General features: G+C 45.3%; 2 protein-coding genes across 2 annotated transcripts; one reads left to right on the top strand and one right to left on the bottom strand.

The window, feature by feature from the left end:
- Positions 1 to 22,778: 22,778 nt before the first annotated feature.
- On the bottom strand, positions 22,779 to 34,486 carry DBF4 (DBF4-CDC7 kinase regulatory subunit). The gene is made up of 14 exons (XM_075272016.1): positions 34,418 to 34,486; positions 32,929 to 32,992; positions 32,221 to 32,393; positions 31,613 to 31,777; positions 30,898 to 30,948; positions 30,554 to 30,623; positions 30,268 to 30,324; positions 30,018 to 30,089; positions 27,702 to 27,738; positions 27,574 to 27,657; positions 25,607 to 25,780; positions 25,061 to 25,172; positions 24,529 to 24,653; positions 22,779 to 23,700 (listed from the first exon to the last, which is right to left on the bottom strand). Exons 1-14 carry the CDS (start codon positions 34,484 to 34,486, stop codon positions 22,779 to 22,781), a joined length of 2,175 nt encoding a protein of 724 aa, XP_075128117.1.
- A 5,028-nt stretch (positions 34,487 to 39,514) lies between these two features.
- On the top strand, positions 39,515 to 54,556 carry SLC25A40 (solute carrier family 25 member 40). Its single transcript, XM_075271754.1, has 11 exons — positions 39,515 to 39,554; positions 42,072 to 42,174; positions 42,378 to 42,437; positions 44,524 to 44,630; positions 45,839 to 45,906; positions 48,108 to 48,229; positions 50,301 to 50,474; positions 52,133 to 52,242; positions 52,415 to 52,496; positions 53,287 to 53,367; positions 54,017 to 54,556. Exons 2-11 carry the CDS (start codon positions 42,075 to 42,077, stop codon positions 54,133 to 54,135), a joined length of 1,023 nt encoding a protein of 340 aa, XP_075127855.1. The 5' UTR covers positions 39,515 to 39,554; positions 42,072 to 42,074; the 3' UTR covers positions 54,136 to 54,556.
- The last annotated feature ends 6,392 nt before the right edge of the window (positions 54,557 to 60,948 follow it).

Genomic DNA, 60,948 nt, shown 5'->3' on the forward strand with positions numbered 1-60,948 from the left:
ATGATCCTGCAGCACCTGCACAGGACTGCTTAAAGGGACCTGACATCTATAGCTTTATGTTCACCTATATGTTCTTCTGCAGCACCTGCACAGTATTGCTTAGATGGACCTGACATCTATAGCTTTATGTTCACCTATATGTTCTTCTGCAGCACCTGCACAGTATTGCTTAGATGGACCTGACATCTATAGCTTTATGTTCACCTATATGTTCTCGGACTTCTCCTATAGCACCTGCACAGTATTGCCTAAAGGGTCCTGACATCTATAGGTTTATATTCACCTATTTATTCTCCTATAGCACCTGCACAGGACTGCTTAAAGGGACCTGACATGTACAGGTTTATATTCACCTATATGTTCTTCTGCAGCACCTGCACAGTATTAGGAACCTGACATCTATAGGTTTATGTTCCATTATATGTTCTCCTATAACACCTGCATAGGACTGCTTAAAGGGACTTAACATCTATAGATTTATATTCACCTATTTATTCTCCTATAGCGCCTGCACAGTATTAAAGGGAACTGATATCTACGTATTGGTTTATGTTCACCTATATGTTCTCCTATAGCACCTGCATCTATAGGTTTATGTTCTCCTGCAGCACCTGCAAAGTATTAAAAAAGGGACCTGTCATCTATATGTTTATGTTCCACTATATGTTATCCTATTGCACCTGCACAGTATTAAAGTGACCTGACATCTATAGCTTTATGTTCACCTATAGCACCTGCACAGTATTGCCTAAAGGGTCCTGACATCTATAGGTTTATGTTCTCCTGCAGCACTGCACAGTAGTAGTTAAAGTGACCTGACATCTATAGGTTTATGTTCACCTATATGTTCTCCTATTGCACCTGCACAGTATTAGGGACCTGGCTGACATCTATAGGTTTATATTCACCTACATGTTCATACAATCACAGATCATCAGTCTAGTTGCACCCTGCCATTTCTTACAACCAAAATACATTGACTGTCCTTGCAGCTCTCACCCAGCTTTCCTTTAAACCGACATGAGAATCGCTGCCTAGTTTTTAATTTTGTAAAATTGCTTTTAGGGAAGTTTTGTAAAAGAGGATTAAAAGGCGTAGACGGTACTTATTACATTATATTCCAGAGATCAAAGACCAAAAGCCGTACATTATGTGCCAGGGAAGAAGAAGAGAGGGGGGAGGGAATGTCGCCAAGGCTGGGGGAGGACAGGAGTAGCTGACACCACTGCCAAACACAAAACCCATATCTCATCCCGTATAGATTATTGTTCACACCATAAAGTAAGGACTCCTGTACCTAGAATACCTTCCAGGAGAAACTATCTCCATAGTGCAAGGCCATACGCAGCAGACGTTAGGACGTGCTGCGACAGTTCTGCTCTTCATAGGGGTCATTCACACAACCATGTTCCTCCCATGAAATACAGCTCAGTGCTCCCAAATGACTGGAGTACTGAACTGACAAAGCTGTGGGTTCGGTACTGTAATGATCCAGCCATTGAGGAGTAACCGCACCGTATCTCACTATGTCGCAGTGATTTCTATTTACACGCCTGTGGTGAGTCCAGGGAAGGCTGCCGGAAAATGGACGGAACATGGCTGTGTAAATGACATCTTACTGCACGTGCACTTTATTGTGCAGACCCCCAAATTAATTCAGACCCATGTGGACCACCCCAGACCAGACCACAAAATTCAGACCCGTCTGGACCACTTCAAACCAGACCACAAAATTCAGACCCGTCTGGACCACTTCAAACCAGACCACAAAATTCAGACCTGTCTGGACCACCTCAAACCAGACCACAAAATTCAGACCCGTCTGGACCACCTCAAACCAGACCACAAAAATTCAGACCTGCCTGGACCACCTCAGACCAGACCACAAAATTCAGACCTGCCTGGGCCACCTCAAACCAGACCACAAAATTAATTCAGACCTGTGTGGACCACTGCAGACCAGATCACAAAATTCAGACCTGTCAAAACCACTTCAGACCAGATTACAAAATTCAGACCCGTCTGGACCTCCTCAAACCAGACCACAAAATTCAGAACCGTCTGGACCACTTCAGACCAGACTACAAAATTCAGACCTGTCTGGACCACCTCAAACCAGACCACAAAATTCAGACCCGTCTGGACCACCTTAGACCAGACCACAAAATTCAGGCCCGTCTGGACCACCTCAGACCAGACTACAAAATTCAGACCCCTCTGGACCACCTCAGACCAGACTGCAAAATTCAGACCCGTCTGGACCACCTCAGACCAGACCCCAAAATTCAGACCCATCTGGACCACCTCAGACCAGACTACAAAATTCAGACCCGTATGGACCACCTCAGACCAGACCCCAAAATTCAGACCCATCTGGACCACCTCAGACCAGACTACAAAATTCAGACCCGTATGGACCACCTCAGACCAGACCCCAAAATTCAGACCCATCTGGACCACCTCAGACCAGACTACAAAATTCAGACCTGTCTGGACCACCTCAGACCAGACCACACAATTCAGACCCGTCTGGACCACCTTAAACCAGACCCCAAAATTCAGACCCGTCTGGACCACCTCAGACCAAAAAACAACTTTAATTCAACACCGAATTAATTCAGACCCTGAAATTAATTTAGACCTTAAAAGAAGCCGCGCCATAAGTCTAGATCACTGAGACCCTCGATATATGTCCAGACGCAAGACTGTAAAATGAATTCAGACCCTAAAAGTAAAGAGGTATCACAAGCTTATTAACTATCATAGATAGGTCATCAATTAAAGACTGGTTGGGTCAGACACCCGGGACTCCACAGATCAGCTGTATGAACAGACTGGACATAGACGGCGCCTCCTCCATCTGTTCTGTTCCCATTGGAATCACTCGGGGTCCTCTGCTTAACTCACAGTCATTTCTTAGGAAGGTTGCTGTCTTATATTTTCTTGGGATCCGACAATCAAGAAAACAGGAGTCCACAAGTGCCCCATGTGAATGGAGTGGTGATGCTCATCCACATCTGTGGGACTGGAAATCACCGCCGAGGTCCTAGAGAAGTAAATGGAGATAGTGTTGAGTGGGCCCGCCACTGCACCATTAGGACCGCCAGTGACCAGACACTTACAGTCCTATGAAAAAGTTTGGGCACCCCTATTAATCTTAATCATTTTTAGTTCTAAATATTTTGGTATTTGCAACAGCCATTTCAGTTTGATATATCTAATAACTGATGGACACAGTAATATTTCAGGATTGAAATGAGGTTTATTGTACTAACAGAAAATGTGCAATATGCATTAAACCAAAATTTGACCGGTGCAAAAGTATGGGCACCTCAACAGAAAAGTGACATTAATATTTAGTAGATCCTCCTTTTGCAAAGATAACAGCCTGTAGTCGCTTCCTGTAGCTTTTAATCAGTTCCTGGATCCTGGATAAAGGTATTTTGGACAAACAATTCAAGTTCAGTTAAGTTAGATGGTCGCCGAGCATGGACAGCCCGCTTCAAATCATCCCACAGATGTTCAATGATATTCAGGTCTGGGGACTGGGATGGCCATTCCAGAACATTGTAATTGTTCCTCTGCATGAATGCCTGAGGATTTGGAGCGGTGTTTTGGATCATTGTCTTGCTGAAATATCCATCCCCGACATAACTTCAACTTCGTCACTGATTTTTGAACATTATTCTCAAGAATCTGCTGATACTGAGTGGAATCCATGCGACCCTCAACTTTAACAAGATTCCCGGTGCCAGCATTGGCCACACAGCCCCAAAGCATGATGGAACCTCCACCAAATTTTACAGTGGGTAGCATGTGTTTTTCTTGGAATGCTGTTTCTTTTTGGACGCCATGCATAACGCCTTTTTTTATAACCAAACAACTCAATTTTTGTTTCCAAAATGAAGCTGCCTTGTCCAAATGTGCTTTTTCATACCTCAGGCAACTCTATTTGTGGCGTACGTGCAGAAACGGCTTCTTTCTCATCACTCTCCCATACAGCTTCTATTTGTGCAAAGTGCGCTGTATTGTTGACCGATGCACAGTGACACCATCTGCAGCAAGATAATGCTGCAGCTCTTTGGAGGTGGTCTGTGGATTGTCCTTGACTGTTCTCACCATTCTTCTTCTCTGCCTTTCTGATATTTTTCTTGGCCTGCCACTTCTGGGCTTAACAAGAACTGTCCCTGTGGTCTTCCATTTCCTTACTATGTTCCTCACAGTGGAAACTGACAGGTTAAATCTCTGAGACAACTTTTTGTATGCTTCCCCTGAACAACTATGTTGAACAATCTTTGTTTTCAGATCATTTGAGAGTTGTTTTGAGTAGCCCATGATGCCACTCTTCAGAGGAGATTCAAATAGGAGAACAACTTGCAATTGGCCACCTTAAATACCTTTTCTTATGATTGGATACATCTGGTTATGAAGGTCAAAGCTCACTGAGGTTACAAAACCAATTTTGTGCTTCAGTAAGTCAGTAAAAAGTAGTTAGGGGAATTCAAATCAATAAAATGATAAGGGTGCCCATACTTTCGCACCCTTCAAATTTTGGTTTAAATTTTGGTTTAATGCATATTGCACATTTTCTGTTAGTACAATAAACCTCATTTCAATCCTGAAATATTACTGTGTCCATCAGTTATTAGATATATCAAACTGAAATGGCTGTTGCAAACACCAAAATATTTAGAACAAAAAATGATTAAGATTAATAGGGGTGCCCAAACTTTTTCATAGGACTGTATCTCCCTATATTATAAAAATGAATTTCTGTCTGTCTGTCTGTCTGTCTGTCTGTGCTCTAATGCGAACCAAACGACTGGACCGATCTTCACCAAATTTGGTACAGAGATACATCAGATATCCGGGAAGGTTTAAGACGAGACTCCAACTCGCTCGGACGTACCGTTGCTGAGATACAGCATTCCAAACACAGTGCCCCCCCCCCTTAGCCAATACAAACCTGCAAGTCTTTCACTCATATTCCAACTGCAATACACACGGTCACTCCTCATGCACAATACAGCACTGATATCCAAACTGAGATACACGCATCAGAGGATTAGATACACAGATCAGCACACAGTATCACACGCCAGAGGATTAGATACACGCGTCTGCACACAGTCCCACAAACCAGAGGATTAAATACGCGCTTCTGCACACAGTTCCACATGCCGAAGGATTAGATACACGCGTCTGCACAAAGTACCACACGCCAGAGGATTAGATACACGCATCTGCACACAGTTCCACACACCAGAGCATAAGATATGCACATCTGCACACAGTACCACATGCCGTAGGATTAGATACGCGCCTCTTCACACAATACCACACAGGGGAGGATTAGATACATGCCTCTGCACACAGTACCACAAGCCAGAGAATTACATACACGTCTCAGCACACAGTACCACACAGGGAGGATTAGATACACGCGTCTGCACACAGTACCACATGCCGTAGGATTAGATACGCGCGTCTACACACAGTTCCACATGCCGTAGGATTAGATACGCACCTCTTCACACAATACCACACAGGGGAGGATTAGATTCATGCCTCTGCACACAGTACCACAAGCCAGAGAATTACATACACGTCTCAGCACACAGTACCACACGGGGGAGGATTAAATACGCGCATCTGCACACAGTACCACATGCCAGAGGATTAGATACGCGCATCTGCACACAGTACTACACGCCAGAGGATTAGATACGCGCGTCTGCACACAGTACCACATGCCGTAGGATTAGATATATGCCTCTTCACACAATACCACACAGGGGAGGATTAGATACATGTGTTTGCATACAGTACAACACTTTGGAGGATTAGATACATGCCTCTGCACACAGTACCACAAGCCAGAGAATTATATACGTGTCTCAGCACACAGTAGCACACAGAGAGGATTAGATACACGCGTCTGCACACAGTACCACACGCCAAAGGATTAGATACGCGCGTCTACACACAGTTCCACACGCCGTAGGATTAGATATGCGACTCTTCACACAATACCACACAAGGAAGGATTAGATACGTGTGTCTGCATACAGTACCACACTTTGGAGGTTTAGATACAAACCTCTGCACACAGTATCACAAGCCAGAGAATTAGATACGCATCTCAATACACAGTACCACATGCCGTAGGATTAGATAAGCGCATCTACACACAGTTCCACTCGCCGTAGGATTAGATACACGCCTCCTCACACAATACCACACAGGGGACGATTAGATACGCGCATCAGCACACAGTTCTACACACTAGAGGATTAGATAAGCACGTCTGCACACAGTACCACATGCCGTAGGATTAGATACGCGCGTCTGCTTACAGTTCCACATGTCAGACGATTAGATACGCACATCTTCACACAGTTGTACACGCCATAGGATTAGATACACGCGTCTGCATACAGTACCACATGCTGTAGGATTAGATATGTGCGTCTACACACAGTTCCACATGCCGTAGGATTAGATACACGCCTCTTCACACAATACCACACAGGGGAGGATTAGATACGTGCGTCTGAACACAGTACCACACTTTGGAGGATTAGATACATGCCTCTGCACACAGTACCACATGCCAGATAATTAGATATGCGTCTCAGCACACAGTACCACACGGGGAGGATTAGATACATGCGTCTGCACATAGTACCATATGCCGTAAGATTAGATATGCACGTCTGCACACAGTTTCATTTACCGGAGGATTAGATACGTGCCTCTTCACACAATGCCACATGGGGGAGGATTAGATACACACATCTGCACACAGTACCACACGCCGGAGGATTAGATACAGCTTTACTCCAGGTATCCATAACAAATGATCACAGGTTTTTCACTGATATCCAAAATGAGATACACATAATCACATGACGCTTATGGACATACACACAAACAACATACAAAATACACCAGTGCAAAACTGGACATTTCTTATGGGGCCACTACACAAACATAAAATGTAATATACCCGTGCGAAGCCGGGTCCTCCCTCTAGTACATTATATCAGGGGATCATATTATTAAAGTGGATCCAGCATTCTGGTCACACGTTTCACATGCCAGTCTTCAGAAAGGGACCCAAATTATCAGGAGGCTACGGGATCTTCATAAATTAGGTGCATGCCCATGCAGCAGAATGTAAGGTGCCATGTACATGACCGAGTGTGCTGTGTGAGGGCGCTGCAGATGCTCCATTCCAGGGGGTCCTATCTTTGTTTCGACACAACACAATGGATAGGAAGCCTCCATAGAAGTGAATACATCACAGAATGGAATCGAATAACAATCTGACGTCATCCAAGTGGATTCTGGTAAAAAAAAAAAGATAAAAGTCAAAGGGTCTCAAAGAATACCATAATTAAGCAGGGGGGTCCCACAGGTGCACCCAGGTGGGGTCCTTTGAGAAGGTACACAATGGCGCCCACATAGAGCTGAACTTCTGGTGAGTGCAAAGCTCAAAATAGGAGAGTTCCTCCATATGGGTTACTTGAGAGACTTTCTGCAGAAAGTGAGATACTGTATGAGGGGATTAGGATGGCCAGTATAAGGGGATCAAACGCTTGTCGATAGAGATAAGTTGAGGCCAAAGTCACTTGTGGGAAGGGGAAAAGTGGGCCACAAATTCAAAAATATACCAACAGGGGTCAGAGGTTTGGAGAGACCACAAACCTGGTTCAGAACCTGCTGAATGAGCGACCAGTAGGGGGATATCTTTTCGCATTCCCACCAAATATGCAGAATAGGAGCCTGGGACCATATGGCAGCGCCAACACAAAGGGGAAGCCCCTCAGGATAGAACTTATGGATTACAAGGGGCGTTTTATACCATCTGGTGACTAATTTAAAGCTTGACTCTTGCAAGTGTACACATCTAGAAGAGTCCATGGAGTGTTTGAGGACAGAGGATCTTTCATCGGGAGTGAGGGTCATTTGAAGTCAGACTTTCGCAGTCTACACCAGATCAGACTGTTGTAGACTTGTCCTAGATTCACATGATTGAGTTTCACCCATGATCACTGAATTTACGGGCCTGAACTTCATGTTGGGAGGTGGACTCCTAGCACTATAGTTATCTATGATAGTAGGAGTCCCTGCACCATAGCCACATACTGTCCTGCACTATAATCAGTATTATAGTCACTATAGGACAGTATGGCGCTGGGACGGCAGTCAGGGACTGGTGTAGATTTGCTGTATAATGTACGCCAGAAAACTGCGTTATAATAAATATATTGGGTCAAGGAATCCCCGGCCCGACCCTCCCTGCTCTGCCCACATTCACCAAGACAGGGAAGATGGCAAGAAAGGGCCCTGACAACTGGTGTAGATGGATCGATATATCCCCCCCCACACACACACACACACACACACACACATGTGTAAAAACCTCCGTTTTTCCTACAATAGAACTGAATATCTCTCATCCAAGACAATGGAGGCCTAAATACAAATCCAAATTCAGCATTTCGGCCTCTGCTGTCTTATTTGCAGAACATAGGACGGTGTAATAGGAAATTCCCTTGTCGAGAATATGCTTAGGAGATGACTTATCACCGATTCCCTCATCACTAAATTCCTGTAATGTAAAAAATGTGCAAATACTAAGGGTGCATTCACACGCAGTAAAGTGCCGCGTGATGTGGCACGTATATGGCGTGCGAGACTTTAAGCGCCGTATACGCTCCCATTGATTTCAATGGGAGCCTGGATCGTATACGCTGCGTTATTTTGCGGCCGTGATAGTGACGTCGTTCGCCTACAGATGTAGCAGAGCTGAATAATGTCACCCAACTGTTTCTTTTGTACACCGTAACAAACTCAGCTCTGTCCATTTACATTCTCAGCCCTGCTACCTCTATACATTACACTACAGCTTTATATTTCAGGCACCCACTTATTTGTGAATGATACATTTGTATAAGGCTTTGTTCACATTATTGTTTTATGGTTTTGCGTGCATTTATGTTCCATATACTGTAGGTCTACAGTTCAGAAATAGATTGTTTTCAAAAATAGCCATATATAACCCACGTTTCTAAAAACTCCAGAAAATTGATGAACATAAGGCTGAGGCCCCACGTTGTGGAAATACAGGGGTGGTTTTGTTGCAGATCTGCTGCGGTTTTTTGAGCCAAAGCCAAGAATGGCTCCACGAGGAATGGGAAATCTATAGAAAGTTCTTATACTTCTCCCTTCTGATAATCCACTCCTGGCCTTGGCTCTAAAAACCGCAACAAAATCTGCAACACAAAAGCTGCGTTTGGTGCTTTTTAGCAGGGAATGTAAAGAATATTTAAATTTATTGTCCAAAAAGTTGCCCAAACTGGTGTGACCAAAGTCTAAGCCTAGATTAACATGATTGTGGTAGAAAATGTACATTATAGTCTATGGGGTCCGTGTGCTTTCACTGCACAGCGCTTGCAAATGCATTTGGTAGTTCATTTGGGGGGGTCCCCATGCAGAATACCAAACACAGATATGAACGAGGGGTCAAACATGCCATGTCCTATTTTTTGACAGTCGTAAAACCGGACGGGTGAATAGCCCTATTGTAATCAATGGGAGAGATTTATTACGCCTTGTACAGCGGTTTATACCAGGCATAAAAAAGTCCCAACTTTTTGTGCAAATCTTCTTTGTGCAAAATGTGCAACTTTTTTGGTTTCTTGTAAAGCGGTGTGGCATGGGATTTGCGCTAGATTTATTATCATTTACGCCAGTCATACGTGCGGTGCACACTCTGCAGTCACAGTAAGTATGAAGACTGGCATAGAAAACTCCAGTCTTCGTAAATCTCCTTCCAATGGGGCAAATTTAATAAGACTGGTGTATAGAATGGCATTTTTCCCAGTTAGGATTCGCCCCGACCCCCAGCGCTGCACCTCCCATGAGGCGACCTGAAGCGACTGCTTCAGGCGGCGCTATGCCAGGGCCTTGGGAGGGCGGCATTTTTGCTGACCTAAGCCAGTCCAGGACAAGCTGTCCTGGACTGGCTTAGTGTCACCGTGTCTGCAGCCCGACACGGGAAGCGAGCGGTGTATTGGGGCGGCCCTGCTGGATGCAGCGCTGCTCCAGCGGCCGCCCCTCACACTCAGGCAGAGAGCAGGTCCTTTCTCTGCCTGCGAACGCCGCTCGCTCCGCTCGGCCATGCCCCCTTTCCACTCGACTCCGCCCCTTCCGCTCAGCACCGCCCCCCTCAGCTCCGCCCCTCCTCGGGGGGGGGGGGCTTTCTGATGCCGCTTCAGGCGGCAGAAAGCCCTGGTTCACCTCTGCCGACCCCTATCCTGCTCCATCTACATTTGCTCAAGGTGCAGATGGGGGCTTGTGGTGCACCTTTGGTCCAAGAAATGAGCCATATAGGGATTGAATTCCCCTTAGTGGACTCCACTGGGGTTCCATCTTGGTGTCTGTATTTTGCAAGCCTTCATACATTTAGCGCAGGGTTCCGAGCGCCATTTTTGAGGACGCACTTGTGCCTGATACCATGACACGATATCACCTGGCCTATGGGTTCAGTACTCATGAGGGTTTCAGCTTGTAAGCGTATTGTAATATGCATCATATAACATCTGCGTAAACATTTCCTGCGTGGCGCTGGGACCTTGAAGTCAATGCCTTTAGCACGGAGCCTCGGGGGAGCGCAGAGCGCAGACTGCGGCCACTTACAAATGCGGAAACCAATACATAAAGTGAGAGCTGCTGAGTAAGTGGATGTCCAGATGTAAACATGCACAGCTAAGCTTACTGAGCCATTGATCGCAGCTGCATTAGGTATCTAATCAATGCGCTGTAATGTGCAGGAAGACGCTGCCATTTTCTTCTCCTTAATGTTTCGGCTCATTTAGTTTGACATCTTTTCTCCTTGTTTTACACTTTTTTTCCGTTAAGTTTGCAAGATGCCATTTCCGGCAAGTAACAGGAGCCCAAAGAAATTTAGGGCCTCGTGTGTGCAAAGATGTCGCCTATAGCAAGTTACAACCAACCAGGTCACGGCTTTTATTTTCCCAGTACGGGTCAGAAAATAAAAGCTATGTTCTGATTGGTTGCTACGGTCTCCACTTTTAGGCCGGGCCCCATGGGACGGAAACACCATGGCGGAAATGCCGTGGGAAAAATAGCGTCGTTTTACAGTACAGGCAAAGTGAATGGGATTCAAGCAAATCCCATGCCCACTTTGCGGCAAAAACCGCCATGTGGACGTGCTGAAATTCCCAAAACGACCACATTTTTGGAAATCGCAGCATGTCAATTATATCTACGGAAACACCGATTTCCCCATAGATACAGTTAGGGCCAGAAATATTTGGACAGTGACACAATTTTCGCGAGCTGGGCTCTGCATGCCACCACATTGGATTTGAAATGAAACCTCTACAACAGAATTCAAGTGCAGATTGTAACGTTTAATTTGAAGGGTTGAACAAAAATATCTGATAGAAAATGTAGGAATTGTACACATTTCTTTACAAACACTCCACATTTTAGGAGCTCAAAAGTAATTGGACAAATAAACATAACCCAAACAAAATATTTTTATTTTCAATATTTTGTTGCGAATCCTTTGGAGGCAATCACTGCCTTAAGTCTGGAACCCATGGACATCACCAAACGCTGGGTTTCCTCCTTCTTAATGCTTTGCCAGGCCTTTACAGCCGCAGCCTTCAGGTCTTGCTTGTTTGTGGGTCTTTCTGCCTTAAGGGTGCATTCAGACTACGTAACGCCGGGCGTGTATGAGAGCCGTACACGCCGGCATTACGGCAGACTGCCGAACACTTCCCATTCACTTCAATGGGAGCGCTCGTAAACGCCGCTGTTACAAGCGCTCCCATTGAAGTGAATGGGAAGTGCTCGGCAGTCTGCTGTAATGCCGGCGTGTACGGCTCTCATACACGCCCGGCGTTACGTAGTCTGAATGCACCCTAAGTCTGGATTTGAGCAAGTGAAATGCATGCTCAATTGGGTTAAGATCTGGTGATTGACTTGGCCATTGCAGAATGTTGCACTTTTTTGCACTCATGAACTCCTGGGTAGCTTTGGCTGTATGCTTGGGGTCATTGTCCATCTGTACTATGAAGCGCCGTCCGATCAACTTGGCAGCATTTGGCTGAATCTGGGCTGAAAGTATATCCCGGTACACTTCAGAATTCATCCGGCTACTCTTGTCTACTGTTATGTCATCAATAAACACAAGTGACCCAGTGCCATTGAAAGCCATGCATGCCCATGCCATCACGTTGCCTCCACCATGTTTTACAGAGGATGTGGTGTGCCTTGGATCATGTGCCGTTCCCTTTCTTCTCCAAACTTTTTTCTTCCCATCATTCTGGTACAGGTTGATCTTTGTCTCATCTGTCCATAGAATACTTTTCCAGAACTGAGCTGGCTTCTTGAGGTGTTTTTCAGCAAATTTAACTCTGGCCTGTCTATTTTTGGAATTGATGAATGGTTTGCATCTAGATCTGAACCCTTTGTATTTACTTTCATGGAGTCTTCTCTTTACTGTTGACTTAGAGACAGATACACCTACTTCACTGAGAGTGTTCTGGACTTCAGTTGATGTTGTGAACGGGTTCTTCTTGACCAAAGAAAGTATGCGGCGATCATCCTCCACTGTTGTCATCCGTGGATGCCCAGACCTTTTTGAGTTCCCAAGCTCACCAGTCAATTCCTTTTTTCTTAGAATGTAGCCGACTGTTGATTTTGCTACTCCAAGCATGTCTGCTATCTCTCTGATGGATTTTTTCTTTTTTTTCAGCCTCAGGATGTTCGGCTTCAACTCAATTGAGAGTTCCTTTGACCGCATGTTGTCTGGTCACAGCAACAGCTTCCAAATGCAAAACCACACACCTGGAATCAACCCCAGACCTTTTAACTACTTCATTGATTACAGGTTTACGAGGGAGACGCCGGATGTATACAAATTGCAGCCCTTAGAGTCCATTGTCCAATTACTTTTGGTCCCTTGAAAAAGAGGAGGCTATGCATTACAGAGCTATGATTCCTAAACCCTTTCTCCGATTTGGATGTGGAAACTCTCATATTGCAGCTGGGAGTGTGCACTTTCAGCCCATATTATATATATAATTGTATTTCTGAACATGTTTTAGTAAACAGCTAAAATAACAAAACTTGTGTCACTGTCCAAATATTTCTGGCCCTAACTGTATAATTGCAACAGAAAGTCCGTGGAGGAAAACGCTGTAAACTTTCTGTTTAAAGCGCTGCGGGAAGAACCACGATGCACCATAGTTTTTCCCACTGCGTTTTATTGCTGCGGGACGTTCTGTGCAGCCTCAACCTTAACTTTTTTTTAACCTCTTAAAGGGGTTCTCCACTTTGCACAATCTTATCGCACGACTGTTTTCATGGATTTGTCAAGTCCTCAAGGCCTAGACATGCAAAACACCAGTAACCCCCCCCCCCAAAAAAAAAAACCCCGCTTCAGCCATTTTTGATGACCGTTTTGATGGTAATATGAATATCGCCTGCAGCTACATTCACATGGCAGAGAAAACGGCCGCATTATGTCCATTTTTTTAACAGGCGTCACACAGCGGTATTATGTTTAATGTCAGTAAACGGGGGCTAGTTACATGACGGACCATTCAAATATGGGTCATCTCCTATTTTTAGGGCATTTCAGTGTGCCTCGGGTGCAAGATGGATGTTTTTCACAGTTGTTTTTTACCTCGGTGGTGTGACTATAGTCTAAGTCAATCCGCTTTGATATTGGTTTTACAGCAGATTCAGCTAGGCCCCGTGTCTTCTGTTAAAAATGGAAGCCATGATGGTAATGTGAACCAGTAGTATAGCCTATGGTATACAAATCGGATAATCACGAAATAGTGACCAAAATCTTGACAGACCCAGAAGTGTGAAAATAGACCTAGCCTACATTCAGTGAATATTAGCCATGTTACCCTCAGACATCAGCTAAATCTGACAGCGACATGACCATGAGTATCGTATGCAATGTACGGATCTGAAAAAATGGCATGGATGACACACGGATTGTATCCGAGATTTTCATTGACTTACATTGAAATGAATGGACCGAGCCACAGCTATGGACAGGTATAGGACCTGCTCCATATTTTGCAGAAAAACTACAGCTGTGTGTACGGGCCCATAGAAATGTATGGGATCCACATTGTGGATATAAAGTATAGTTGTGTGTGTGCATGGTGCCTTAGGCCTCAGACACATGACAGTGATAACCAGCCATGCGACGGCCATTTTTAGAACACATTTATTATGCCTTGTATCCCACATATCCCCAGCGATGGAGTTATAACATCAGTCGCCATATTTCTCCCCTATTGGGACAGATATATCACACCGTCTATAAGCAAAATTGTCTTGGTTGCCTATAGCAACCCATCACAGCGCAGCTTTCATTTTGAATTCTACTCCTGGAATATGAAAGCTGCGCTGTCATTGGTTGCGATGGAAAAGGAAGACAATTTTGCTTTTACATCATTTTAATATATCTTCCTCTTTAGGCGAACAAGGCATGAAAAGGTCTACAATATTTGCTGTAAAAATAGTATGTTTCCTTGGAAGGGCTTGTGGCGATGGGCATGGCGCGGGTAGGGGTGGTGCCAAATTTATGTTCATGTACACTAGTTTATGGCGTAAGTGACCCCTGTAATCGACGCCAGCTACAAACTACCATGGTTTCAGTGCAGGCGAGGGGTGTGCATGGTCTATGAGGAAACCTGCGCAAATACGTGCACCCTTCGCCGCTATAGTGGATAAATCTGACTTCATAAATCTGTCTCATTGATTTAAATGGGACTATTCACATGTATGATTTTTTTTTTTTTTTTTTTTTTTTTTGGGGGGGGGGGGGGGGTATGTTACTTTTGTCCATGGATTTGTCAATACACTCAAGTCTATGAGGGATCGGTGAAATGGCTTTTCCATAAAAGCAAAATGGTCATATGTAAACGGATGTTGCGACATTTTACAATGTTCTTCTGCATATAGGCATAAGACTACGACAACATTCATTGGAAATGCTAAATATATTTTCTGTCTGGTTTTGCCCATGGAAACTCTGCAGCATTAGCAAAGATGAGAAAATATAACAGATTTCATCCACAGGCTGCATAAAACTTTCCTTACGTAAATTGACATTTGGTATGGATTTCTGTGTATGTCAGTGTAAACCGTAGAAAATCTGAAGGGGAAACGTGTAAATTTTGTCACAAGTTTCACTTTTATGGTTTGTGTGAAGATAGGCTAAGTGGTCAGTTTAACTACGCTGCCTCCGCAGGAGAAATGAAGCATTGCACAGAGTCTATCCAAGTGGGTTGTCTGTCAAATTCAGGGTGAGGTAGGTCCTCAATTGAGAGGGGAGTTCTCCGTAAGCACAACTTCACCAAGATGATGATCCATTTCAAAAAGTGGCCACCATGGCAAACCAGACCAATTGCTGATTTTTCAGGAGAAGAACGTAGCCAACCTAGCATTGGGTGCAATGTTGCTCTTTAAGGTCCTTATCTTTCATGTCGTCCACTGCTCAGTGATCATAGTTACCTAGTAGAAGAGGTTGGATGAAGACGCAGGTCCATCAAGTCCAACCTACATTGTTGATCCAAAGACAATAAACCCCATAAGGCTGAACCAATTGCCCCATGTCAGGGAAAAAAATTACCTGCTGACTCCAATCCGTCAGTCAGTATAAAGCCTGGATCAACTTATCATCTCCAAAAATTTAATACCCATAACCTCTAAGATTTTTCTTTCTAAAAAAGACACCCAGACCATCGAATCTGTGCAATGAACCCGCCATCCTATGACAATAAGTCCCTTAGTCTCACCACTCTTACAGTAAAGAATCCCCGTTTATGATGCTGGTGAAATGTTCTTCCCTCTAGACGTAGAGGATGTCCGCTGTCGCTGTCACCGGCCGAAGAGCCTCTGTGGTGACCTTTTTGCCTATTTCCATGTTTAATACTCTGGGTTCTCCTTTATTTGACCCAACTTGCTCGACTTTCTCTGACCTGATGTTCTGCAGACCCGAACCTGGCCCAACCTTCTGATCCTGCCATCCGATACCAATCTTGGATCTAATGTTTACGTTAAAGTTCCCAATCTTGGTCTGTCCTAACTAGGCCCTACTGGGGATTGTGACCTGGTTAAAATCCACATTCACTTGCTGGAACTGAAGGTGAAGAACACTTAAGACTTGCCAACCTAATAATGGTCTCCTGAACTGTGTCTTGCTTCGCTCCTTCCAAAAACCCTCCAATCCAACCTGGTCTTCTAACAGAGCGAATCTGGGAACCCTGGCGTCCTTAAACCTCCTGCCATCTGGCTGGGAACTGGCGACCAGGTGTGTTCTTGGACAAGAACCCCCCAGGGAACGTAAAAGAGAAGCTGAAGCTCATAGCAAACAATTCAATGGTTACTTATTGTTCAGGCTGGTGTACAGTATATTCCTCTGGGAGATCGAATTCTGAAATCAAGAGAGTCAGCAGTTCTGTCGAGAAATGGTGCTTAGTTACTTGAATACCTCTATTATTTAGGGCTCATTCGCCATCTTAGAATATGGATGGTGCTTACTACTGTTTGTGCAATGTATGGTTATTTGGCCACTGCATTACATGTGGCTACCAAGTCTCTGCTGCCTAACATTGGTGTGAGACCTGAGCGATTGGATAACCCATACACATTAATGGTGGCCTGTGGGATGAGACGCGAGAGAGAGGGGCAATATCTGACACAGACAGTACGTGGAGACTTAAGGGAGTACTGCACTGAGCATATTACTAAAAGGGACATAATATACAAAAACATATCGCAGCAGAAGGCCGCACTCACCCAATACCAGATGACGCATGCCCGATTGCAAGATATAATAGTAAAACTACAGGTGCAACACGCTGATGGAACATCCACTCTCACACCTACAATGCAGGAGGGGAAGCCAGAACCTCAAATGCACACAAATAAAACAAGGCAATGTCACGTGATATTGTGAGGTGCACAGCACCAGATTGGTCGTGCCTCACACTATTAGATCAGGCAGGCTGCCGGGCACCTTAATATGTGGACCTCAACAATAGCAGCACCCTAGAAAAGTGAATGAACGGCCTGGCTGCATCCTGCAAAAAAAGATTAAACAGCCACAAGCCATTAGTCAATATTTTGGCCAAAATAGGCAAACTCACAAACCAATATCCATGGCGAGACCCTAGCCATTATTTTTTCACTGTGCATATTATAATACTATTGTGTAATCCTTCATTAACAATATTACTGTGACATCACTGTGTGTATTATCCCTGTACTGTGACATCACTGTGTGTATTATCCTGTACTGTGACATCACTGTGTGTATTATCCTGTACTGTGACATCACTGTGTGTATTATCTCTGTACTGTGACATCACTACTATGTGTATTATCTCTGTACTGTGACATCACTGTGTGTATTATCCCTGTACCGTGACATCACTGTGTGTATTATTCCTGTACTGTGACATCACTGTGTGTATTATCCCTGTACTGTGACATCACTGTGTGTATTATCCTGTACTGTGACATCACTGTGTGTATTATCCTGTACTGTGACATCACTGTGTGTATTATCCTGTACTGTGACATCACTGTGTGTATTATCTCTGTACTGTGACATCACTACTATGTGTATTATCCCTGTACCGTGACATCACTGTGTGTATTATTCCTGTACTGTGACATCACTGTGTGTATTATCCCTGTACTGTGACATCACTGTGTGTATTATCCTGTACTGTGACATCACTGTGTGTATTATCTCTGTACTGTGACATCACTGTGTGTATTATCCTGTACTGTGACATCGCTGTGTGTATTATCCCTGTACTGTGACATCACTGTGTGTATTATCCTGTACTGTGACATCACTGTGTGTATTATCTCTGTACTGTGACATCACTGTGTGTATTATCCCTGTACTGTGACATCACTGTGTGTATTATCTCTGTACTGTGACATCACTGTGTGTATTATCCTGTACTGTGACATCACTGTGTGTATTATCCCTGTACTGTGACATCACTGAGTGTATTATCCTGTACTGTGACATCACTGTGTGTATTATCTCTGTACTGTGACATCACTGTGTGTATTATCCCTGTATGAAGGAGACCAAAATAATTGTACAGTTCTCCAGTTCTGAAGATGTTGCTGAAGGTGGTCATGGTATGGTGGGGCCCCTTGGTTACTTTACGCCGCTACACTAGTTGTCTTCTGTGCAATCCCTGTAACCACTAGGCCTGTTGCCTCGTGTAACGTTCAGAACCATCGAGTTTGCTGCCACAATTTGAATAAACAAGCGTTCCAGATAACCTGCTGGGTCTGAGTTTCTGTATCATCCCCAAGACATGCCATAACCCTGGTGAGGTCTGCCCTTCTTACCCAATGAAGCCTTACATGAATCATTTTTCAAACAGCAAGAATGTAAAATTTGTAAAACCCATCCATGCAAAAATTTGGCAACACGTGAAGGTATAGAAATCACCATAGGATAATATTAGTGTGATATGGATTTGTAATATGGTTGTGTGCACGAGGCTTTATTAAGCACTGGCGCTGGACCCGGTGCTGGGTGTACTGAATATTATTTTTGTCATCTTGCTGATTTACCAGTACTCCCAGCCATTTGTATTGGTTCCTCGGCGAGGTGTTCTTGGCCGGCTCTTGTGCTGACTGATGAGCACCGGGATAACACAACGCATTTGCACATCTGCAGTTCTGCTCAAAAGTAAATGCGTCGGCATAATTGTAATGTTTGTTTAATAAAAGCGGTGACCGCGTAAAACAAAAAGTTTTAAGGGGAAGTTCCATTGCTTGTCCCCAAAATTGTCTCATCTTAATTTGTCATACGACACACCCATCATGAGGAACAGGATCATATAGGGTGCACGGCCCTCATTATTCTATTGTACAATGACACTTTTCAACCTCCTTTTTGTTCACAAGGTTCACACTTGCGCCTTGCTCTCCGTTGTTCAGGTCCACAGTGTCGGACTGGCCCACCAGAGAACCAGGGGATCCTTCTAACAGCAGAGAATAAATCAGGCATACCATGTTTGGAATTGGCTCAGGTCAGCCCTCGAGTTCTTCGTTAGGCCCAGGCCTCAGTAGTCACTTTTATATGGACTGGCAATCTAGGAAATTTGTCTCCCATTGGAAGATCCCATGTGCCTGTGTGATCTCAATGAAGGGGAGCAGGAAGGAGTTAAATCAAGTCTGCCACCAGAACCCAACCCTGCAAATAAATAGGTTAGGGTGCATTCACACTGAGTAAACACTAGCTTATTTTGTAGAGTAAAATTACACTTGTAAATTTTGCTATCCCATTGACTTCAATGATATTTTTTTACAAGTGTAAAAATACGCCTGTAAAAAATACGCCTGTAAAAAATACGCCTGTAAAAATACGCCTGTAAAATGTCATTGAAGTCAATGGGATAGCAAAATTTACAAGTGTAATTTTACTCTACAAAATAAGCTAGCGTTTACTCAGTGTGAATGCACCCTTAGGGTCATCTAAATCACACAATGTTCCCTTGTGAATCCGGCCTACATTACCAAGATATTGTTTTGGTTAATATGATCTATGAAGCAAAGAAGGATTTGCTGCTTATTTTATTAGCAATGGAAATGCCCTCGTTGCTCCAAATAGCTAATTTGCATATTGACAAAACAGCAATGTTCTGGTGACAGTAACCTATCTATCTGCAGGGCTGGGGTGATATGCTGGTTCTGGTGACACTAACCTATCTATCTGCAGGGCTGGGGTGATATGCTGGTTCTGGTGACACTAACCTATCTATCTGCAGGACTGGGGTGATATGCTGGGTCTGGTGACACTAATCTATCTATCTGCAGGGCTGGGGTGATATGCTGGTTCTGGTGACAGTAACCTATCTATCTGCAGGGCTGGGGTGATATGCTGGTTCTGGTGACACTAACCTATCTATCTGCAGGGCTGGGGTGATATGCTGGGTCTGGTGACACTAACCTATCTATCTGCAGGGCTGGGGTGATATGCTGGTTCTGGTGACACTAACCTATCTATCTGCAGGGCTGGGGTGATATGCTGGGTCTGGTGACAGTAACCTATCTATCTGCAGGGCTGGGGTGATATGCTGGTTCTGGTGACACTAACCTATCTATCTGCAGGGCTGGGGAGAAATAATGGGTCTGGTGACAGTAACCTATCTATCTGCAGGGCTGGGGTGATATGCTGGGTCTGGTGACAGTAACCTATCTATCTGCAAGGCTGGGGTGATATGCTGAGTCTGGTGACACTAACCTATCTATCTGCAGGGCTGGGGTGATATGCTGAGTCTGGTGACACTAACCTATCTATCTGCAGGGCTGGGGTGATATGCTGGTTCTGGTGACACTAACCTATCTATCTGCAGGGCTGGGGAGAAATAATGGGTCTGGTGACAGTAACCTATCTATCTGCAGGGCTGGGGTGATATGCTGGGTCTGGTGACAGTAACCTATCTATCTGCAAGGCTGGGGTGATATGCTGAGTCTGGTGACACTAACCTATCTATCTGCAGGGCTGGGGTGATATGCTGAGTCTGGTGACACTAACCTATCTATCTGCAGGGCTGGGGTGATATGCTGGTTCTGGTGACACTAACCTATCCATCTGCAGGGCTGGGGTGATATGCTGGGTCTGGTGACAGTAACCTATCCATCTGCAGGGCTGGGGTGATATGCTGGTCTGGTGACACTAACCTATCTATCTGCAGGGCTGGGGTGATATGCTGGTCTGGTGACAGTAACCTATCTATCTGCAGGGCTGGGGTGATATGCTGGTCTGGTGACAGTAACCTATCTATCTGCAGGACTGGGGTGATATGCTGGTCTGGTGACAGTAACCTATCTGCAGGGCTGGGGTGATATGCTGGGTCTGGTGACAGTAACCTATCTGCAGGGCTGGGGTGATATGCTGGGTCTGGTGACAGTAACCTATCTGCAGGGCTGGGGCTTAGTTTTTGGCTACATGCACCAGGTTAGTGAACCGCACAGATGGAACATGGACGATTTCCTCCAGTAAGCCTGGGCCACAAAATATTGTTTTCTCCCACAGCCAATAAAACAGGAGTGTTAAGTTTCCATTAAGGGTCAATGTGAAATCCATGGCTAGTATACAGTCATGTGAATGGTGACTTAGAATTCTTGCAGTGGACCAAGTATGTCTATAGGTCTAGTACGCCACCTGCTGGTCACAGAAGACATTTCAATGTTCCATTTCATTCTAACACCTCATCCAACTTGTGCTCCTGACATGTGCCATATTCACATCTGCACTCAGGTGTTGGAGGACCAGAACAGACTGCAATTAATACAAGGAGCCAGTCTTAAGAGGCACTACAAGTCACAGCAGTCTGCTAAGGTAGGAAAGGGGCTCAGTACTTAGAACCAAGGGCAAGGCCTGTAAAAGTTTGTGCGCGTGACCTCTGGTTTCTACCCTCACACCAAAAACACTTGTAGGTTAATGTGGCTTGTAGATTGAGCCCCAATAGGTAGAGTGTGCGGGAGTGACCACTAACAGGGGAGAAACTTACCCAAATTACATCATATATTCCCAAAGTGTGATCTATCCATAGTGAATAACTGCATATAAACCAGAGAGGGTCTGCTAATCCCATATATACACAAGTTAGGAGGGGAGGGCCCAGTACAAAACCAACAGGGACCTTACATAGGGGCAGATACTCCCTTTATGGCCACAAATCAAAGTAATAGAGTCACCTTTATTACCTGCAAGTCCGTCAGAGTGCATCAGATAAGAACGGCACAAGTGCCTTACAAAATTCAAGTCTATCCACAAAGTTATGGGGACGTCACTTTCTAGGATTAGTGATCCATATTATAGGTCGTGTGTGTGTCCAAGTGCCAGACCCCGGCCATACTACTACTGGTCAACCATTTGAAGAGAACAGTGGTCAGGCAAGATTGTGGCAGTACAGCGCCATACATTATATAGTGGCTGTGCCTGGAACTGCATGTCAGCCCTGAGCCGCTCACAGGTCATGTGATGTGGAGGCAGTGCTCTAGCTACTGATCAGCAGGTGACCTAGTGTCAGACCCCCCCCCCTCTGATCACCATTTGACCCATCCTAAAATTATATCAACCCAGAAAACCTCTCAAGGCTGGGGCCCCAGCTTTTTTTTGTTGCAGATTTTGTTGTGGTTTTTTGAGCCAAAGCCAGGACTAGATTGAGGAGAAGTGAGAAGTACAAGGCCCCATTCACACGGGGCGGATTTTGGTGCGGAATCCACGTCATAATCTGCCCCCTCACAATGGTGATCTATGGAGACCGCTAGCGGCATGTTGCAAGAAACAAGTTGCCCTTTCTTCATGTGGATTCTGCAGCTGTGCACCGCACCCGCATCCCGTTGTGGCAGCCGTGACGGAATATGCACAGGCGTATTTGCGTGTGGACTAAGCCCAAGAACTTTCTATATGTTTCCGATTCCATTTGTAGCCATTCTTGGCTTTGGCTACAAAAAAACAAAATCTGCAACATAAAAATCTGCATTTCCACAATGTGGGGCTTCAGCCTCAAGCACATAGACAATATGTAAAGTAAAGATTATTTTGTAAAGGCAAAAGCTGAAAGTTATAAATTGTAAAATTTATTTTTCAGAGCAGGAAATATGCAAATAAAAAAAAAAAAAAAAATTGTTAAACATCTAAAACCCATAAAAACACGTTAAAACCCAATAAAAGTAGAAGGTGAAGAACTGGTGTGTGAAAATATCTGGAGAACATGTTCATGAGATGCGGCCGCCTGCTCCTCATCATCAGTAGTATCAGCATCATCCTCCTCCACAGGCCCCACAGTGTTACAGGAGAAGCCATGAAACTCAGCATTGATGTCGCTGGTCCGGAACAAGCCTTCCAGTAGGTCCCGGGATGGGTGCAGGCTTCTAGTGGGATGGATGGCTTCTAGTGGGATGGACACTTTACAAGACGTCGTACCTGGAAGCTCCTCCTGGTTTCTTTCCCTCCACTCTAGTGGTGTCACTTTTCTTTGCAGTTTGCTGGGAGTGGAGCAGCTCGGTAGGCAGGAGGCCTCCGGCTGTCCCAAGGGGCAAGAGTCTTCCAGATTCTCATTGGATTTGATTTTTTCCTCTGGTGGCAATGCAGACTCCTGCACCGTCTCCTCCAAGGTGAAGCCCATTTTAAGTCTTTTAACAGAACTGCACCCGGCAGACTCCGATGAACAGTTTTGGTCACCCTGAGCACATTCTGCATTGTCCATGTAGGGTTTAGCGTCGTCCGCCCTTCCTACCATGCCTCTTTGTAGGCTGTCATTGAGCAAGGTAATTAAAGGTTCGCTCAGCTCAGCGGGCAACCTGTTGTTGTCAAGAGACCAAATGATTGGTGAACTGGTACGTTTGAGCGGTGAGTCTGCGTCATTGGTGCGGCTATGGAGGTACCGGCATTGGCCATGGATGGGGACGACTGGGTCAGAGTGCCAAACCATAGCAAGATGAGCGCCGATATTGTCTTGTGTGGGGAACGGCCTTCCTTCCATACCATGAGGCATCTGGTTATTGGTGGGTGGCTGGAGGTTAGGAGATGGAAAGCGTCTCGGCTGTGGTGTTACAGGCTGAGGAGGAATTGGTGCACTGAAGAGTGGACAAAATAAATATTAGATTCCAGAGTACTTGAAGATGAGCAAGGCACAGAGAGTAGTGTCTAGGCTATACGTCAAGTGTACAAGTCACCCACACTTCCCATACACATGCATTACTCTGTCCATCTGAGGGGGCGAGGGTACTGAATGGGAGAGGGGAGAAGTCTGCTAGCAAGACAACTTGTGAGAGGATTGGGACGGTGAAGTCCATCTGCCCGATCCTGCTCTAATGGAAGCGTCAAGAAGGGCCCCTATACAGATTAGATCAGGGGTAGGGAACGCACGGCTCTCCAGCTGTTGCAAAACTACAACTCCCAGCATGCATACTGGCTCTGCTGTTCTGGGAACTCCCATGAAAGTGAATGGAGCATGATGGGAGTTGTAGTTTCACAGCAGCTGGAGAGCCAAAGGTTCCCTACCCCTGTATTAGATGATCAGCAAGGGACAGATTCAGCCATCACAGAATTGTATACTTCACTTATCAATGGGAACCACTATTCATCCATTGTATATAGTTTCACTTTTTTTGGTCAGTCTTTGTTAGCTAAAAGTTAGTATCAGATATAAGACGGAAACCTGGCAGACTGTCCGGCCGTGAGCGTTCGGTTTCGCCATGGAGAACATAAAACACTCACTGGCGCTCACGGCCGGACACTTTCCAAACCCATTCAAATGAATGGGTTTGGAAAATGCCTGCAGGTTTACATCTGTCCAGTTTCAGACCGGGGCGCAGATGTGACCCCACCATAAGCCGACTATTACAATGACAATCCTCTCCCATGCAGAAGCAATATCCTATACAACATCGCATAAAACTTACCTCTGTGCCCCCAGTGGAGCCCTTAACCAGTCCACCAAGTCAAGTTCAAAGGATGCAATAATGTCATCCACATCTTGATAGTGCGGCCCTGTAGCATATTTCTGGTGTTCCTCGCTCTCAAGGTGCTGCAATAAAGGAGACGAAACGCCTTCAAATTCAGGTCAGAGGCGACTATAACTAGAGGATTGTTCGAGAGGAGAAAGGACGAGCCAGTAGGTCTAACATAGGGCTGCAGAATAACCAATATGGAAAGTCAGCTCTGTTCATAGGAACTCGTCATCAAGCATTTCAATCTTGCATCCGTGCAGTCCTGTCACACTACCACGGGGAGGGGGTGCGGGGGGTTGTCACTAAATGTGCACAAGCCAACCAGTGAATAACTCAGCGGTATGTAAACAGTGAATGGCGTGTCCTAAAATGGTCAGTTGTGATTGGGGCCATAACCTGATGAACATGTTAGTGAACAGTGTCCTGTATCTTGTCATGTAGGGTGGAGAGAGAGACAAGACAGTCCAATGCCTCTAGTACTTACAGCCGCCACATCTATATACTTCTTTAAACAACATTCACAGTATCCTATTTTGGTCGCTGCTACTTTGTTAACAGGCGTTTCAGCGGGTTTCCCATGCCAAGTCTTATTTAGTCTAGGAAGAAAAGAAAATGAATAAGTTTCTATACAGAATTAGGGAGATACGGCCACTTTATAAGTTCCATTCAGATTCATTGTCTTGAAGAGGTTACATTTGGTAAATCTAAATTCTATCCATACACAATACCATATGCTCCATGAAGTCCCCACGCAGTAGACTATGGACTGTGCATGTGCATGGCAGAACATATAGAGCACTACATGGCAGCAGGATCCCCCAGCACCCACTGTATGGAGGTGCCGGCCAGCACCCCTTCTTTGTGATATGTGGCGGCTGCCCAATGTATTGCACATGCAAGGCAAGTATAATGGGGCTGCTTTCACGTAGGTCACAAAATATAATATATATATATATTTTATACATCATAAGTTTATTTTAGAACGCTGGAGGGGGCCTATAGATAAAAACCCCATTGAACAGAACCAAACCTCTTTGCTGCCGCTCGCTTTGCCGCTTCCTGCTTTGCCGCTTCCCTCTTTAGGACAGATTGCTTTGGCGCTCGCTTCACAGGAGTTCGCTTTGGAAGAGGATTGGAAACTGGAATAGGATCGGGCTGGAATGACCGGAATGCAGGATACGTTATGTGGCAGGGCTTGTACTTTCTGTAAAGAGATGGTCATTTACCATGAATAGATCTGTGGCCTACAGGCCTTTGGCTGGGGCTACAAGGCGGTCTGGTCCCAATCACTGCTCTATTGTATGACAACGCTGATTTTTGGTCATGTGAACGGAGACAAAAACGGTCGTGTGGTCCCAGCCTTTGATCTGTGGTGCACAGCGGAAACTTACAGCGTACATATATACAAGTCAGAGTGATGTAGAAGGATGAAGAGTATGGGCAGTAAGACTTAGATTTGCATTTTAAGCCAAAAACTGGCCAGAGGTAACAAAGTCACCGACAAGCTAGAACAGTTCCAGGCAGGGGTCTTGACCCTGGGCTCAGATAGTATTACAGGGAGTGTCGGCAGTAAGTGGTTACACCCTCTCCCAGCAGAGGAGATTCTACATGTACAAGTGTCCAGGTTTGGAGACCCCGGTTTCATGTAATTCAGTTTCATAATCAAGTGAGGGGAGAAGCGCTTTCTCTGGGAGTCGACACTAGAGAGCAAAGCTCAGGCAAGCCAAGACCTACCAAAAACCTGCAGAATTACCTCTACATGGTGCTAGGACTGGTTTATAGCCAGTATTATTGCTGACAGACTCCCCAGCCACTTCAGGCCTGTATGTGTGTACACACACGTACACACGTTTAAAGGGATCCTATCATTAAAACACAATTTTTTTGTGACTAACACATAGGAATAGCCTTAAAGACTAGAGATGAGCGAGTACTGTTGGGATCAGCCGATCCGAACAGCACGCTCCATAGTTATGAATGGATGCACCTGGTACTTCCGCTTTGACGGCGGCCGGCCGCTTAACCCCCCGCGTGCCGGCTACGGCCATTCATTTCTATGCGAGCGTGCTGTTCGGATCGGCTGATCCGAACAGTACTCACTCATCTCTATTAAAGACTATTCTTGTCCTACCTTTAGATGTCTTCTCTGCGCCATCGTCCGGTAGAAATCCCGTTTTTCGTCGGTATGCAAATGAGTTCTCTTGCAGCACTGGGGGCGTCCCCAATGCTGTGAGAACTCTCCAGAGCCGCCTCCATCTTCTTCAGGAGCAGCCTCTTTACAAGTCATCTTCCGGAGCTGGGGGGGGGGGTTGAAACTTCTAGGACTCAGGCAGAGCTGACAAGAAAAATGGCAGTTTTCTTGTGGTCTGTGGGCAAGCGCAGTCAGCTCTGCCCAAGGCCTAGAAGTTTTGACCCCCAGCGCTGGAAGATGATGCGTGAAGAGTGAACTACCTGTATTCTGGACCGGAACATGAGGCGGCCTCCGCCTCAGGTTCTGGACCAAAAGACCCCTGTGTGAACCCGGGATTGGTGGCAACTTCTGTTGTCTAGATTAGGGTAAGTTCACACGGAGTAAAATGGAGTGTAATTTGGAGCGTTTACGTAAACGCTCCGTATACGCTCCATTTTACTCCGTGTGAACTTACCCTTAGTTGCCAATGGATATGACCACCAACACAGAACCTGTCTGGTCGGGGACTTGTCAGGTACCCAGCCATAGTTCTTACTGTAGCCAAGTTATCAGGCAGGGACACTACATGTATCAGAAGATATCCCGGCCACAATAAGGAAATCTGTTTTTGACCTTAGAAAGTTCCTGCATTCATGGTCATATCCACTGGTAACCCATCAAGACAACCTGTGACCACAAGAAATTTCAGAAAAGTCTTTAAAATTCTGCAAAATGTTTAATTATATTTGCCAAAATGTTTAATTTTGTTACTGTTGATGTGAATACCCCTTTAAGTTGGTTTTTATCACAAGAACACAGTCACTTACTTGCTGAAGTCCTCCACCTTGAGAAAAGGATGCTGCAGTTCGGTGACTGTAAAAGAAGCCATTTTAGTGAGACGGGACATTTTTCTGCAAAGCGAAAGATACAGAAGACGTTTTCTCGGATTACTCACCTTTTAGCTTTTCTTCCTCTGGAGGCTTTGGTGAAAACTTTATTCACAAAAAAAAATAAAAAAAAAAAATAAAAAAAAAATTTATGTAAATGTAGATCTGCTTAAAGTCCCGGCCCCTCACCCATATATCTTAGATTATACAATACCCCTAGAACAGAGTGGTAATGTAAGACTGAATAAGTGTCTTGAGAAGTAAGACCATAGCGAGAGGAGTCAGCTGAAATCAAGTTTATAATCTATCAAATAAACCGTGTCCCATCCATCAGACAAGACATTGGTTTTTAGGTGACGAGTGGGTCTGAAAAGCTGCACTCTTTTAGATGGGGGCGGCCACAGACCAATGTGGAGACGAACCTTGTCTGTATAAAGTTGTACGATTTTCCAATATTCTCTATCAATTCCACAGTTCTCTGGATCTTCCCTGGCTCGGTCCATGGTCATGTGATGGTCACGCAGCGCAGTACAGACATGGCTTGGGTACGGGCTGTGTAAACCACATGACCACAGACTGATTATCCATTGGAAGTAAGCAGAGGTCTAGAAGACCTGAGGAATGGATACAGAAAGTACATTGGACATAGAATACATGTGCCAGATCTACCATGCAAATGCATTGAGCTTAAGGGGTGAATGCAAGAGGGTCTTGGTCCTGCGCTCTACTGATCGCTGGGGACTCTGGTCAGACCCCAAGTAATATTCCCATCTGCAGGGGGTGACAAATGTCTAGTGGAACAACCCTTTAGTGTCATATCCGAATAGCGGCATACTAACCCTGGTGCAATGGGTTTTGGCATTAATACACGGCTGCTGACCTTGTCACAGAACTCTAAGACTACAAGGCCAGGTAGGTGTAATCCTGATGTTACACCGACAGCAGAATCCATACGAAGCTCAGCTGTATTTGTACTTGTACAAAGGCTTGTTCACAGATTTAGCGAGGCTCCATTAACCACTTCCGGACCACCCATAGAGTATTTATGTCTGGAAGGTGGTTGCCTTGTTCTGACAGGACGTGCCGGTATGTCCTGTCAGAACACAGTGGCTGCACGAGATGGTGCAGCTGCTGCACGAGATGGTGCAGCTGCTGATACAGGAAGCCGGCTGTAACTTCAGCCGGAGCTCCCAGAGAGAAGGCAGGAAAGGTTTATTACCTTCTCGATCGCTGTGTATACAGCACTGAATGAGAGCTGTATACACAGCTATGCGCGTCGCCATGATGTGGCCACCCTCTGACCTGGCGGTCACGTGATCTGCTGGTGTCAGCATTTTACAAGAGCTGCTGTGTCCTACAGGAGCCAGATCAGCTCTAGTAAGGTGTATACTGTAGATAAAACACTTTTTTTTTTATAATTACACCAATAAAACACTGCTATTAAGCGTTATAGCCCCACCCCCATCAATGCCATACAAAATTTTTTTTTACCATAACAGAGGGGAAAAAACCCCCAAAAACCCTAAAATGTTCCTGGAGCACTAATTGACCCGGTACTGAAGTGGTTAACAAGCCACAACAAGTACAAAGATAGATTATATAACAGATACTACCGATTATGGAGCCATCAGCTTTCTATTCGGTGTCAGAAAGCAAAAGAAACCCAACAGGCCTTGGTGGAAGTGCAGCTTACTGAGCGGTCTTTCCTCTGACTCATGTACACCATACTAATACAGGGATATTCCAATACCAGGATCAGTTAGGCCATGTTCACATCTGCAGCACAAAGTATGGTAGAAATCTGGGACGAAGAAGTCCAAGAAGGCCAGCTTTCACTTTGCAGAAGTTTGCTATTCCATTGTATAGCAACATGGTTCCCTTCCCCCCCTGGAGTTTATATTGAATATCTGATGAAGGGCTAAATGACAGTTTACCGCTACATACTTGGATTTGGTCTAGTGTATAGTCATTGTCTGGAAATTTGATCTCTGCCTATATGAGGATTAAATCTTTGTTCCTGCACTATCGAGTGTGACGTCTCTTCTTTTGCGGCGACATGTTGGGACCTTACTTCACAGCTCCTACTCATGAAGTGCAACCTACACTAACATGTGACCGCTGTAGTCACTGACAGTGTCCTCATGTCACCATTACAGCCTGTAACTAACTGCTGGAGACATGTGCACACACCAGGTCACTGCAGAGACCGGTAATGAAAGACTGGCAGGGAAAAGGGAATTTGGGTGTGGGGGGATTTATAAGAGAGAAGTCAGACTGTGTGACAGGACTGGTACAGCGAGTGCTATAGTACAGACACTTGTACCATTTCTTGGAGTATATAGTGATACCACATCAGTGAGGTGATGTACTTACGTCAGCTTTACAGGTGGTGCCTTTGCCGGAGGACTGCAAGTATGTCACCCATTTCTTCTTTATTTCAAGCTCTTTATTAAAGTCTGTAAGGCAAAGTGATGTTACATGAATCCAAGTCGTAGCTGCATAAAGAAGTGTACACGTACAGGCCAACCTTAAGACAAGAAGCCGCACGGATGGCGTTACCTCTACGGCCCTGTGCATGAGTAGACAACAGGACCGGCCCCTAGTATAGTCTGTGCTCACAGCCCCTATACGGACCGGACAGGACACGAGAAAGGGGTTCGTAGTGAACTAGAGAGCACATGGAGCCAAAGTCTGAGGAGCAATTTATAAACGGGTCTGAAAATAAGTCTTATGTCAGCAAGACATTACATAGAAAAGAATTCTAGAGGTATCAGGTATCAATGAAAGGCTAAAATGACTTGGTGAGCTTGACTACACTGCTGCAAGATACACGGTGTTGCCTAGAAGTGGCTTTTACACGTCCAGCAGATCCTTGTCAAGACATGGAGGCAACTCTCCAAGAAGAAGAAGTCTTCCTTACCATCAAAGTGTTGAATGTCAACTCCCCAGTTCAACGCATCCAGCAAGATCCTGAACTTTTGATGCAGTAGCTGTTAAGAAATAGACACGTTCTATTGTTAAGAGACATCCCCGTTCAGGATTTCGGCTGCCCTTCCCCGTCTCCTCTCCCCTTCCTGGTTTTCAGCTTATTCTTACACAAAAAAAAAAAAAAAAAAAAAAAGTGAATTAATGTTACAATTGTTTACCTATATGGATTTTCTGTGACTGATAGCAATGACCTGTTCTAGGATAGAACATCTAAGGGGCATTTCCATCTTGAGACAGTCCGTCCCCTCTCCCCCAAAGTGAATGTTATTGACTCACCTCTTCATCGGTCATCTTTCTAAGCACTGGTTTCCCTCTGCTTGTATATGGCTGTAAAGAGAAATTCATTAGAGGATCAACAAGTCAGAATACAGAGTCATCCTAGGATGTAACAAAAGCAATGTTTGGGGTTTAGGCCTTACCTGCCCAAAAAAGATACAGCCGACAACCAGAATACAGGTTTTAAGCCCCATAAGTCTACATGGAGGTGGAAGCGTTTACGGCAAACGTTCCACACCAGAGTTTAGCAAGTTCACATGTTGATTTGGTTGCCAATATGTCCCATCACAATAAGTGAGGTCTAACGTGTGAGTCTGCACATAGAAGCACATGCTGCAGGATGGAGGATTTACAGCACGTGGCAATCTCTGTGCAGGAAGGGGGAGCAAACACACAGTCTATAAGACAGTGTAACTTTAGAGTTAGTAAGCCACACGTTATCTACGTGTGACTAATTTTGGCACCGGAAAAACAAAACAAAACAACACTGGGATATGTAAAGCCATTAAAGATATATTGCTGTGTAAAGCAATACCTACAAAAGTGCTAAATTTGGCCTGCAGGGGTGCGACTAGAGCAGAGTGAAGGCCCCACACTCTGCCACTGGCCATCTGAACTACAACATTGCTGGTTTTAGCCATCTCATGTCTACCATTACCTGCTTCAGAGAGGAGCATACCTGACAATGAACCAAGGCAGACCCAAAGTCACTTACCCCTTCTGCTGTCTGACTGCAGGCTGCGCTCCGGCCCTCTCCTCCATGAACTAGACTTTCTGACTTTGCTATGGTGGCCAGGACAGCCAGCGATGTTTGACTCTTTACTTCTTTTTTATTGGTGACTAGACAGGTTATGTCTTTACTAAGAAATCCTTCGACAGTCTGGAATAAAAGATGCACATTAAGCCTTCGTTCTGGAGGAGACACAACCTAAAGCCAGCACATACATGGCCGCCTAAAAGTGTCCGTAGAGGACTCTCAGCCTGTGCTGTGAACAAGCAGCACCCCGGCCCCCTCCATCCCTAAGAGTGGCCTGCAAGTGTCCGGAGTGCTTGTTCACTGCACAGGCTGAGAGTCGACTCTGCACTATGAACAAGCAGACACCGGGGATCCCTGGCTGCATCCCGCAATCGACCCATACGTCCATTGCGATCGACCGGTAGATCGCGATCTACGTATTGGGCACCCCTGTGGTACACCCTCCATCTCTGGGGCTGTGAAGACTGGCATGAGTAACTCCGGCCTTCATAGACCCCAACAAGATAGAAGGATCCTGGAGCAGGTATATACTGCAGAAAGGTGTATAGTCATGTGGTCGCACTTACCCCTCCCAAGGCCTTTATATCTCGCCCCAGTCTATCCGTCAGCAGCCTGGAGGTGATGTCCAGGTAAAACACTTTTCCAGCTAAAGGCTTCAGTCTCGGGTCTTGGTTTGGATTGCTTTCTGCGGGCTGGGCCGGCTGCTTCTTCTTCACGCCTCTTCCTTGTGCTCCTCCCCCTGCGCAACAGTAAAAGGATATTAAAGTAGCCTAAAAAGTCTTAAAGTGCTTGCCCAAGATTAAAAGTCTTTCTTCTCAGAGACCGCATCCTGCTAGGCCATGCACGGTACTGCATGTATTAATCACATGACTAGTGCTTAGGTGTACTACTAGATGCAGCCCAGGAGTAGACTACGGCGCCGGGTTCACACGGGATCTTTTGGGCTGGCTCAATAAACCGCCTCTCACTGAGATGAATTGGAGCCGGTCATTTCCTTTTTCTGCAAGCGGTTTGTTCCCACTCAGAAAAAAAAGAAGCGACCTGCCCATCCATCAGACGGATTCCACGGCAGATTCAGCCGCCTCGCAACACCTCCCCCCAACTATCCCATTCATTTGGGCCTAATCCGGAGCGGATTGCCGTGACTGCACCGGCATCCAGTGGCGGCTAGCTGTTTTTTGGACTGGAATCTGAGGCGGCCTCCGCATCCCATGTGACCTTATCCTAAGAATGAGCGTCTAAGGACAAGTTCAATCAAAAGCAGTTTTACTCACTGGGCCTCGGCATCTTGGGATCAAAGTGCAGACGATTAACCCTGGGAACGGCAGACAGCGGCAGCTACAAGGACATAAATAGTGAGAGCGTCAGATTTAGAACATACTAAAAACCTGTCCCCGAGTACTATAATACTGGACCACAATGCCTTGCATTACTACTATGGTGTGTAGTGTGGGTCATGTCAGTGGGTGTTATATGAGCAATACCCGGGTGTGCGCTGTTATTTGGAGATTAAGAATAAGATACATTGTATTTACTTGCAAGTTTTAATTATGAACAAGTCAAATTTTGGACTTGCTGTCTCCTAAGTGTCAGAACTATTACTGTAACATTGTCTTAGAGTCTCCTCAGGGGTCATCAGGAGACGGGATATACCGGGTGTGCAGGTACACGGCTGAAGTAGTCAGCAGGATCCCGATATATATGGGGTGTGCAGGTACATAGCATGTCTGAGATAGTACACGAGAATACTTAGACTAGTATAAGAGATCAAGTAGCCAGCACCACCAGTGCAGTAAGGACTGACAGCTGTATATAGTATACGGCACTACTACTCTGCACCCAATCACTTAATAAGCAGAGGGATGATTCCAGCCCTAGTAGCTGATCAGCACAGGTCCCAGACCCAACTAATTGGATACTGATCTTCTGGACAGGTTATCGGTTCCAGTTTTGCAGGGGTGTGGACGGCTACTTTAGGTCCCTATGCAAATTCAGGCTGGAAAGTCTGGTCTGTATATTGGAATCAGGCCAAGAAAGTGAACCAGACAGGAGACCAGATCTGATCTCTAGTGCTGGGAGTTGCTGCCCCCTTGTGGTGCTACCGTCCGTAGGAAGCCAGGACCAGCAGGGACTCCAAGCAGGAGATCACTATGATGTGGGGAGTCCAGGATAGGAAATCTGGTGTAGGGACCGGAGTCTGGAGGGGGGAGGGAGTCTGGAGCTGCAGATAGGACATGTTGCATCTTCACCTGTAAGAGGGCAGGGCAGGAGATTTTGGAGCCAGTTTTCTCCCCCAAAATAATCAAGAATATACATAGTAAGGGGGAGGGAGTGTGATATGAGCTGTCTAATACCAGCAGATATTACTGTGCAGGATAAGGCAGTGTGCACACAGCGCAGTTAGAATTGCAACAAAGACGCACGCACCATTTTGGACAATTTTTTTAAAAAATGTATCATAAACTTGCACTAAACTCCACATGCAGGTTATTCCATGACAGCTTTGCCCGCACCCCCTATAGTACCCTGGCACCAGCAGCGCCACCTCTGTCCACAGGCAGTGTCGGGTATTGCAACCAAACCCTATTGAATGGATGATCTGCAATGGCAGACAGGGGGCGCTGTGCATGGAGGTGACTACGGCACTACATATCCCAGAAAGCACCCTGCGACTTGCAAAAGGAGAGACGTCTAAGCCTTAGAGGATGCTGAGAGCCCCGGCTGCCATTACCGGACAGGTCCCACCATAGTCCCCGCACTCACCAGCCGTATGTTCGGCCCCACCACCAGGCGGCTCTCTGGCTTCCCCGCTGTGATTTGCTGCTGCGCCATCTCTGCCATTTACCGGGACACCGGGATTTGATTTCCCGCCTCCTCTGGAGACTCCGCCCCCTCCGACTGGAGTAAACGCGGCGTCATTGAGAGAGTGCGGCAGATTCCACACATAGTGAAGTGTCCCTAACCTGAGGGGAAATGTCAGAATTATAATAAATCCATATATAGATATACAGTATACAGAGATTATAGATGTATACTATATATAGATTAATATTTTTATTTTCTATATTTTTTCTGACTAGTCTAGGACTGTGTTCACACCGGCACATCGCTATGACAGATATAATAAAAAATAGAGCAGTGCATGTGAAATTCTGGGTGATGGAAAAACCACATCCCTCATTAGGACGCATTACATGGCCACGTTCAGGATAACACTAGGTTCACACCTGCGTTTGAGTTTCCTTTCTTCAGGCCCGCTTGGGGACCCAAAAAAACGGAAACCCAATCCGCTTAGAAAGTAGTTAACAGTGGAAACCCGCAGACCCCATAGACTATAATGGGGTCCGCCTGATTTCCGCAAGAAAAACGTATTTTCCAGCAGAATGGGGGACAAAATCCCTGAACAGAAACCGGGCACAGGTGTGAATCCAGCCTGAGAAAAACAGGGACAGATTTATTAACCCGTTCAGGACCGGACACATTTTCGGGCTTTTTGTACATGCAGTTTTGAGGGCTATAACATTTTATTCCTTTACGTCCCTTTTTATTCTGCGGTTTTCCCCTATAAGGGGGCGTTCACACTACCGTCGGTGTCCGACAGGTAGTGTCCGCTCCTAGTGTCCGCTCAAAATCTGACACGGACATTAGGAGCGGACACTAGCTGTGTCCGTGACACTTGTCATTCATTTAAATGGCGATCGGGTGCGTTCTTTTGCACTCCGTGCCCTTCCTTTCCTGTCCTCATGTAAAGATGTCCGACTTTTCAAGCGGACAGAAAAAACCTACATGTCGGGTTTTTCTGTCCGCTTGAAACGTCGGACATCTTTACATGCGGACAGGGAAGGAAGGGCACGGAGTGCAAAAGAACGCACCCGATCGCCATTTAAATGAATGACAAGTGTCACGGACACAGCTAGTGTCCTCTCCTAATGTCCGTGCCAGATTTTGAGCGGACACTAGGAGCGGACACTACCTGTCGAACACCGACGGTAGTGTGAACGCCCCCTTACAGGAGGAACGCGGCCTCCTATCACTTACTGCAGAGCAACGGTGGGTCCAGTCATGTGACTGCGGGTCCGAATGTGGAACCGCATCATGGAGCATTGTATATGCAATTGGAAAGACAGGACAGTAATGGCTCATCCCATCCACACCTTGCAGAAAAAATAACCTCAGCAGAAATGCTGCAATTTCAAGAATACTTGTTTTTTTGCTAATCACAGCATGTCAATTATATGTACAGAAACATCGGCAGTTTCCATATAGGTACAATGGAAGCAGAAAGACCACAGCGGAAAACTCTGCGAACTTCCTATAAAAAGCGCCTTGTTTCTACCGCAGATTTTCCCATAGCTGTTTTTGGCTGTGGCTCACAATGTGGGGCCTTAGCCTTAAGGCCGGGGCCCCACGGCATGTAAACGCTGCGATTTGCCCACAGCGGAGATGCTGCAGGAAAAATCACAGCATTTTATAGTGCAAGCAAAGGGGATGCGATTCATGCAAATCCCATGCCCACTATGCGGAAGAAATCGCAGCACGGACAGGCTGCGATTTGCAAAGCCGTTGCGGCTTTCCCGTAGATATAATGAGAAGAGAAAGTCTGCAGAGGAAAACTCTGCGAACTTTCTGTTGAAAGCGATGCAGAAAGAACCGCAGTGTGATCACGCCGCGGTTCTTTCCACAGCGCTTTAGCGCTGCGATTATGTCCCGTGGGGGCTTAGCCTTAAGAGGTTGTCTAAAGACCTTGAGGTAATTGATACTGATGACCCACCCACAGGCTAGGTCATCATTATCATATTGGTCAGGGTCGGGAACCCAAACCCTATCCCTATGACCTGTTTCAGCATGCTGGAAGCCATATACTAGTTATATGCCTATAAGCTGCTCTGCTCCTTTTGAAGTAAACGGCTGCAGTTCCAAGTGCCACCGCTACAGTGTATAGAGCTCTGTACACTGTATACAGCTTACTGTCCAAACATTGTAGTGGTGGAGACTGGAACTACAGCCCCTCTCTCATTTACAGTACTTGGGGTAAATGTGAGTAATGTCCCGTTTCCTTTCCTTAGGCCGCTGATTGGCCTCAGCAGTCATGTGCAGCTGGAACTTTCGCTAAAACAAAACCCCACTGCAGTAGCTCCAAACCACAGTGAGAGACCCCGGAGCATTGGGGACAGGTAATTTTTTTTTTTTGCTAAAAACAGGTTGTTCTTTTAATTCTCCTAGAGTCTGTGTGATGGCTGTATTTCCCACTCCATCCACAGCTCATGTGAACTGAACTCAGGGTATCATAGTGATTTATAGTGTTTGTGTGTTTGTGAACTACTGCAGGTCTACTGACCCATATTCATATATAGAGATGAGCGAACACTATTCAGAACAGCCGTTCCGAATAGCACGCTCCCATAGAAATGAATGGAAGCGGCCGGCATGCAGACTTTGCCGGCGGCCGGTCGCTTAACCCCCACTTGCTGGCTACATCCATTCATTTCTATGGGAGCGTGCTATTCGAAACAGCTGTTTCGAATAGTGTTTGCTCATCTCTAGAATAGAGCTGCAGTAGTTTGGGAACTCGTAGCTTCATAAATTACTATGATACCATGATCAGTTTAGGCGAGCCACAATATGTACTGGTAATGCAGCCATCACACAGGCCATGTTTCCTGAACCAAACCTAACCATACAATTGGGTCTGTTAATGTCTCAATGCATGGGAATTACCCACTAAGGCTATGGTCACATCTGTGCGGACTGTCCGTTGGAGGACCAGAACAACAGGCAGGTGGACAGCTACAGTAGTGGATACGTACGAAACCTGATGGGACCCCATTGACTGTAATGGGGTCCGTTGAGTGTTCGTTGTCCTTAAACTGAAATCTGCACAGAATCTGTGTGTGTAGGACTTTTTTGTCTGCTGATTTCAGATGTGACCATAGTCTATAATGGCGATAGAGATGACCTACCTCTGCCAGTGACTACCATGCAGCATTTCCTGTGTGACGAGATTGGACCAAGCAGTCGAGACTAGTTGGGGACTTGGGCAGTGTCAGAATGGTGATGGGGAATTGGTGAGGCTCATACTACTTTTTTTTTTTTCTTTTAATGGTTTTAGCTTATTTTGAGCTTGTTTTAATATTTTTTTCCCTACCAAACAACTTCTTCATAACATGTCTGTGGCAGAAATCCATAGAGAGTAAATTCATGTTGGACAGGTGTGAACACACCCAAACACCTTACTAAAGTGATTGTGCTGTATTACCTATGCACAGGACAGGGGATAAGTGTCCGATTGCTGGGGACCTGGTTACCGAGTCCCCCAGTGATCAAGAGAACAGGGAACCAAAAGTCCCCTTAAGGCTAAGGCCCCACGGGGACGCTGCGTGAACGCATTGAGGTTTTTCCCGCAGCGCTTCGAAGAGAAAGTTAACGCAGACTTTCTCTTACTATTATATCTACAATATCTATTATATATATCTATTATATCTAAAGCCGCCGGCATTTCCGTAGATATAATTGACATGCTGCGATTTTCAAAACTGCAACGGTTTTGGAAATCGCAGTGTGTCCGCGCTGCGATTTCCTCTGCAAAGTGGGGGTGGGATTCGCATGAATCCCAGACACTTTGCAAGTACTGTATAACACCGCATTTTCTCCCGGCCTAAGGCCTCATTGTGAATGTAATATCAGTGCAGTTGTGTGCCCATTGCTCCATTCACTGCTATGGGGCTGCGGCCATGGCCGGGCCAGTTACACAAGTTTACTAGAGGCCACATTCACAACGAGGGCTTTCAGTTCCCCATTCCCCTGATCGCTGTGGGACCAAGCAATCGGACCCCCAGCAATTGGAACCCCTGTCCTGTGGATGGAGATAAGTGATTTTAACGGCACAACCACTTTAAGGATATATTCATGTCTGAGGCTCTGTTCATTGTTTGTATAATATTACGGAAAAAAAACTCCTGTAAAAATGGTGACGTGATGGCAAAAACAGCAGATACCCAGCAAGGTCCCCCAGAATCCATTGTTTTCCGTCATTAACAGATCCGTTTTAACGTTTAGTCCGTTCTTCTGTTCCTACGACGGATCAGAACGACTAAAAAGCGTAAAAGCATCCTAAAGAATCTGAACAGTGTTAATTCATAACATGACTGTGTGCATGGGACCCTATCGCGAGAGTGGCACGCCAGCTTTTCTAGGACTACAACTCCCAGCATGCAGAGGTCAGTACTTTAATCTGTAACATCTGGGGTGCTGCTAGCTTACACCTCTGTGACTGAATTCTTTATATCGATTTTTTTTTTTTTTTGCTGTTATTATATTCTCATTTACTTCAAATAATAAAAAAAAATCTGAAAAAATATTTCTCAAAGTTTCTGCAGTGGAATAAGCAGAGCTGATGACATCCTATGTAATGATAATGAATGACATGTGCCGAATCTGCTGTATGAAGAAAGAACAGGCGGCGGAGCAAATGTCAAATGATCAGCCAATCAAAAACACACCTATGCGTCATGTGACTCCTAAGCCCCCGGTGACAGGAGCGGAGTGGCGGCCATATTTGTGTAGGGCACAACGTGGTTTTCTGTGCGTTAGATCCGAAAATTTTCCTGTCAACGTTAAATATTAATAAGATATCTATGATTTGACATAAAATGTTTGATCTCCTTGTTTATATGGACGTTGTGGTGAGTGTCCAGCTGCACGTCTGCCCATATCAAACATGGCGGCGGCTTTTCTGCTCCTCCTATGGAGGCGTGTGCCTTGTGTAACTGTACATAGCCGGGGCTGCCTCACGTGCTGTCCTGCTGTCACCCATGCTGCATCCTTACCTAAGGCGGACCCTGACAGCAAGCTGCCTGCAAGCCTAAGGTCAGGACCCTGAACTGACTGCAAGAGGTCAAAGGTACAGAGGGGGACATTGGGGACGGGTACAAGCCACATGTGCAGGACTAGTATAGGAGAGCTGCCTGCTGTGCTGCTGGGACTTGTAGTTCTGGCATAGTTATCATTGACTCTAGTGTAAGTACTTGCAGAATTTCCATTGCCATGTGTCATAGGAGTCCAGAATGTGATCTGTACAGTAATGATGGTCATGTGATGCTTATTAACCACTTGTGTGCTGGGTGCGATGATCATTGCTAAAAATTTTGGGGGTCTAGGTTAGTTTTAGATGACCTCAGTGGTGCGGTGCAAACACAACGCTCCGCATGGCCTTGCAGCCGTATACCAGTAGTTGTAGTTTTGTAACCATGGTATAGCTATAGGTTGGAAATCACTATAATGGACACAACTTTGACATCCTGATGAGCGACCAGGGGGTGCAGTCGCTACCGGGCCCTGAACCCTAAAGAGGCCCCAAAACTCCTGGTGCTACATAATATATACCATTCTATACAGCACAAGGTACACAGGGGTCCCATTACTGAACGCTTGCTGCCAGAGACCATCCATAGCCCATACTGTGCCAATAGGACTGTAGGATACATGCATCAAATAGTTAAAGTTTTTTTTCCAGCCCCAAATTGAATTCTCATGACCTGTCCACAGGAAATGAATGATGTATGACTAGGACCGGAGCTGCAGTTCCCCAGAAGCACCACTATGTAGGGGTTGGCGCTGCTGTGCCGATCCTATTACTTGAATACTAGTAGCCCTTCCTGCAGCTTCTGGCACTCAAAGGCTACTAGAATAGCTGATCCATGTGGGAGCCCAACGTCGGACCCTGACAGATCACAACATGATGACCAATACTGTGGATTGGTCATCAGTATAAAAATTTAGATTGAATCCAAAAACCCCTTTAGGGATGTTCAATTTCAGCAAATGAATGTTTTTATTTATATATTGAAAATTCGATGTGTCTCCTCTGTGAGGCTCAGGGGATCAAGACTGGACAGGAGATGAGTTGATTATTAAGCCCAGAGTTTAATGTGTTGAAAGATCCCAAAGTTATACTTGGCTTGTTCCTAGTTCCTGTTTCTAAAAGTCTTAGGCAGGTGTGGGAAAAATTCTGCAAAGTATGAATGCTTTCAGAAATAGAAGTGCTAGGGTCACACTGGGGCCGGGGGGTCGTTGGAGCACCAGAACAACAGACAAGGGTACCACTAAATGAATGGACACCGAAGGACCCTGACTGACCCCATTGACTATGATCGGGTCTGTCGGGGTCTGTTCTTTTTTATAACTATGAGACAGATGACAACGTTGTGCATGCAGGCGATTTTTAGATAGACATTGCAACAAATATTTGGTGTGACCTTTGGAGAAAGTGATGATCCGGCCCCCACAGATATAGCCTTGATCTCAGCATCATCCAGTCTGTCTGGGATTACAAGAAGAGACAGACGGATTGGAGCAAACCTACGTCCACAGAAGATCTGTGCTTAGTTCTCCAAGATGGTGGCGGGAACAACCTCCCTGCCGAATTCTGCCAAAACGGAATGCACGTAGCGAGAAGAACTGATGGAGGGCAAAGGTCACACCAAATATTGCCGGCTTTTAGATTGCAGTTTATGGGGTAAGGTGAGGAAGCGTCGTTCTCAGACTGTAAACAATACCGGGAGTCGCGCGGTCTCTGACCCCAACAGATCCAAGCATAGGCCATCAATAGTAGAAGCTGGTTAACCATTCAGTTGACAAAAATAAACTGTTAACCCTTCTATTTCTGAAAGTATTCTTCCACCCCGGCCTAAACCCTGTGCATTATACTGTATATGGGGGTCAGTGCGGCTCCCACCATGAGCTGCCCAAATCCCAGCGTGTGCCTAGATATTGATGTGCTTGTTATAGGCGTGCCCCTAACTTTCAGAAGCGGCTGATGTTTCTTCTGTTTACCAGAGACCGGTTCTATAAAGATTCTAATCCCTTATGTGAACTTTCCTCCTGGCTGGCTCTTGCCAAAGAATATTGAGCAATCGTTCAGTTACTTGTTAATCGGGGCCATTTATATACATGTCAGCCATTAACTCGGGTGCTTTGGGATTAATCCTGACACATCTGTTTCTGAAAAAGTTGGGTGACCGCCAGTTGTGCAGCCATTACAGGGCTCTCATGCTGATTTTGCAGACTGTTAAAGGAGTTGGCAAGGGCACAACCACAGGACAAGTGCAGGACCTGAACCTATCTCCAGAACTGATCCCCTATGCCAAGCTGCATTCAGCCTCGTCCGGTTGGGTTTATGGAAACCGCCAAGGTCACTGATTTATGTCGTAACGTGTGAGGTTATAGTTCGATGCTGTTGTTATAATCCTGACCACTCCTGAAAGCCGTACACAAGGGATTGGACGTGGGGGGGTAATTCTGTAGGTCCCAGAGGTGAGACATGGGTATGCCGCAAGTGTCTGTCATGGGACAACCCTCTGAACCCATTATGGCCGTATTATTCCTATGTAAGTATTCTGTTTGACTTCTCTTTCTATAGAAAATGAAGGAGCAGAATGATCCAGCAATGGCGTCTACCAACATCACCCCCGCCCAGCAGATAATGGCGTCCTCCGCCGGCGCCCTGCTTACGTCACTCTTTGGTAAGATTCCAGCCCGGGCACTTTCTATTATATCCAGTATTGGCGACATTTCTAAAATACATCTCAGTGTTTGGCTTTCCAGCTGCACTTACAGTGCCAGAAGCAAAAGTCAATATGTGAATTGTGTCCAACGTGAGCAAGTTCTCAGCAAGCTCCTTCAGTCATACGTAGATAACCGTGTCTTATGTGATTTCTTCTCCTAGTGACTCCTTTGGATGTTGTCAAGATCCGACTTCAAGCACAAAGCAAACCCTTCACTAAAGGTAAATGATACAAGGACCTGTAAGGACCTGAGTGGAGATGAGCGAACACTGTTCGGATCAGCCGATCTGAACAGCACGCACCCATAGAAATGAATGGAAACACCTGTGACGCTGGCTTTGCCGGCGGCTGGCCGGCGTCACAGGTGCTTCCATTCATTTCTATGGGTGCGTGCTGTTCGGATCTGCTGATCCGAACAGTGTTCGCTCATCTCTAGACCTGAGGTATTGTCTGCTACAGATAAGCTCTGCCATAGGTCTCAGTCTTAGGTCTATAGAGAAGGAATACCTCTGAATTAAAGGAGAATCCCAGAATTTATAGTCCCAAGTCTTAAAATATTTGATATTTATAGGGGTTTTCCATAATTGATGACCTCTTCTTAGTATAGGTCATCTATTAATAATAGTCAGGGATCTGACACCTTGGCCCCCAGCTGATCAGCTGTTTGAAGAGGCTGCATAATTTAGGTGAGTGCTGCGGCCTCTTCATTACTTACTAAGCACAGTGTCCTACATTGTGTAGTGGCTGTGCTTGGTATTGCAGCTCTGCTCATTCACTTGAACGGGACTGAGCTGCGGTTAGGCCATGTTCTTGATGAACGTGACATTACATGGCCTGGGAAGCAGAAGCGACACCGAGGGAGTGCTACTGCTGCTTCACACAGCTAATCTGCGAGGGTTCTGGGTATTGGATCCTCACAGATCTTCAATTGATGACCCAACTGATGATCACAAGTTTAAGAGTTTGTTAAAGAGGACTTTTCATCACATCGGGCACAGGCAGTTCTATATACTGCTGGAAAGCTGACAGTGTGCTGAATTCAGTGCACTATTGGCTTTCCCAATCTGTGCCCGGTGGAAAGCGCTATCGGTCCCGGTACCGTAGGGCTTTACAGTCAGAAGGGCGTTTCTGACACTTAGCCAGGGACGCCCTTCGGCCCAGCAGCGCCTATCGTGCTGTACAGTGTGAGCGGGGAGGAACGCACGCTACGGACATTGCAAGCCAGATCCTGTAGCATCTAGGATATGCCCACCCACATCTAGTTATGTCCAACCCTTAAGGAGGAGGTCTGACCACAGGGTCCTTTGATGATCAGGAGAACATGGGACAAAGTCTTGGCAGCCCCATAGCAGTGAATGGAGAGCCAGTCACACAAGCATTCCTGCACAAGGAGGAGGCATGGGAGACTTTAAGTCTCTCCTTATCTCTTGTGATCTGACACTTATTCCCTATCATAACGACACATCCCTTTAAGTGTGCATGTGCCGAATGCTGCTGAAGCTGGCTTGCGATGCCAGTGCTGTTTAGATAAAGGGATTGTTCAGAACTTCAAAAACATGGCTTCTGCTCAGGAAGTGACCTCAAACCCCTTGAGCACAAGGCAATGCCACAGCTCCATCCTTGTAAACTGACTGAAACTGGGCTGCAGCATGGCCATGTGTCCAAGGGACATGTGTCCCTTTCATACATGGAGCGATGTTTTCGAGTCCTGCCTAACCCCTTTAAGTGTTGTGTACGGACCTCCGCTTTATCTTCACATTGCACATGTCAGGCTTGTAATAACAAATATACATACAAACAGAAACACCCAGCAAAGGTATATAGCTAAAAATAGTTCATTTTATTAATACAATTAAAATACATATATGAAAAAACGACAGACAAGTAATATAGAGGAACAGGTGAACCCAGAGATCCGGTTAACAGGAGGTACTAAAGTGTCATTGCAAAGTTTGTAATCCTGGAGTCCCACATACAATGTATAAATAACAATACACATGTACACAAAGCCATGGTAAGAGCGAAACGCGTGTTGGGTTGTGCTCTGGTTACTTATGGAGGTATAGGTAATGTGTTTACACAGGATTCCATATTGGTGTACATGTGTTCCTCTGATGTAAGGGGTTTGCTGCATTCATGTGGTGACTTGATCACCTTTTGATTTTATGTACGGGCATTATACCTCTACATGTGTGGAACTGACTTCCTTGTCGGTAAATATTGGTGTATTGGATTTGACAATGTCGTCCAGTGTTACATGACGCAGGTTCGGAGATCTGGACATTAATCTTGTGTCTCCTCTACCAGGGAAATGCTTTGTTTACTGCAATGGCCTCATGGATCACCTCTGTGTGTGTCTGAATGGGAACAGCAAAGCCTGGTATAAAGTGCCGGGGAGATTCTCAGGAACCGCGGTAAGATGGTTTAACTATTTTGCTACCAGTGCAAAGGAAAACGAGAAACTATATTCCCAATTTGTCACGTGTAGAGATGACACATCATTGCTGCAGTGCAGTTATTAAGCACCGTAAAGTTACAGGCTTAGTATAGAAAGGTTATAATAAATAATATAATAAATTTTAGGTTTAAAAAAAAAAAAAAAAAAAATAGCACCCCACCTGTGCACAGGTTGTGTCTGGTATTGCAGCTTAGATCTGGTAATAGTTGCTGCACTACAATACTACACACAACCCGTGGACAGGTATGGCGCAGTTTTTAGAAGAAAGCAGCCTTGTTTCTCTGTATGACAAATTTCTGTCTCCCTATTGCTGCCACTAGGGGGAGCTTATTAGGGTATATTGATGACCGGGGCTTAGAATAGGTTATTAGTATGTGATTGATGGGGATACAATTCTCAGGACCCCCACAGATCAGCTGGCTGAGGAGACCACAGTGTTTTGGGGAGCTCTGCGGCTTCTTCATGGAAGATCAATCACAGCGCAGTACGTGGTATAGTATAGTGGCGGTGATTGGTATTGCGTCTCAGCCCCATTCATTTGAATGGGACTGAACCACTGCTGTACGTTGTGACTGAATGTGATGTCCTCAGGGGAAAACCAGTCTGCCGCTGCTTAGCCCTGCAGGCCAGGTCTTATGGGGTCAAGAGAGTCTTATACTGGACCTCACAGGCTGTCAGTGTGCATGCTGGGAGTTGTAGTTTTCCTCCCATTGGAGACTTCTTCTTCATTGGGATAGTTTAGCATTGTAGATCAGATCTAGCTGCCGGGTTCTTGTTATCTGGTCTACCAGGCCTGGGCGAGTCCGGCGTCACTAGTCTTGTATCAGTCGCAGTCACACTTCTATGAACAAGGCCTCAAGGAGGATTCTCCCGTCTATGGACCATGTTGGTTATATTAGTCTAATACTAGGATGGTGTTACAGTAACCACAAGAGCGGCCTCAAGTCAAAACTGGATAATGGGAAGGGCACACAAATTCTCACAAGCAATGTAAATGGCGTTTAATGAGTGATGTTTGACTTGTTATAGTGCCCCTTAGTGGTCACTATGGGCAATAAATCTGTTTGTGTAAAGGGTGTCCAAGACTGACTGATCTCATGTTTTCTTTCTTATAGTTTGTTTTATCCATCTTACATTTACATGTTTTTTTTTTGTCTTGTCCAGGATGCTTTTGTCCAAATTGTCAGAAATGAAGGGGTGCGGTCTCTTTGGAGTGGACTCCCGCCAACATTGTAAGTGCCGTTATTTGTGGGTTTTCTTTATTTTTCATTTCTGTATGGTTTTCTTCTATTTCATCTTTTCAAAGTTCATCTCTCAGGCTGAGTGCACACTACTGTTGGACACTATCATAACGGAATCTGTTAAAAAACCAAAAAAAACAGAAGCCTGTCATAACAGACAATAACGGACAATGTTAATGTGTCCGTTTTTTGTTTTTTTTTAACTGATCCAGTCACATGTCCGGTTTTTTTGTGTGTGCGTAAACGGAGATTAACGGAGACAAGATAAAATTGCATTGAAATGAATGGAAATTTTAACGGATTACTGATTTCTCAGCTAGTGTCCGTAGCTAAAATCTTCTAGTGTGACAATAGCAACGGACACTGCTGACGGTCACCAAAGGTAATGTGACTGCCCCCGATTGAATGAAGCCAATATTTGTAACTAGAGATGAGCGAGTAGTATTGTATCGAGTAGGTATTCGAACGAATACTAAGGTATTTGAAATACTCGTACTTGATCGAATACTACTCCTATTCGCAGTAAAGATTCAATACAGAACCAATGTTGATTGGCCGAATGCTATACAGTGTATAGCATTCGGCCATTCAACGCTGGTTCTGCAGCAGGCTCTTCTTTGATAGTCGGGAGAGCTGGCAGCTTGCGTTTATGCGGGAGCTGACTTTTTCTCATAGGAATGCATTGACCAGCGTTGATTGGCCAAATGCTTTACAGTGTACAGCATTCGGCCAATCAACGCTGGTTCTGCTGGAGGCTCATCTGTGAGGAGGCGGAGTCTAAGATCGGACCACAGCGGTCTCCATTGTGGTCTGATCTTAGACTCCACCTCCTCACAGACGAGCCTCCGGCAGAACCAGCGTTGATTGGCCGAATGCTGTACACTGGCCAATCAACGCTGGTCAATGCATTCCTATGTGAAAAAGTCAGCTATCTCGTAACCGCAAGCTGCCAGCTCTCCTGACTAGCAAAGACGAGCCTGCTGCAGAACCAGCATTGATTGGCCGAATGCTATACCATTCAGCCAATCTATGCTGGTTCTGCTGGACGAGTAAGGGCCGGTTCACATTAACGCGGACCCCATAGCATATAATGGGCTCCGTGTGCTTGCAGCGCACTGCCCACACAAATGATTCATGCGCGGCAAGCACACGGAGCCCATTATATGCTATGGGGTCCTTGTGCTTGACTGTCCAGCACTTGCAGCTGCGTTGATATTCCGTTCGGGGGGGATCCTCCTGCGGACTCCTTCCAGACAGGAGGCAAGCGCTAATGTGAACCGGCCCATAGTCTATGGCGTCCGTGCGCTTTTACTGCACAGCGCTCCTCCTAAACATTCTCCTCCTGCTACTCGTGGACTTGGTGACTTTCCTTGGTTGAATAGTGGTTTCCCCTGAAATGAGCATTTTTTTTCCCATAGACTGTAATGGGATTCGATATTCGTTCAAGTAGTTGAATATTGAGGCTCTACTCGAAACGAATCTCGAATCTCGACTATTTCACTACTCGCTCATCTCTATTTGTAACACATCAACTTTTCTGAGCTAAAGAACTGCAATGTAATGTGTCATTGCAGAAAACTGAGCAGAAATTTCTCTGTTGGGTTTTGTTGGGGTTGATACTATCAAGACTGGTTTTGATAATCCCTGCCATACAAGAATTTGCACCTAATTTTGACACTTTTGACAGAGCTGATGGCCCCCCTAATGTCTTGAAAATGATGTTCGGGGCTCAAAAAAGTTGCAATTTTTTTTTTTGCATAAATTCTGACTTGTGCAAAACTGCGGTGACTTTTTATGGCTTGTATCCCCATTTTTGTGCGCATAGGTCCTGATAAATCAGCCCCATTGGGTTTGATATGAGTATTTCTCAGCTCCATGTGTAACTTCTTATTTAGCCGTCTGCTTCCACCATCTATCACTTTTACATAAGAGAATATTTCATCCAGCCGTGTGAAGCGGCCATTGTAGCCAGATACGCATTGTCCTCCCTCTCCTGGTCACACCAAGCTTCTATGATGCAGACTTGGCAATAGGGGGGTCACCGGGAGTGGTCACATTTCGGGGGTACTAAGCTTAGATCTATGTACAAGTACAATAATACTGCAATAGTATATTTACTCTGAGCAGCTTTCTCCAGTTGTTTCTATCCTTTGGGTGTCTACAAATCTAACTGCCTGGTCTGGTGTCCACAGAGTAATGGCTATCCCGGCCACGGCCATCTACTTCACGTGTTATGACCAGCTACGTGACCTACTGCTCCATCGTATGACCAGTGTAGAGAATGCCTGCCTCATCGCTGGAGCCACGGCCAGGTGTAAGTGCTTCATATACCTTAGGACTGGTTAGCGATCCCTACATGTCTGTGTCTGAAAACACTTGTATCCTACTAATATTATAAAGGGGAAAATTTGTGTATTTGGATGTTTGTTCCTCAATCACGCAAAAACCGCTCAACCAATTCGCGTGAAATTTTGCACAAACATAGTTCATAGGCAAGATTGAAAGAGAGGCTACTTTTCAGAACAATCACGGACATACGTTCTTTGCAGGAGCCGCCAAAAACCAGAACTCCTAGCAGCAGCTCTGCAATCCCACACACTACTTAGCAGAGCAAGCCACAAACTCCTTATTGCCGCCTCCGGGCTATCCCCTAACCCCAGGCAATAACATTTACATATGCTGTCACACATCCCGGCTCACGTTAAAGTTACTCCAGCGGCCTACCTCTTCCACGCTCTGGACCCGGCATCTTTGCCGAACACCATCGCAATCGGGATCTGTGACACCGCCCGGCTTGCCACAGCAATTACACTGTATTTGCAGGCGCATGCGCACATTGGCGACATACACAACGTCTTCCGGGGACGCCACCACTTTGCAGCTGTAGTCTAGGCCGTAGCGCCGGAAGTCCTCGGCAACCCGCACTCAGCTTACTGGTCTTGCGTCTTCCCGACCCTCCAGCTTAGCTATGATTAGTACGTTGTGTCATTCGGCAGCGGGACAGTGCATGTGATGGCAGGGGAGTTAGGGGATTTTGCGGAGGGGGCTAAACGGGGTTTTAGGGGGGTGCCCGACAGGTGGGGGCCATAGGAGGGGGGTTTGCAGAAAAAGGGGGGCTGGGGAAGTTGACCCGGGGTGCCGCGGGAGGGAGAGGGGGTCCGGGCCGCTACCGTGGGGGGTGCGAAGAGGATGGGGGCGCCGCGGGGGTGTGGCTGGGACCATGGGCGAGAGAGGGGCGTGAAAGGGCATAAGCGTGGGGGACGAGGGTGGCTGCAGGGAGCCAGGAGCAGTCGGTAGGTAAAAAGCCTGCGGGGGCAGGCAAGGAGCAAATGGGACAGGGGCGTGCAGGAGTGGACGTGGCGGTACACAGCGGATCAAAACCAATGGCGAAAGCCGAAATATAGCGGCTCCGGGCCAACTCCAACCCACAGACGAAGTCACGGGCACATGCTAGTCTTCCATAAAACAATAATCCTGGAACCTCTTTTCTTAGAAGTCTACATTGTGTTATTGCTCTGTTACTCCTCCTGGAAATGTATGAATAAATTGACATCAGGGCAGAGCGATTCCTTGTCAGCCGGGCATGTAATAACAAGGACTGGCGCTGTCAAATCAGACCATGTTTTGCAAGATATGTTGTGTTGGTAATGTAGTCATCCATTTCCAGGAGACATAAGAGCTAGACAGAGTTTTGAAGGGGCTTTCCAGGATAATTAATTGATCACCTATTCTTGCGCTCCATGTGGCAACCAAGGGGGCGTCCTATGGCCTGTTCCTTTCCAATATAAATAGACCAGGGCCTATCCTGCTCCATGTCATCAGAATGGAATGGACTGGAAGCCTCCATAGATGTGAAGGCATCACGAAATGTACATGGATGACAGTCGGATGAGTGCACTCTGTTGCAAACTCAGCCCCACATCGGATGCACACTCTGTCGTGTGCATTGGGTCTTCGGGAGGTCATCAATTGAAGATCAGCACGGATCCAACACCTGGAAGCCCCTCCGATCAGCTGTTTGAAGACACCACAACATTCAGATAAGCGCTGGATCTTCACAGAAAACCACGAACAGTGCTGCACGTTCGTAGTGGCTGGACTTGGTAATGCAGCTTAGTCCATTCCTTTGAATGGGACTGAGCTGGGAAAAGTCCATATGACCGGTGAGCATGAGGTTACAAGGCCTGTGAAGCAATAGCCACACTCCCTCAGCAATGCTTCTGCTTTATAGAGGTGATCCGTCGAGGTACCTGATGTCTGATCAGCTCTGAACATCATTTAAGAAAGCAGCCATACCTATGTCATCCTTTACTACCCCATGAAACCTCAATATAAGCAAGGAGGACATTGTGCTGATAGAGCTTTGCTTTTCTCCGTGTTTGCAGTGGGCTCGGCGACTCTCATCAGCCCATTGGAGCTGATCAGGACGAAAATGCAGTCCAGACCGTTGTCGTACAAGGAGCTGACATCTTGTATTCAGAGCTCTGTGGCCAAAGAAGGCTGGCTGTCCCTGTGGAAAGGATGGGGCCCGACCGTGCTGAGAGACGTCCCCTTCTCTGGTAGGTCCCCAAGCTCAGGCCTAGACCTGCTGTGTATATGTATAGATTGTAAATGGTCGTGTGTCCATTATATCCGTCCTGTAGCAGTAAAATTACCAAAACTGTTCATCTAAGATAATCAATTTACAGTCTACATGTTCAATAATCCTAAATTTAGTAACATTAAGAATTCTTTACATCCTTAGTTACTTGTTTGGTACTCCAGAGCAGCATTCACAATACAGAGAGTCCCCTGGAAAATGAAGTCTCCACACCAGACACTTTATAGTAACGGCATATTAGGAAATGTGTGGTGATGTATGTAATAAACTTGTTGACATTGACAAACCGCTAGGAGCGCAGCTCTGGAGTATAATACAGGATGTAACTCAGGATCAGTACAGAATAAGTAATGTAATGTATGTACACAGTGATTGCACCAGCAGAATAGTGAGCGCAGCTCTGGAGTATAATACAGGATAAGTAATGTAATGTATGTACACAGTGACTGCACCAGCAGAATAGTGAGCGCAGCTCTGGAGTATAATACAGGATAAGTAATGTAATGTATGTACACAGTGACTGTACCAGCAGAATAGTGAGTGCAGCTCTGGAGTATAATACAGGATAAGTAATGTAATGTATGTACACAGTGACTGCACCAGCAGAATAGTGAGCGCAGCTCTGGAGTATAATACAGGATAAGTAATGTAATGTATGTACACAGTGACTGTACCAGCAGAATAGTGAGTGCAGCTCTGGAGTATAATACAGGATAAGTAATGTAATGTATGTACACAGTGACTGCACCAGCAGAATAGTGAGCGCAGCTCTGGAGTATAATACAGGATAAGTAATGTAATGTATGTACACAGTGACTGTACCAGCAGAATAGTGAGCGCAGCTCTGGAGTATAATACAGGATAAGTAATGTAATGTATGTACACAGTGACTGCACCAGCAGAATAGTGAGCGCAGCTCTGGAGTATAATACAGGATATGTAATGTATGTACACAGTGACTGTACCAGCATAATAGTGAGCGCAGCTCTGGAGTATAATACAGGATAAGTAATGTAATGTATGTACACAGTGACTGTACCAGCAGAATAGTGAGTGCAGCTCTGGAGTATAATACAGGATAAGTAATGTAATGTATGTACACAGTGACTGCACCAGCAGAATAGTGAGTGCAGCTCTGGAGTATAATACAGGATAAGTAATGTAATGTATGTACACAGTGACTGCACTAGCAGAATAGTGAGCGCAGCTCTGGAGTATAATACAGGATAAGTAATGTAATGTATGTACACAGTGACTGCACCAGCAGAATAGTGAGCGCAGCTCTGGAGTATAATACAGGATAAGTAATGTAATGTATGTACACAGTGACTGTACCAGCAGAATAGTGAGCGCAGCTCTGGAGTATAATACAGGATAAGTAATGTAATGTATGTACACAGTGACTGTACCAGCAGAATAGTGAGCGCAGCTCTGGAGTATAATACAGGATGTAACTCAGGACTATACTAATATGTCTAGAGGACATTAGTAATTAGACATGTAATGTGTTTGTGGTTTTTTAACAAACAAGCCGCTATATTAGCCAGACTGTAGATTTTTTAGATTCCTAGTCTTCCGTTAGTTTCTGAGCCTGTTTTTCTCTCCTTTATCTTGCAGCCATGTACTGGTATAATTATGAGCTTGGAAGAAAGTGGCTTTGTCGGAGATACAACAAAGCAGAACCTACCTTCTCCATTTGTTTTGCATCAGGGGCCTTGTCTGGATCAGTAAGTGATACTCTTATGTGTCTTTGCATATTGTATCGATAGAAAAACCTCAGGACACATCTTTGCTATTCGTGGAAATCCCAGGTCCTGGTTCCCCCTCCCCAATGCTCAGGAGATGGTGAGAGGAGTCTGACCAGCTCTGGATGACGACATTCTGCTTTGTATTTCACAGTTCGCTGCTTTAGTGACTTTACCATTTGATGTTGTGAAGACAAGAAGACAGATCGAAATTGGAGAACTGGAAGTGTTACGAGGTAAGTTAGAATTTTAGAGGGGTTTCTTTTTTTTTGCTTCAGAAACTACTGCATGTAATGGGTCATTGCTATTAGATCAGGGTATATCCGACCCCCACACTGATCAGCTTATTGCAGGGGCACTGGTGAGCACAACCCACACCTCATAGGCCATGAACATGACTTCTTCATTGGTGACATGGCTCGTTCCATTCAGATGAATGGGGCTGAGCAGTATCGCCTCACAGCCGCCGTACAACGTATGATAGCGTACCTGTACGATCACTGTGACCTCCTCAAACAATAGGTCGGTAGAGTTGGACGAACCTCTCAAGATTCAAGTAGTTTTGGGATCAGGTGGGTCAGGTCTAAGATTCGTTTTGAGCCCAAAAAGTTTGAAACAAATTGGAAGTGAAAAGGGACTGAGTTGCAATACCAAGCACAGCCACTTCACATTGTATAGCGCTGTGCCTGGTAAACCTTGAAGAAGTTATGTTATTCAGCAGAGCTGCAAACAGCTGATCGGTGGGGGTGCACATCACTGGACCCATACCAGTCTGATATTGATGGCCAATCCTAAGGCTAGGCCATAAATATTTAAAGACCACCTGCCCATAGCTTTTGGGGAGTTGTTGGGAGCTGAGCTGCAGTGATGCCGTGCTGCTAGACAGGACAATTTCTACAACCATAATATAGCTGATCAGTGCAGTCCCCACCTACCCTAAGGATCAGCCATAAACCTTTAAATCCTGGACATCCCCTTTAAAGCTGACATCCCCTTTAAAGCCTTTTTTTTTTTTTTTTGCTTTAGATTCACGGAATAGATCGACGTCGACTTGGAAGATCATGTACATGATAATATCGGAGAACGGCTTCAGGGGGCTTTTCACTGGTGAGTTGTTTATTGTCGTCCCTACTTCGTATCAAAAATTTGACGTGATGTTATAAGGAAGGTAAAAACATGTCCATTAACATAGTAACCAGCAGGTGGCGCCACTGTCATGGAACACCGTGCTGTATGTACAGTCTGTGCCAATATCTTCAGTTCATAGTGGAAGTGACAACACTGAACCAGAACCACAGCCCAACAGCATCCGACAGAGCGCACTGAATGATTGTACGCGCTGTATTATTCTTGCCATTAAAAGCGACGACTTCTGAGGAAGGCTGCGGAGCCGCTAACTCAGTGTGAACAGAACCTAACATTTACTGCTATCTAAAAGGGTTCATTGGTGTAAATGTACAGTAGGGATGATCGTAATGGCAAACGGTGTCTAACTTCCTTTTGCGGTGTGTGCTTACTTATTGAGTTTTTTTGGCTGGATATCCTAATTAGTTTGTGTCAGACTCAGCAGGACAGCCATCTAGGTGAAGCAGTTGCACAGAGTCTACAACAACAAAATGGTAGAATATTCTCAATGCAAATTTAGGCAACTTTCTGAATTCTCTTCAACTAGGAAGCAAATCAACAATAAATATAATCTAATAATCCGTTATGCTATGTCCTGTATAATATATTTGATACCTTTTCCCTTCTGCAGGCTTGAGTCCTCGCCTAATCAAGATCGCCCCCGCCTGCGCCATCATGATCACCACCTACGAGTTTGGAAAATCCTTCTTCCGCAAGTTAAACAGTGAGCAGCAATTGAAGACTTTGTGATGGAGGTTTTGTCCCTCACCGCTGTCCTGTTGTGCAGTTACCTGTGAATGCGTACCGCTCATGGCGGGTGTCAGAAGCGGGTACATGGCAGACGTACAGAACTATGTACCTAACTGGACCAGTCAGGAGGGACTATAACCTTGTTTTTGTTGTTGGTGAGTTATCAGTCCTCTCCCCCAGCACTTTTTACAGTATTTTAGGTGACTACCTTGGTCTACACCGGAGCGTGGATAGGTAGAGTAGTCACTCTTCGGGGTGGTTGGTTGTTGCTTGGCCTAGAAGCCTGAGGAGCCTAGAAAAGGAAATATTCATGGCGGAGTGTGCAGAAGTTTTTGTCTCTACCCTGTAACTAGATCTATAATCACGCCCCATTGTACATTGTTTTTTAAAGGGTACCTGTCAGGCTGTTTGGGGCCAATAATTCGGCAGCATACACCCAATCCTCTGCGCCTTAATAGTCAAATGTGGAAAATCCCCGGGGTCCGCTGAGGGACTCCAGCGCATTGCATGAAGTAAACCCAAGGTTGGCTCACCCACTTCTCTGCACGTGTTTAGCACTTAGGGTGCACTTAGTGAGGCAAGGTGTACTGACCTCTGCTTCACTGTGCGCATGCGCTGGCGTCTTCCCGAATTTCAGGAGATCTTCAGCCTTTGATTACTACAGAGGCCGACTTCAAGCAGAGAGGATACCGAGGTGTGGGACCCTCAACCCCAGATACTTAATGGGGTGTCGGAGGTTAAGTGGCCCCAAACAGCCTGACAGGTCCCCTTTAAAGGTAAATCTGATACACAGTGGTATAAAGTCAAAGACTCTGCCCCCTTATGGCCAGCACTCAGCATAACACAGTGTATCAGTTTTACTTAGAGTTTTCCTTTAAGTTATTTATCTCTGGTGGTCTTGGTAGCGATCGCTTATAGTAAAGATCACCCGTCTAACGTAGGCCTTAATATAGATTGATTTTTATTTTATTTTTTTAACACTATATCTCTATTTTTTATTTTTTTTCACGTTGTTGATGCTTTTGATATTGTTATAACTATTATGCGTAAGGTTACACCATTACAACGATGGAATGGTGTCGCTTGCACATGTAATTTGCACTAATAACGTTGGATTAATTGAATTCTTTTGGTCCTTGGAAATTTATGGATAGGGACACTCTGAATCTGTAGGGTTAGGGGTAAGTGTCAGGTCACTGGTGACCGCTGACCTCTGGGATCACTAGTGATCGGTACAACAGGGAAAAGATTCTGAGAATCCCGAATTTGCAGCAGCCCCATAGAAGTGATTGAGCACCTATTCACTTAGAGAATACAGGGGAACTTTTTTTTTTTTTTTTTTTTTAATGTACATTGTGAGCCCCACATAGAGCTCACAATGTACATTTTTCCCTATCAGTATTTGGAATATGGGATGGAAATCCATGCAAACACGGGGAGAACATACAAACTCCTTGCAGATGTTTTTTTGCCCTTGGCGGGATTTGAACACCAGGACTCCAGCGCTGCAAGGCTGCAGTGCTAACCACTGAGCCACCGTGTGGCCCCCATACAGGGGAACTTTTGATACCCCCTTCTCTTTTGAATGTTATTGAACCCCAGCGACCTGACACCTGCCCCTTTGCAAAATCCTCAAACTCTGCTCTATAGGAAATCAACTTAATCCATTTTGTTTGTTGGCCTCACCTTAGTGGTCGATGTAAATCAGCTTTCATACCCCCTGTGTTGGTGGAGGGCGCACCTCTTTTGAGGGGGTGCACATTCCTTCTCCTATATGGGGTGCAACCTCCGCCATCACCAAAATCTACGCCAGCTTATAGTCTACATAGATTTCAAGGATCATTTACGTGTACAAGAAATAAAAAAAGTAACTTTGCAAATATTTTTTTTTTTTTTTTTTTTAAATCTCCTACCGTTTTGTGTCTACAGCTGCTTTGAAGAACTATGTGTTACCATGACAGACTCTGCGTAGTCTGATCCTTCAGTCATTCTCCTTTCCATGTGTCCCCCTATGTCTCTGTATATACTGAATGGTAGGGGTGGGAGAGAAAGGAGTATAACTGTAGGGTCAGACTACACTGGGTTTGTTTGTAGTCTGTTACAATGGAGACCTATGGATCTGCACAGGGGATGTAAACCCAAAACGGTAGGAGACTTCCCATGCATTATAGTAATATTGAGACATGATTGTGAAGGTGGATACGGCCTGTAATGACATTTCTGCTGTAAATATTACGTTTAGACTGAACTAACAGGAAAATGTATGGATCGGGAAATTAGAAGAATTGTTCTATTTTGTACGGAGACGTCTGCGAAAAGCTGATTATTATTTTCTAAGTAAGGAGATGTATATTTTATATGTGGGGGGTTTATTATCTAGCAGTATGTACAATCATTGGTGCCAACAATCGGATGATTAGATACAGGTACAATCCATATGTCAGCATAGGCCGACTGACACAATTCTCCATAATGGTTTCACAAAACCGAATAAATGACTGCACGCCGCAATGTTTTTTCCATGTACAACTCTGTGTTAGGCCTTTAAGACGTAGCCCCGGAGTAGGCCTTAAATTCTAGGAAACTGTACAAAAGAAAACCATTGTTTCCCCTAGCAACCAATCAGGGCACAGCTTTCATATCATTCAGTGACTTTGAAAAATGGAAGCTGTATTGTGATTGGTTGTTACGGGCAAAAGAGATTTTATAATACTTTTTCATGTTGTTTGTACTGCCTGTAGCCGCCAATAGGGGGAGCTAATGTTATATAATGTTATCGAGCCAGTGATACTCGGCATGCGACCTGTCTCCATGCCCTCGAATGTTTGACTGCAATGGGTGCTCCCCCACACATTATAATGCCACCAGACAGTATAATGCCATGTTGTGCCCACCCACGGTATAATCCACAATATTGCCCACCTGACACTATAATGCCAGGTTGGTGCCCCCTCACCAACGCACAGTATAATGCCACAGTGTTGCCCACCAGATAGTGTAAGGCCATGTCGGCGCCGCCCACATGGCATAACGCTAAAATACAGTATAAGGCCATGTTGGTGCAAGGCTACACCAGTTTGCCCCCTAACACTGTATAATGTCACTTGAATGGGACTGAGCGCTGATCCTCAGGTGTCCGATACTTGTGTATTCCTCATACAGGTTTCGCCCCGTGTTGATACCATGAAGCCATGTCTGTGTGGTCATGTGACCTTGTCTTTGGCCTGTAGCCACAACTTTAAAGGGGTCATCCAGCTTTTCAGTACTGATGTCCTATCCTTAGGATATCAATGTTAAATGGTCGCGGTCTGACGTCCAATCGTCTGTTTCCGTGGACTGCAATCCTCACTCGCCGTACTTGTACTAGTGAAGGTTGTGAGTTGTTGTTCCATAGACTTGGATGGGACACGTTATGGCACTGATCACTACAGCCGCTGTTACATGTACGGCAAGTGACATCTGCCAGAAGGGCGAAACTCCGGATTGTCGGGGGTCCTGTCAGTTGGATCAATTTTGAAAAGCTGGATCGTCCCATTTTACGTTACTCAGTATTGATCCTGCCCATCGTGTGCAGAGAACAGGCGCCATAATATATGTCCTTCTGCTTGGTCATCGCATTGTGCCTTCTACAATGTCTAATTGTACAAGCGACGGAGTGTAAGTGCCCTTTAAATCTGATGGGTTTGTGCTGGAAAAAATAAAATTCCAATTTTCTAAATCTTATCTCAATTACGTGTCTTTATTATGTGATTTAACATTTTGCTGTGTATGGGGTCAGATCACAGGATGTTCACAGCAGCACAGAGTATGTTGAGAGCTGGAGGTGCTGATCTTTCATTTGACACCTGAAGAATTTATTTTTTTCGCTTTATAAACTCACAATTGCGGCAAAAAAAAAAAATCATGCCTATAACTTTTTCTTTATATAATAATCCATAGAGGTTTAATTTATTTATTTTTTTTGAATGCCTTGTGCTGTCGTAGCCACTAGATGGCAGCACTGCCCTCAGTATTGTAGAATCTTCCTGCTGCAGACTTAATTTGCAGCAATTAATGGCTGTTTAATTAACTTTAATGTGGTAAGATTAGATTTCACAATAGGCGGGCTCGCTGGTGGAACAGGAATATTTTTTTTCTTCTGACAAAGAAATTTTTCAGTCTCTCAGTCTCTCGAGTTAGCTTTGTGTTAAGTGTTAATTAGAATAAGTGCAAACAAACAACTGGAACATTCTAATAGATAATATTAATTATATTGTGCCTGTTCTGTCTCTATTCACTACAGCCATACAGCGGTAAATCATTAGGTAATAATCCTCTAGCTAGTGGCAGTAAGGCGCTGTTCACACCAGTGGTTCAAGGCTCCATCACTGTTCGTGTGATCCAAAACATTAAACCTTGGGGTTAGTATCAATGGTGAATTATAATATGGCATTCTGGCCATTTAGGATGTATTCAAATGTCCACATTTTGCAGTTGCCATCCATACCCATTAATTTCAATGTGTTTATTCTCATTACCTTTCAATTTATTATTATACACTATGTTTTATAGATAGGTTCCTAGGAGCCCTGACAGTGTTATATACCGTATTTTTCGGACTATAAGACGCACCTAGGTTTTAGAGGAGGAAAATAGGGAAAAAAAATTTTGAAGCAAAAACTGGTAAAATATTTAATATATGGGAGTTGTAGTTTTGCAACAGCTGCAAGGCCACATTGACAGGTGACCCTGCAGCTGTACGGGGATGTATAGGGCGTTTTTTTTTGCGGGGCCAGCTGTACTTTTTAGTTATACCATTTTGGGGGATATCTATTGCTTAGATCACCTTGTATTGAAAAAAAAACAGGAGGTGATTTAGAACTTTTATTTCATATTTTTAAAGCTTTTTTTTTTTTTTTTACTATTTTATTCCCCCCAGGGGCTTGAACCTGCGGTCACTTGATCGCAAGTCCCATAGACGGCAATACAACTGTATTGCCGTCTATGGGACATTCTGTCTATTAGTATTACGGCTGGTCATAGAGACCAGCCGCAATACTAATACAGCAGTGACAGGCCGGGGAGCCTCATTAGGCTCCCGGCTGTCACCCGAACAGGTCGGCTCCTGCGATATCGCCGCGCAGGAGCCGGCCTGCAACCTCACAGGTACGGGGCCGGTGGGGACCGGCCCCGGGGGAGAAGGGGCCACGGATACTGACCCGGCATCCGCTGTACTAGAGAGGCGGATGCCGGGGAGGGATAGACGCCGGGGCCTGAGACATCGCTGCCCTGCCCTGCCCTGCATGAAGCCAGCGGCGGGGGGACGGAGGAGCGGAATAGCAGCATCACTCCTCCCGCTGCTGGCTTCATGCAGGACAGGGCAGCGATGTCTCAGGCCCCGGCACCTGTAATGGCGTCTATCACTTGCCGGCTTCCGCCTCTCTATTACAGCGGGTGCCAGGCGCCACCTTCAGACTATAAGACGCACCCTTCTTTTCCCCAAAAATTTTTTGGGAAAAAAGTGCGTCTTATAGTCCGAAAAATACAGTACTATGTTTTATAGATAGGTTCCCAGGAGCCCTGACAGTGTTATACACTATGTTTTATAGATAGGTTCCTAGGAGCCCTGACAGTGTTATACACTATGTTTTATAGAGAGGTTCCTAGGAGTCCTGACAATGTTATACACTATGTTTTATAGATAGGTTCCTAGGAGCCCTGACAGTGTTATACACTATGTTTTATAGATAGGTTCCTAGGAGCCCTGACAGTGTTATACACTATGTTTTATAGATAGGTTCCTAGGAGTCCTGACAGTGTTATACACTATGTTTTATAGATAGGTTCCTAGGAGCCCTGACAGTGTTATACACTATGTTTTATAGATAGGTTCCCAGGAGCCCTGACAGTGTTATACACTATGTATTATAGATAAGGTTCCTAGGAGCCCTGACAGTGTTATACACTATGTTTTATAGATAGGTTCCTAGGAGCCCTGACAGTGTTATACACTATGTTTTACCCTATGTTTTAATTAATAAACGTGGAAATGCTGTGATTTCCCAAAACGTAACTGTTTTGTAAATCGCAGCATTTCCGCTGTGTATATTTTTCTGCAATGTGTTTGCAGGGACTGTAAAACGCTGCGGATTTTGTCACATACAGCCCTGGCCTAAGACTAAGGCCTCATGTAGTGAAAAGCAGCCAAAAAACCCCTACATTTATCATTGAGTTTTTGCTGCATTTTTCTCTGCTTTTTCCTTCTCCTATTAAATATATAGGGAATCCACTTGCAATTCCACAGCTTAGATTAACCTATTGCGTTTTCCATAACACTTTTAAATGGTATAAAGGTTCTGGACTAGATAAGCGAGTACTGTTCAAAACGGCCGTTTCGAATAGCACGTTCGATAGGAATGAATGGACGCAGCCGGCACGCAGGGGGTTAAGGGGCCGGACGCCGGCCATTCATTCCTATGGGAGCGTGCTATTCGAAATGGCCGTTTCGAATAGTACTCACTCATCTTTATTCTAATCTGTAACATGGGCAGTTACTTAGCAGGGCCCGGATGTGACTCCTTGGTAACCTGCACGCAGTCCTTGGCCCTGAGCAGACTCTTAGTTTTGTGTTTGTTTTTTTTTTCTACCGCCCATGTAATGTTACCGCCGGGGATTTCATGGCCGCTCCATTATTTATCATCATAAAATGATTTTTCATTAATATTTTTTCTTTGAACACAATTTCCATCATTACACAAAGCACAAAGAAGCAATAAAACCCCCCGAGCAGAAACAATTAAGAATCCGTCACGCTTATTCGCCGAGCGCCGCTAA

Source organism: Leptodactylus fuscus, chromosome 4 (assembly GCF_031893055.1).
Source record: "Leptodactylus fuscus isolate aLepFus1 chromosome 4, aLepFus1.hap2, whole genome shotgun sequence".
Classification (NCBI taxonomy): domain Eukaryota; kingdom Metazoa; phylum Chordata; class Amphibia; order Anura; family Leptodactylidae; genus Leptodactylus; species Leptodactylus fuscus.

What these genes read in the sequence shown, in the direction of transcription:
- DBF4 (XM_075272016.1), bottom strand. Translation starts at nt 34,486, where the DNA reads ATGGCGCAGCAGCAAATCACAGCGGGGAAGCCAGAGAGCCGCCTGGTG. An exon ending in AAGGTGGAGGACTTCAGCAA is followed by an intron (nt 25,781 to 27,573) that starts GTAAGTGACTGT and finishes ATCTCTTTACAG; the next exon opens with AAAGTACAAGCCCTGCCACA. An exon ending in AGTATATAGATGTGGCGGCT is followed by an intron (nt 24,654 to 25,060) that starts GTAAGTACTAGA and finishes CCTTTATTGCAG; the next exon opens with CACCTTGAGAGCGAGGAACA.
- SLC25A40 (XM_075271754.1), top strand. Translation starts at nt 42,075, where the DNA reads ATGAAGGAGCAGAATGATCCAGCAATGGCGTCTACCAACATCACCCCC. An exon ending in CCTGCTTACGTCACTCTTTG is followed by an intron (nt 42,175 to 42,377) that starts GTAAGATTCCAG and finishes TTCTTCTCCTAG; the next exon opens with TGACTCCTTTGGATGTTGTC. An exon ending in AGAACTGGAAGTGTTACGAG is followed by an intron (nt 52,497 to 53,286) that starts GTAAGTTAGAAT and finishes TTTTTGCTTTAG; the next exon opens with ATTCACGGAATAGATCGACG.